The sequence below is a fragment of the Gossypium hirsutum genome, chromosome A01 (genome assembly GCF_007990345.1).
Source record: "Gossypium hirsutum isolate 1008001.06 chromosome A01, Gossypium_hirsutum_v2.1, whole genome shotgun sequence".
In the NCBI taxonomy this organism is placed as follows: Eukaryota; Viridiplantae; Streptophyta; class Magnoliopsida; order Malvales; family Malvaceae; genus Gossypium; species Gossypium hirsutum.
In genome coordinates this window covers 108,061,002-108,126,838 of record NC_053424.1, presented here as the reverse complement: position 1 = coordinate 108,126,838, position 65,837 = coordinate 108,061,002, and the positions used below count along the sequence as shown (strand labels likewise).

At 35.1% G+C, this 65,837-nt stretch overlaps 3 protein-coding genes across 3 annotated transcripts; 1 reads left to right on the top strand and 2 right to left on the bottom strand.

Annotated features, from left to right (window-relative positions):
- Window positions 1-7,481: 7,481 nt before the first annotated feature.
- LOC107919082 (F-box protein SKIP23) lies at window positions 7,482-8,489 on the bottom strand. The gene is made up of 2 exons (XM_016848607.1): window positions 8,205-8,489; window positions 7,482-8,093 (listed from the first exon to the last, which is right to left on the bottom strand). Exons 1-2 carry the CDS (start codon window positions 8,487-8,489, stop codon window positions 7,482-7,484), a joined length of 897 nt encoding a protein of 298 aa, XP_016704096.1.
- Window positions 8,490-10,099: 1,610 nt separating this feature from the next.
- Window positions 10,100-12,466, bottom strand: LOC107918421 (F-box protein SKIP23). The gene has a single exon (XM_016847982.2). The coding sequence runs from the start codon at window positions 11,524-11,526 to the stop codon at window positions 10,225-10,227; it is 1,302 nt and encodes a 433-aa protein (XP_016703471.1). The 5' UTR covers window positions 11,527-12,466; the 3' UTR covers window positions 10,100-10,224.
- A 1,335-nt stretch (window positions 12,467-13,801) lies between these two features.
- LOC107920037 (transcriptional elongation regulator MINIYO) lies at window positions 13,802-22,249 on the top strand. The gene is made up of 10 exons (XM_016849532.2): window positions 13,802-14,895; window positions 15,371-16,445; window positions 16,741-16,841; window positions 17,018-17,205; window positions 17,348-17,453; window positions 17,527-17,787; window positions 18,190-18,378; window positions 18,556-20,853; window positions 21,339-21,548; window positions 21,875-22,249. The coding sequence occupies exons 1-10, from the start codon at window positions 14,662-14,664 to the stop codon at window positions 22,061-22,063; spliced, it is 4,851 nt and encodes a 1,616-aa protein (XP_016705021.2). The 5' UTR covers window positions 13,802-14,661; the 3' UTR covers window positions 22,064-22,249.
- The last annotated feature ends 43,588 nt before the right edge of the window (window positions 22,250-65,837 follow it).

The following is a 65,837-nucleotide window of genomic DNA, read 5'->3' as shown; positions in this document are numbered from 1 at the left end:
AATTTGAAATAAAGCTTAATAAACTAAGATTTGTCATGTTAAATGATCAAGAATAAATAAAGAACAAAATTAGATGCAGAAGCATACTTAAATTCATTGATTTATTGAAATCTACGAATCTTGCGATTTTGATATTTCAAATTAGCACACAAGTAATCTAGAGAATGTGTCTCTTTTTTAAAGATGAGAAATTAGAAAGTTACCTTATGTGTAATTTGGGGACCACAATCCTAATATATAACTTTTGCACATTAACCTTAACTTCTAATCAGTCCATCATCAATTAGAAATTAGTTATTAAAGTTTCTACACATATTTGACCTATACTTTATTAATAACTAAAGCCCAATAAAACTTAACCAAATTATATCACTTTTAATTTGGGTCAACATTTTATGATAGCAAATAATAACAGGTAATTACTCTTATTATATATGTGATGTTTATATTTTCCAACAATCTCTCACTTGGACCACATATATATACTAATTATTTTATAATTGCATGTCATTATATAATCTTATGAGCTCAAAACTTTACTATCATACCCAAAAGGTATTCCGTACAGTCTCATCCATTAATTATGTTAACATAGAATCAAGACAACTTTCATTACATATATCGTAACTAAATTCATCCCTGATCACATATATTAACACAACCAAATGACATAGACCAAATATGGATGTGTAGCATCGAAATTACATGCAATATGATCTAAACATGTCTATTTCCAATTGATCCTCATTAGCCTTAGTTAGATCAAATTTTACTAAAATTAGAGTGTGAATAAACTAAATAAACTTTATTTCTGTAGAAAATAAACTTAATATCCGTAAACTAAAATAACTAAAAAAGTGTTTATAACATAAAAGCATTTAAAAGTACAAACTCCTACTAAAACCGATATCCTCAAATGACATTATATCTATATGATCAGTGTGCTCGTGAAAAACCTTAGGTGTAGTACCTTTGTAAGTAGGTCCACAAGCATGAAGTTTGTCCTAATATGTTTTATAAATACCTAATCACTCTGATTTTTTACTTTAACAATTAGGAACTTAAAGTTTATGTGCTTTGACTTTGATGTGCTTCTGTTGTTATTATAATAAATGATTACAAATTATTGTCACAATTTATACCATGTGACAAAATCTTGCATCAATATTCCATCAAAATCGAAGTTCGTATACATGATAATCTCTAACTTATCAGATCTCCGATATGTGAGTATGTAATCTTTTGTTCATTGAAGATACCTTATAACCTGTTACTATTCAATGGTCCATACTAGGGTTGTTTAAATATCTTCCTAACACCACAATAATGTACGCAATGCTCGAACGCATACATACTTGAGCATACATTAGACTCCTCGCTCTTGAGACGTAGGGAATCTTATACATTTCCTTAATCTCAAAATCATTCTTGGGGTAATGGTTGAGACTTAACTTATTATTGACAAGCAATATGTCATTAGCATATAAAACCAAATATAGAACCTTACTCCCACTGAACTTATGGTATATACAATTACTGACCAAATTCATCTCTAAACCGAATGAGATAATCATTGGGTAAAATTTGTAATACTATTGACGAGAAGTTTACTTAAGCCGATAGATGGAGTTTTTTAATTTACAAATCATTAATTTTCCATCATCAGACACAAAGTTTTCTAATTTCACCATAAAAATGTATGATTAATGTTGCCATTAAGAAATCATTAACTTAACATTCATCTAGTGTAGCTTAAGGTCAAAATATTCCAGTAAAGCCATTATAACCCTTTCTCTAGTGAACATTCTTAATGATGTTTGTTCTTAAGATTGTTGAGTTTGTTCTTCTGGAACAATTATCTCATCTTGAATAGGGAGTTGTTCAACATTGTCTTGTTGAGGTTCTGAATTCACTTCTTGATCAATGATAGGTATGAGAACTCGAACATAGTTAAAAGTGATAGTAAGAACTGAATAAGAATCCAGTTCCTCCTTAAAAGAAATGTCTCTAACCTTATTTCTCCCTCCAAACTCAACATCCTCAAAAAATGTTGTAGTTCCTGTCTAAAAAAATCCCTAATTGTGGGATCATAAAATTTATAGCCCCTAGATCGCTCAGAATAACCAATAAAGTAGTTGCTTACTGTTTTTAAGTTCAATTTCTTTTCATGTGGCCTATAAGACCTTGCTTCAAGTGGACATCCACAAATATGAAAGTGCTTTAGACTAGGATTTCAACCTGTCCAAAGTTCATAAGGTGTTTTTGCATCAGCTTTAATGGCTATTCTATTTAGAATGTAAGCCGGTGTCTTTAAAGGAACTGACCAAATGAGCACTTTCAAACTTATCGTGTTTCAATCTTTTTTCCTCTTGCACAGTTCATTTATCCTTTTTTACAATTGTAACTAATTTTAAATTGGTTAAACTATATAGGAAGTATGCCAAAACCATAAGAAAAAACAATTCATTAGAAAATTCGATCTTAAGCACCTTAAGTTTTGAAACAACATGGAACATCTCTATAATATACTCCCTCACATTTCTTTGAACCTTATACTTCATAGACACCAAAGAAGTCAGAAGCAATGTCATCTCAACCTTATCATTTTTAGCAAAACATTTTCTTAATTTCGTCTAGGAAACCCTTGGTCTAAGTAATCTCTTCAGATTCTGTGCCCCTAAAGGCTTTTGGAATATTGTGCTTTATGATCATTAGACTCATGCGATTTGAACAATCGCACCTCTCAAAATCCCTTTTAACATCAGAGATGCTTTCCACAGTGAAGGGTGTAGGTTGTTCTTCCCTTAGTGCAAGGTCTATATCTATACAACTAAGAACTATAAGTAAGTGCATTTTCCATTCTTTAAAATTAGTCCTATTAAACATGGGTATAGAATTTATATTAGCAGATATTGTGGCAGTAGAAGATGAACTAACTAAATATAGAACAAAAATAAATAAACACAAGCTCACATCAATATTCATTAGTAAAAAAAATATTCAAGATAATGACTAATCCTATATCAAGATACCAAACACAACATTAATATGAAGTTTTTGGACAATTATATAAATAGTAAGCGATACTATTGTTGTAGCAATCAAATATTGACAATAAATTATGTCAAACAATAAATTAATCTTTGGACTAACATATTGCTCACATAATGTACCTTGTAATTGTCAAACATTTATCACCACAAATGTCGTTGAAATTCTACCAAATATTAAATTACCTTTGGGTCGATTAATAAACGCATGAATCACAAAAATATATAATCATTTTAATATTTTAAATAAACAAATCTAAGCAAGAGAGGTCATTTTGGTGGCATTTTGTTTCAATTAATCTATTTAAAATATTAGACATCCTTAATTAAATCCCAAAACCAAAACCTGAATTTATTTGTTTCAAAATATTTCATATTTACACCAAAATAATTTGAATAAAAGTAAACCCCATCTCAAGATATTAGACACTCCATTAATATTTAATCTTTGGACAAAATATTAACTTGTGAGTGATATCTTGGTGTAGTAATCAAACACTGACAATACGAACATGTCAAGCAATAAATCGTCCAACAATAATCTTCCTTTGGGACGATTTATTGCTCACATGTAAAATTAAATAATTGTCATATGTTTATTATCACAGTTGCACACGTAAATTTGTTAAATATTAACCTTCCTTTGGGCCAATCAATATTAATGTAACTTAAGTTACATGCACACAATCTTTTATATTTTAAAACAAAATAATTTCAATAATAGAGGTCACTTTAGCAACTTATTTCAATTAAGTTATTTTAAAAAATATATATAAATATACCAATATTCAAATTTAAAATTTTCATAACAATAACCCGAAATAAGGTTGTCTCATTGCTGGATGAGAAACTGAATACCTTAATTTTTGATGAATTACAAGCAACCGTTAAAATTTTATAATAAAATGCAAAATCAAATCTTATAATTCTAAACTTAATACTCATAATTATCATGAGTTTGCATCAAAATTTAAAACCATTAAGTTAAATATTTTAAAATCAACCTCATAATAATTCACATATCCCACAATTCATACGGTAGATAAATACTCATCATAATTTAATTAAGTATTCAAATTCATAATATGCTAAAACCAAATACTCAGAGCAAAATAACCTAAATCTCATCATATAATTAAACTAAATTTATCCAATACGATAATATATAGCCATTAAACAAAAAATGTCATTCTTACATAATTACTCTAATAATAGAAGGCAATTAAGAGATTAAAATATATATGCAATAAACATTCTCAAATCTCCATTTGCGATTATAAAAAAGTTTTTTCTTTAAAAAAATGCATGCGATTTTACAGAAATAAATAGTCGACTTATTTACGAATTTTGAAATTAAATGCCCTTACAATTTTCATCAATCTTAAACTTTAATCCTCTTTGAATTGAATCTATACTTATATATCCTTAAAAAACTGAAATTATGAAAATCAAAAGATTAAGCATGATTAATCCCCCAATATATATACCAACATTCACATAAATCCACTAACCATACATTACTAAAAACATATTCAAACAATGATTGATTTAATATTTAATTCAAGGAATCAACACTCACACGAGTAGGGTGGGCAAAATTCAATTTGATTCGAAAAAATCGAAAAAAAATTTAAATTTCGAGTTAAACGAATCAAATTATTCGAGTTATTCGAGCTAACTCGAATTTTTTTTGAATTTCGAGTTTGAATTGAGTTGAGTTTTCGAATTCGAATAACTCGAATAATTCGAATATCAAACTATAATATTTTACATTTTTACCCCAAACTCCCAACCTTTTTATTTTTCCCTCAAAACTTTTACTCCTCCTTATTTTTCCCCCAAAACTTTTACTCCCCTCTTATCCCAACCCCCCATCTATCCAAAAATTCATTTCCCACCAAAATTTTACTCTCTCATTTACTTTTCCTCAAAATTTTACTCCCCAAAACCCTTAAAACTTTTTATTTTCCCTCTAAATTTTTATTCCCTCCCACTTTCCCCCCAAAACTTTTACTTCCTTCCCATCCCACCCCCCATCCACCCCAAACTCATCCCCCCTATTTTTTTAAATATTTTTCCTCCAAAATTTTACTCTCCCTATTTACTTTCCCTCAAACTTTTACTCTTCAAAACTTTTTATTTCCCCCCTAAACTTTTACTTCTCACTCTTTACTCCCAAATAAAAAATCAAAATTATCCAAAAAAAATCCCTAAACATAAATAGTAATAATTTTATTTATATCTACTATTTATATTATTAAATTAAATTTCACATTTTATATTATTTATATTATTGAATTGTTTAGTCATATTGAATATTTATATTAAAATTGAATTATTAATGATGCCATAAAATATTCGTGTTAAAATTTTATATTCGTATCAATTTCACATTTTATCTTTAAAATAACTTTTATTAAAAAATCACTTTTTTACATTTAATATATTTTTTAATTCCTAAATGTATAGTGACAAGAATATGAAGATAATTGAAACAACTAAGCAAGCAAAGAAGCTAACCCATATATAAAATATTAATAAATAAATTATGAGGTGGTGAAAGGTAATAAAAAATTTGATTACGGTGGACAAATTCTATTATGATGGGTGACAGTTGTAAAAAGGACCCAAAATTATTTTTTAAAATTTAACTTGAATAAATATATTTGATTCGATTCGATTCGAATTCCATCTCATTAGACTCGATTCGAGAAAATTTTAAATTAAATTAGGATGATAAAATATGATTCGTCAACTCGATTAACTCAAATTTTTTTCATTCGATTCGATTCGATTCGATCAAACGCTCACCTCTACACACAAGGATGCCCAAGTTTTATATTAACCGTTTTCCGTTTTCCTAAAAACCAAACATTCATATCATGAAATAAACAAAAATTAATTGATAAAAAGAACATGTTTGAAGCTTAGAGGTGTGCATAGGCTAGACTACGTAGCCCGGCCCATCCCAAAGGCTCGCCTGAAAAATGGAAGGGTTCGGGTAAAAATATAGGCCCGAAATATGGGGTTTAAGTAAAAAAATGAGTTTTTTGCCTAGGCCCGGCCCGAATTATATACTAAATATATATATTTTTTATTTTTAATCATATTTACATTTTATTTTCAATTTTAATATAATCACTTTTTATTATATTTTCAATTTGTGTATTATTTTAAAAATTATTTTAGTCTCATTTTTTTATTTATTTCTTGTTTTAATATTTGTTTTTATGTTTTTAAATGTATTTGATTTATTGTATTTAAATTTTTTTATTTAATGAAATAAGCTAAAAAAATTAAATATGGGCCTGGCCGAGCTAGGCTCGAGCTTAATAATTTTATTTTGGGCCGGGCTTGAATAACTTTTTAGACTCGGGCCTAAAAAATAGATCTAAAATTATGTCTAGGTCCGACCCGAACCTAGCTTGGCCTAGCCATGCACACCTCTATAATTAGAACCAAAGCATTAATCAAACTCATGTCATTAAAAATAGAATTCGCATATTAACCCTACCTTATGATTATTTTAAAATATAATAATAAATAACAAGTTAATTTCTGTGATTTCCCAAACACAATAAATATGCATAACAAAAGTTTAAATATTTTTAATCGAAGAACTTAATCGCGCAAATATCTATCAAATATCAAGAAACACAATCTTTATTAACACGAACTCCAAATTAATATTTTAAACCCATAAAATTTTAAGAATGAATAAATCCATATATAATAAAAAATAACTCATTCTCAATTATTCGACATGACGAGGCTCAAATGCCACTTGTTAGGATCGTAAAATAAATCTGAAATAAAACTTAATAAACCATGATCTATCATTTTAAAATATCAAGAACAAAACTAGATGTGGAAGCATACCTAAATTAATCAATTTCTTGAAATCTACAATATTTGCGGTTTTGATATTTTAAATTAGCACATAAGTAATATAAAGAATGTGTCTCTTTCTTTTCTAGAGATGAGATATTAGAAAAGTTACCCTATGTGTAAGTTAAGACCAAAATCTTAATATATAACTTTTGCACATTAACATTTATATCTACTCAGCACATCATCAATTAGCAATTAATTACTAGAATATCTACATATATTTGATCCATACCGTCCAATAAAACTTAACCAAATTAGATCACTTTTACTTTAAACTAATCTTTTATGATATTAAATAATATGTAATTACTCTTATTATATATGTGATGTCTATATTTTCTACGCTCATATCAATAAACATGAAAAAGATTAAGAAAAGACATAATTGGTAACTGTTAATTGAGAGTAGTTTTTTTATTTCTTGTGTGCAATTTTGACATTAACCGAGTGTAGCATTCAAAAGAAGTTGAGGAACTTGAGAGTACATACAGAAAAATAACATGAATACATAAATTATCATGTCTACTAGAGATACTTCAGTTAGAAAAAACAAAATTTGAAGCTGCACTTTGAGCTTGGAGATAGATGCTCTGTGCCGACTTCTTTACTTGCAGAAGAAGTTACTATTTTCAAGGTATTTGCTGTTGGAGAGATGGCTAAATCGGGTTCAAGATACGTGCACTCACTTTTTGATGTAGCAGAAGTTATGGAATGAGCGGAGTTGCTTATAACTTCAGTGGAAGAAGTTACCCATTCTGGAGGTGGCCAAAACAAGTTACGGTAGGCAGGGCAATTCTCTAAGCGACTGGCTGTACCTGTTTCTAAATCAAACACAAGCATATATTTATACCAAATTCCATACTCATGATTACCAAATCCTGGATAGTCGGAGAGATTTTCCGGATAGAAGATGAGGTTTCCTCTACCCCAACCAAATTCCGAAGCTGGCGCGGATATTGCTTCATGAAAACCCATAAACAAGATCCGATCCCTCAAACTCAAACTATCCATCTCATCCCACTTGTGCTCTTCTTCATTCATCCTCAAAACTCTAACACGAACCACATTCCCCGCTTCCCAAAACATTTCTAGGAACAACAAATTATCAACGGACTTAACCAAGAACTTTCTGCATCTGGAAGCGCGACCACTCTACATGTGGTAGGAACCTAACGTTTAAAGATTGGTCAATGGCTATAGTTCTTCCGTTTCCGTCGATGGCATAGAATTTCCCATTGAATGAAATAATATCCCCAAGGCAACCCACATTTTCAAGCACAATCCATTCTTTTCTCCCGATCTCAGAACGGCCGAGATCCCGAACATGGAAAACATTATAAAATCATCACTATCGATAGTACTTGACCGCAAGAAGACAACTTTCAGTCGGTAGGTTGCGTAATGGGCCTCTATAGGATGATCAATACTAACATCATAATGACCAACGTGCTCATGACCCAATTCAAGGACCTGAAAGTTGGTTAAATCCAATACCTTCGGAAAGTTTCTCGGAGGACGTTCCAGCCAAGGAGGATTCAACAGTTGCATTTCGACACGGTGATGGTCAGTTGCATCTCTGATTTTGGCCAACTAGCAAGTTGGGGCTTCTGTTTGGTTAGCGCGAGACGATCTAATAAGGTAAAGGGTGTTTACGGAAATATAGCTCAGAGACCATTCACCTCTACCACGCCTTGGTAAAGGGAGATTTGTGGGTAATAAAGGGTTAAGTTTTGGTGGGAGTGGAACAGAGGAACGCCATGAAGAGCAGACGGATCGGAATCTGAGAATATCAATCGGGCTTCAAGGCATTTGGCTATTAGAACTACAAGTTCCGGCAGGAGTCGAGACCAATCTGCCATTTGGGGTTTACAAGTTTTTGCTCCACTCAAATCTGCTAGGGTTACTTACAGCTGCCTGCCATCTTTTGTTTTTATATAAATATATTCAGAATAGAATAAGGTAAAAATAAATTTAAAATTATGCTATGTTCGTTTTTTATTCTGTCTTTTGAGGATGAACTTCATCACTTTACCTTACTGTTAAGTAATTACAAAAAAAAATTGAAAACCCTAAAACTCATTTTCCAGAAAATAATGTTTGAACATCAACAATGTAAAAACAGACTGAATAATCGTTTTGTAAATTGCTATATATTTTCATATACAGGGCCTTAAACTCATCAATCTCTGTTTAGGTTATATACTGTGGGTTTGTATAATCACTTACAAAAAGTTGTTATCAGCAGTTTTCTCACATATTTCCATTGTTGATCCATGATTCAATCAGGTCCTATAATCCACCTCCAAATTCACTCTGTTTTCTTCTTCACCAATGACTTTGTTCTGTTTTATTTTATTTATTGATTTTCTATTCTTTTAAGTTACTCATATTCAACAAATTTTGAATATTTATAAGATATATGAACTCTTCTATTTCATGCATTTTTGTATTGTTTCTTTTAGGATACGTAGGTACCATACATGTAACTGGAAGGGGGAGGTGCGTAGCTTATACGAAAGAGGCAATGCAGGATGATATTTTTCAGAGAGAAGGGGAACGGGAAGCAAACTACAAGCGTCAGACCTTGGGGAAACTGAAAGACAAAAGCAATGAAAATTGTATGCAAGAAAAGCACGTTGAGGAACGCCTTTGGTCAGTGCACATGCAGATTTAGTGCAAGAAAATCGGGTTTAAATGCCCATAGGCCTTTGGCTTAAGTCGAAGAGGCCATAAGGAGTGAACTGAGTTCTACTTCAGTCACTGAAATGAGTACTTGATGACTCACTTCAGTCACACCAGCAAGAGCACGTTAATGATGCTGCCTCTGGAAACTTCAGTTCAGAATCAGGATGGATGGTCATTGATGGCAAGAAGGATGTTCCATAATGATAGTGCCAAAGCACAATTTGGGACAATGGAGAAGGTAGATACCATGGTGCCAAAACAATTCCAAAACTCAGGAAACTATCATGATAGTGCCAAAGCACAATTTGGGACAATGGAGAAGGTAGATACCATGGTGCCAAAACAATTCCAAAACTCAGGAAACTATCATGACTCCATGTCTCTTGAGAGTGAAATTGATGCTGCCAATTGTCACTGACCAGGAAACATGTCAATTGAAGAAATAAAAAAAGCACAGGATGAGATTATGCAGATATTGTTGGAAATGATGTTGTCCATATAGAGATAAGCAAGGAAAAATCATAATAGTTTATACATGCCTGCACACGTTTTCAATAAATATTATACATCTATGGGTAAATGGGAGTCTTGAGAGGAGTTAGAAACAGCAGAATTTGAAGCTGCACTTTGACCTTGGAGAGGGTTGCTCACTGCCGACTTCTTTTCCTGCCAGATAAGTTACTCTTTTTGGGGTAATTGCTGTTGGAGAGAGAGCGAAACTGGATTCAGGAGACATGCATTCATTTTCTAGTGTAGCAGAACTTATCGAATGAGTAGAGTTGCTTATAACTTCAGTCAAAAAAATCACTGATTCTGAATAAGTTACCCATTGTGGAGGTGGCCAGAACAAGTTACAGTAGGCAGGGCAATTCTCTAAAGGGCAGGCAGTACCAGTTTCTAAATCAAACACAAAGACAAGTCTAAATTCAGGGTCAGGATCATGTGGAGAGTCGAAGAGACCTCCGGGATAGAAGATGAGGTTTCCTTTACCCCAATAGAATTCAGAAGCTGGCGCTGAAACTGCTCCATAAAAACCCAGAAATAAAATCCGATCCCTTAAACTTTCCATCTCATCCCACTTGTGATCTTCTTCACTCATCCTAAACACTCTAAAACCAACACCCTTATCTGGATTGGAAAGCATTTCAACAGCCAACAAATTATCATGGGACTTAACCAAGAACTTTCTGCTACGGGGAGAGCCTACATGTGGTAGGAAACTAACGTTTAAAGATTGGTCAATGACTCTAGTTTTGCCATTTAGGTCAATGGCATAGAATTTCTCATTAAATGAAATAATATCCTGAATGTCATACACATGTTCAAGCACAGTCCATTCCTTTTCTCCCGACCTCAGAAAAGCCGGGCATCGGAAAGACGCAAATATTATAAAATCATCACAATTGGTACTTGACTGCTGCAGAACTACTTTTTTTCTGTAGTCGTAGCATAGGGGCTCTAAAGGATGATCAATATACACATTATACAGACCAATATATTGATGACCCAATTCAATGACTTGAAAGTTGGTTAAATCCAATACCTTTGGAAAGTTTCTTGGAAGAGATTCCAGCTTAGAATCTGAAAAAGGATTCAACAGTTGCATTTTGACACCGCGGCTTCCTTCTCTGATTTTGACCAACCAGCAAGCAGGTGCTTTTGTTTCGTCGCCGCGAGACGATCTTAAAAGGTAAAAGGTATATCTGGTGATATGGCTCAGAGACTCCTCAAGTCTACCTCGGGTTCGGCGATATGTAGGTCGAAAAGGGTAAAGTTTTGGTGGAACAGAGGAACGCCACGAACAGCAGACAGATCGGAATCTGACAACATCAAATCGGGCTTCAAGGCGTTCGGATATTAGAACTAGAAGCTCTTGTGGGAGTTGAGACCAATCTGCCATTTGAGATCACTAGTTTTGCTTTGCATTCAGATCTGCTATGGGCAACAGTAGCTGCCTGCCTGCCAACTTTTCTTATTAAACATATTTAGAATAGAATTAAAAAAAAAAGTTCAAGTAAATCGATAAAATAAAAATAAAAATAATTGTTTTTTCGTTTTCTATTCTGCTTTTGAGGAACTTGATCACTTTATCCTACTCTAAAGTAGTTTCAAAATAAAATAAAAAAACCTTTGGACTCAGTTTTCTAGAAAATAATGGGAACATCTACAATGTACCTACAAATTACAGAGTGAAGAATTGTCTCGACTTTTGTCAAATGTTATTCATTTTCACATTGAGGGACGCTTACAATAATCAACTAAGAAGAGATCAATTCTTCGAATTCTTGAGAAATAAATCACAACTGACGTTGAACCAAAAAAAAAACAACTGCCACAAAATATGTACAATTAAAAGTTTCCCTGAAAGAAAATGGCAATAAATTCATACTTCATTAAGTTTTACATCAAGGCTTCAGCTTTGAAGCTGGAAAAAGGAAAAACTGCAAAGGAAAGGTATCCGATTTACAACATATTATGCAAGACCCTGGTGATATAGCTCCGAAGTCTGTAGAGCTGGGAATGGAATGCTCTTCCTTTTAGGTTTGAAAGTCAGGTCCACTTTGTTGTCTGCAGATGTAGGCTCACTTGTTCGGGGGTGTTCCCCTAATCTGGAATCTGGAAACTGCATTCATTATCCATCATATGACTCACTGGAATGGCTGTGTTTTATTATTATTATTTGAATACTGAATGGTTGTGCTTGAAGATGAGAAGACGTGGGCTGTTTATGAGGTTTTGCAAGAGCTATATGGACAGCTTCTTGACGAGATAAGATCTAAGGGAAGACCCAAAACTATTTAAGTTATGTCTTATCAGTTTAATACCAGAGACATGAAAAAAAATAACGCCGAATTTCTGGGTTTCAATCAGAGATTCATGAAAGTTACTCGACATTTAATGATACTCTTATCGAACAGTATGCTGCGGTATCTTTTGATGGTTTGTCCTATTGGTTGACAAATCTTGCCGCATTGAATGCATGATTTAATTCTCGAATCTACCATTGCAGAAATGCCTCTTGAGGTACTGACTGCTATCTGTTACTTTTGTGTTCTATTAGTACATAGCAGTTTGCTGTTTATAGTAATCTGATTGAATGCCATTAACAATGCGAGAGAAAAGAACATTGTAAACATATTAGCTGATTTCCAAATGGTAAGGCCGCAAAGATATAGAAATAATGAACTGCCGTATGGTAGAATCTCTGATTCCAACTCCTTTGCTTAACTTGGAAGTGAACAGCATTTTTGTTTAGGCTAAAATTCCTTTCATAATTCAATTGGTTCAATCAATTCATATTGATTCCTGAAATAATCAGTTCAATACTTTTCTTTGAACTGATACCTTGACTGGTTCCAATCCAATCGGTCGGTCCAATTCAAACAACCATCTCAAAATGCATGAGATTGAAGCCTAGAAAATGAGTTTGGAATGTCGTTATCAATTAATACTAGCACTCTCTTTTGGTTTTTATCTTCCTTCCTCTCATAGTTGTTGGCTCAAGTAATTAAGTGGGTTTATTTGTTCAAAGCAGAAGTTGGTTGAACCGAAATTTGGATTCTTTTTAACAGCATTGGACTCCAACAAACGATAACAGATATGTTGTAGTTGATGATGAAGATGAAAGTGGATTTGCCGACTTTGATCCCATATCAGTTTTCGCTAAGCCATTGGAAGGAGGCAATGCAGTGTGATGATTTTCCAAGAGAAAAGGGAAGCAAAATGAGTCAAACCTTGGGAAAACTGAGACAAATAATGGATGGAGAAGCAATGAAAGCTATAGGCAAGAGAAGCATGTTGAGTATCTCCTTAGGTGCACATGCAGATGTAGGTAGCCTCCATGAGGAGTGAATTGAGTGCTAGTTGGGTCACTGAAATGGACACAGATCACTCACTTAAATAGTTCAAGTACACCAGCAAGAGCATATTGAAGATGCTGGCTCTGAAAACTTCACTAGAGAATGAGGACCGATGACCATTGATGGTCAGGTCGTGCCAAAAAGAATGTTCCCTAACGATAATGTCAATGCGCAATTTAGGAGAATGAAGAAGATAGATGCAATTCAACAACTTAGGAAATAAACATGGTTCCAGTCCATGTCTCCTGAGAGTGAAATTCATGCTGAGAATCGTGCCCTATTAGCAAACATGTCACCTGAAGAAGGAACTAAACAAGCACAGAATGATCTGTCAAACAATGATATAAGCACTACAAATATAGAGAGCAATAATCCCAGTCACAACAAGCTCAAACATTACAAAGAGTGGCCTTGACAATTGCCAGGGAGTTGAGGCTGTTAAGGAATTGAGATTTTCCATGGATGGGACTATTGTTGGAAATGAGTTTGTCCATATAGAGATAAGCAAAGAAAAATCATAACAGTTTGTACATACCAGTACACATTTTCAGTAAATATTAAATGGGTAGTCTTGAGAGTAGGAATTATAAACAGCAAAAGTTGAAGCCGCACTTTGAGCTTGGAGAGGGACGATCCCTGCCAACCTTTTCCTGCGGAAGAAGTTACTCTTTTTGAGGGGATTTGCTGCTGTAGAGAGCTAAATTGGACTCAGAAGACTTGCAGAAGTTATCAAATGAGTTGAGTTGCGTATAATTTCTTAATTTCTTCCATTATTTTTACTTATTGGTTGTTTAATCGAGTCTATCCTCAATAACGTGGGTAAAAGATAAAATTTTGGTGGAACAGGGTAACGCCATCACGAGTAGATGGATCGAAATCTGACATTCGGCTATTAGAAATAGAAGCTCTGGTGGGAGTTGAGACCAATCTACCATTTGATATCACAAGTTCTGCATTTACACTCAAACGTCTATGCGCAGCAGCTGCAACAATGTTATTTCCTTTGGGTTGGGTGTGGTGGCATATACGACGAAGCCTCTCAAATGACCTTTTGGGTTGGGCCAAGTCCAGTTAGAAAGTTATTTCCTCTGGGTTGAAAACAAGACAATGTTTTTTTCGTTCAAAATTGAAACATCGAAGAGCCGGAGGAGAACCTCCCTTGAACCCTGGAACCTATGGAGAAGAAGCAGGAGCAACGAAGCGGCCATAAAACCAAAAGGAATGAAGGAAAAGTTGCTTCTTTGAAGGTATTTGCTAGCAGTTCAATCGATGGAGACGATGCTTCCAGCTTAGTTGGGAGCATAATCGAAAAGGGAATTGTTTCGAACAATGATATTAGTAAACCCATTCAACCCCCTCGCCTCTCAGTGCTTCCTTTCCCTGTTGCACGCCACCGCTCTCATGGTCCTGTAAGCCACCGCAAATTATACTCTTCTTTTTTCTTCTTCTGCAATGATTTTGTTCTCTATTTTATTTTCTTTATTGGTTTGCTATTCATTTAAGTTACTTAATTCAACAAATTTTGAACATTTATAAGATATATGAACACTTTTTATGTTTTCCTTTCTGTATTGTTTCTTTTGGGATACATAAATTACCATGCCTATGATTGTAAAGGGGAGGTAATTCGTTATTATTGATTACTACAAATTTGGGTACGGTTGTTGCTTGGAAGAGTAAGGCAAAACCATAAGTTTAATACCTAACAAACATGGGTTTGGATTTTGGAATGGGGGCAATCAACTAATACTAGCAGTAATGGTGTTCCTTTTTGGTTTTATCTCCCTATCTGTTATTATTTAATTAACTGGGTTTATTTTTGGTTGAGTTTGATTTGTTCAAAGCAGAAGTTGCTTGAACTGATACTTGGATTTGTTTTCACAGCATTGGACTCCAAGAAGTGATAACAGAAATGTTGTTGAAGAAGATGATGAAGATGAAACTGGATTTGCTAACTTTGATCCTATATCGGTTTTCGGTGAACCTATACGGAGGAAAGAGAAAAAGAATTTGGATCTTAGCCATTGGAAAGAGGCAATGCAGGGTGATGATCTTTCCCAGAGAAAGGGAAGGGAAACAAACCAGTCAGACGTAGGGAAAACTGAAAGACAAATGATGGATGGAAAAGCCATGAAAGATCTAGGCAATAAAAGCATGTTGAGTAACTCCTTTGGTGCACATGCAGATGTAGCCTCCATGGATGTAGAATCACATCTAAATGCCCATAGGCCTTTAGCTAAAGCTGAAGAAGCCATGAGGAGTGAATTGACTGCTAGTTCAGTCACTGGAATGGACCTAGATGACTCACTTCAGTTACAAAAAGAAGAGCATGTTAAAGATCATGATTCTGAAATTTTCAGTAAAGAATCAGGAACGATGGTTGTTGATGGCCAGGTCATGGCGAAAAGAATGTGTCATAATGATAGTGCCAATGTGGAATTCAAGAGAATGGAGAAGATAGATACCATGGCTCCAGAGCAATTCCGCAACTTAGGAAATGAACGCGGGTCCATGTCTCTTGAGAGTGAAATTGATGCTGAGAATCGTGCCCGATTAGGGAACATGTCACCTGAAGAAATAAAAGAAGCACAGGCTGAGATTTTGCTGAAGATGGATCCTGCTTTGCTAAACTTACTGAAAAAACGAGGCCAAGAGAAATTAAAGAAGCAAATTGACACACACTCAAATCAGGCTGCTGAGAGTCAATTTGGAATTAGATGTGAAAATCAGTCAAACAATGCTATGAAAGCTCCAAATATAGATAGCAATAATCCCACGGTCACAACAAGCTCAAACATTACAGAGAGTGGCCTTGACAATGGTGTAAAGCAGAACGTAGATTCCGCAAGTGGCAGTTTGTGGGATGCTTGGAGCCAGAGAGTTAAGGCTGTTAGGGAATTAAGGTTTTCCTTGGATGGGGCTGTTGTTGAAAATGATTTTGTTCAGATACCAGAGATACGTAAGGCAAAATCATAACCATCCTTCTGTTCTTTTTTTTTTTTTTTTGGTACATTTTTACTTAGTTGCTTTTATACATACCTGCTCGCATTTTTTGCTAAATATTATGTATCAATAGGTAAATGGTAGACATTAGATCTTGTTGTCACTTTCTTGATAAACTCACTAAAACTATATTTGGTGGCATTTATTTGTTTGTCTAGAGAACAGTTTATAAATAAACTCTAGCCATACAAGGAACGGCAGATGACTGAATAAATATTGTTTTGCCTTTTCCTTCTATTACTGTATTGCAGGAGGTGATATTGTTGCTGAACGTGACTTCTTACGAACAGAGGGAGATCCTGGTGCTTCAGGTTATACAATTAAAGAAGCAGTTGCACTCACAAGAAGCATGGTCAGTTTATATTTTATTTATTATTTTATTGGATGACATGTAGATCTTTAATGCAAATGCAGCTGCATGTTGTCATGATATAGCTAGATTGTGCATGTCAATCTTAAATATTGTTGCAGTTTATCTTTGATATGACTATACTGATCTCCTGTTTTTACTGATATTGTTGACTTTAGATTCCAGGTCAACGGGCCCTTGCATTGCATCTCCTTGCATCTGTGCTTGATAAGGCATTACGTAATATTTATCTCAATCCAATTGGCTCTACTCCGGCTGATAAGGACAATGTTGACAGCACTGTTGACTGGGAAGCTGTTTGGGCTTTTGCACTGGGCCCAGAACCTGAGCTAATCTTATCATTAAGGTTAAATGAATTTTTATCCCAAAAAACCGAATAATGTTAAGTCAAACTGTTCTTTTTCCTGTTAAAATTTAGATGTTGATTCATAAAATGATTTTGATTCTGTATTCTTTACCCTTGAATTTGAATATTTTGAAATCTGTAGGATGTCGCTTGATGATAACCACAATTCTGTAGTTTTAGCAACAGCCAAAGTTATTCAGTGCGTATTGAGCTGTGATATAAATCAGAGTTTCTTTGATCTTTTGGAGGTAGATTTCTATCTTTTATATGCCTTGTATGTCCATATGTAATGTTTAGTTTAACCAATGTTCTATATTGCAGAAAACAGCAATTGACATGAGGGGTACTTATACTGCTCCTATATTTCGGTCTAAACCAGAGATTGATGTTGGTTTCCTTCATGGTGGATTTTGGAAATACAGTGCTAAACCTTCAAATGTTCTTCTTTATGGAGATAATATTGTGGAAGATGAAACTGAAGGGAAGCATACAATTCAGGATGACATTGTTGTTGCTGGACAAGATTTTGCTGCTGGTTTGGTTAGGATGGGAATCCTTCCGAGGATTCGATATCTTTTGGAGGTGAGCAGAATAAATCGATTATGTTTACTTAAGTTCTTGATATACCTGCCATAAGGTTTACGCTTATGTTTTATTCAAATTTAATAAACTTGTTATCTAGTTTAAACAATTGACTTTTTTGTGGGTCGTGTGAAGAGAAATTAGTACTGATTTAGAATTTGTGCTAGCATCTTCTTTTTTCTACTGCAGATTTTCGTGTTTACCTTTTTCCTTTCTTCGTACTTGCATGACCCTGGAAACTAATATGTAGCACAATAATATCTATGCTAATTTGGTGGGTCTATATTTTAGTTGTTCCTACTCCTAAGAGGAGAGCAGTCATAGTGTCTCTCCTGGAAGTTCAATGCTTACTTTGTGGAATATTTCTGATATATACGTTAGTAACGTTGCTCATGTTTTCAGATAGAACCAACTGCACCTTTGGAAGAATGCTTGATTTCAGTACTAGTTGCAATAGCAAGACATTCCCCAATGGGTGTGAATGCTATAATGAAGTGCCAAAGATTAGTTCAAACTGTTGTTCACCGATTTACTGCAAATAGCAATATGGATGTTTATCCATCTAAGATCAAATCTGTTTGCCTTTTGAAGGTAAGCTTTTATTCATTTGTTTTTGGAATAGTGAGGGCTATGAGGCTTCCTGACTCACTTCTATGTTAGTAAAAAGAATGAAAAAATGTATTATGTTTCTAGTTATTTATTAAATGGTCTATTTTCTTACCATTTAGCCTAAAGAATTTATATTGCTTTTTTTTTTTTGTTACAAAGGTGCTAGCACAATCTGACAGGAAGAACTGTGCAGAGTTCGTAGAGAATGGGATTTTCCAGGCTATGACATGGCAATTATATAAAAATGCTTACTCTTTGGAGCAATGGTTGAAATTGGGAAGAGAAAATTGTAAACTTTCATCTGTGTTAATGGTTGAACAACTACGTTTTTGGAAGGTCTGCATTCAGTATGGGTATTGTGTGTCATACTTCTCCAACATTCTTCCTGCCTTGTACTTGTGGTTGAATCCGCCTACAATTAGAAAACTGGTTGAGAACAATGTTTTAGGTGAATTTGCTTCCATCTCTATGGAGGCATACCTTATTCTAGAATCCTTAGCCAGAACACTTCCAAATTTTTATTCACACAAAATTCTAAGTGATGGAATAGCTGAAAGAGCTGATGACAATGTGGAGACCTGGTCTTGGAGCCATGCCGGACCAATGGTTGATTTAGCTCTGAAGTGGATTTCATTTAAGTCTAGATTAATTGATTCTCAGGATGAAATAATTGGAATCTCTATTTTCCATGATAAATCTTCCTCTCCTTTATTGTGGGTATACTCAGCTGTTATGCACATGCTTTCCAGAGTGCTTGAAAAAGTGATCCCTGAGGATGCCATGGGCCTGCAAGATGATGGTTATGTGCCATGGTTGCCAGATTTTGTTCCTAAGGTTGGACTTGAAATTATTAGAAATGGTTTTTTGAGCTTTACACGTGTGAATACTGCAGAATATGGAACTAATCTGGCTGCAGGTAGTTCTTTTATCGAGCAACTCTGTTCTTTAAGGAAGCAAAGTGTATTCGAAACATCATTTGCTTCTCTATGTTGCCTTCATGGCTTCTTCCAGGTTTTTATATACATTAACAATTTGATCCAGTTGGCTAAGACTGTGGTCTGTAATCCTTCTCAAGCATGCAGTTTATCACAAGAAGAGAACATACTTGCAAAGGGGATACTGGTGGAATCTTTGTTTGAATTGAGATGTGTGTTTGATATTTTCTCAAAGTTAGTTGCTTCAGAGTGGCAAATTGTGCAGTCAATTGAGATTTTTGGTAGAGGAGGCCCTGCTCCTGGTGTGGGGCTTGGATGGGGAGCCTCTGGTGGAGGATTTTGGTCAAAATCTGTTTTATTGGCACAAACAGATGCATGGTTGCTCAGTCAATTGCTTGACATCTTCCAGACTGTCTCTATAGAAGTATTATCCTTAGATGATGAGAGGACCTTTACCAGAGAAATAATCCTTTCAGCTTTAGGATTATGTTTAATTTCTGGACCAAGAGACAAGGTTATTGTGGAGAAAGCGTTGGATGTTATGCTTCAAGTACCTGTGCTAAAGTACCTTGACCTTTGCAGTCAGCATTTTATCCAGGGTAATGGGAGGATAAAATTATATGGGTGGGAATATAAAGAAGATGACTATATGCTCTTCAGTGAGATATTAGCTTCTCACTTTAGAAATAGATGGTTGTCTAATAAGAAAAAATTGAAAGCCTCAAGTGTCGATAGAACATCAAGGAGTAACGCTTTTCTAGAAACCATACCAGAAGACCTGGACACATCAATGATGAGTCGAGATCAAAACTGCACTTCATTGATGATGGAATGGGCCCACCAGAGACTGCCTTTTCCCATGCACTGGTTTCTTAGTCCAATATCAACCTTATGCGATAGCAAACATGCTGGGCTGGGAAGGGTCTCTGATATACAAAATATTGTGCAGGACCCTGGTGATATAGTTGAACTTTCTAAAGCTGGAATGTTTTTCCTTTTAGGTTTGGAAGCCTTGTCCACTTTCTTATCTGCAGATGTTGTTTCACCCATTTGGAGTGTTCCAGTAATCTGGAAACTACATTCATTATCCATCATATTACTCATTGGAATGGCTGTGCTTGAAGATGAGAAGACTAGGGATGTTTATGAGTCTTTGCAAGAGCTATATGGACAGCTTCTTGACGAGATAAGGTCTAAGGGAAGAAGTCAAACTATTTCAAATATGTCTACCAGTTTAACACCAGAGACAGAAAATAAAATTAATGTGGAATTTCTGAGGTTTCAATCAGAGATTCATGAAAGTTACTCAACATTTATTGATACTCTTGTTGAGCAGTATGCTGCTGTATCTTTTGGTGATTTGACCTATGGTCGACAAGTTGCAATATATTTACACCGTTGTGTCGAAGCTCCTGTTCGACTTGCTGCCTGGAATGCATTATCTAATTCTCATGTCCTTGAACTTCTTCCACCATTGCAGAAATGCCTGGGTGAGGCTGAAGGATACCTTGAACCTGTTGAGGTACTGACTGCTATCTGCTCCTTTTGTGTTCTATTCAAATGCATGGCAGCTTGCTATGTATGGTAAATGTAATTGAATGTGCTTGACATTTGATTTCTGATATTGTCTTAACGAAACCCCCAATTTGGCTTCAATGTGTCAGAACTCAGAAGAGAACGCTAAATTTCTTAGCTTATTTCAAAATCATAAATAAGGTGGAGAGATAGAAATAATGAACTGGCATAAAGTAAAATCTTTGACTCAAACACCCGTGGTTAACTTGGAAGTGAACAACATTTTTTGTTTTTGATGTTAAAATTTGACAGAGAACAAGACTTCTGGTTTCTATTCCTAGAGGACTGTTGATTTATTCCCTATAGAGAGAGATATTCTCTGCAATTTCTTGAATATAGTTGCATATTCCTGTTTCTATCTGATTTAGCATCTGGGGATTACTTGCAAATCACCTATTATGAGAATGTCTGATTTTTTTTTTGTCTTTACAGGAGAATGAAGCGATTTTGGAAGCTTATGTGAAGTCATGGGTGTCTGGTGCCCTTGACAAAGCTGCAACTCGAGGATCAGTCGCATTCACATTAGTTCTGCATCACCTTTCATCTTTTGTTTTCAGCTCTCATAAAAGTGACAAGCCATTGCTACGGAATAAGCTTGTGAAGTCTCTACTGCGAGACAATGCCAGGAAGAAGCAGCACGAGGTATGCAGCTTTTCTTGTAAAGTTCTAAAAGCCTTTGCACTGCCTAAACAAGAGTCATTTGGAATATGAAAAAACATGACAAGCATATTGTGGTGGCATTTATGCTATAACTCACTAAACAGGATCCAAAACCATAGTAAAAATAGTACATTCTGTATACAGAGGTTTTTGTAAGGAAACCTCCATTGTTTAGTGAGTCAGTATATTGTAGCATGGAGTATTATTTTAATGACCTAGAAGGATATCCGCATCGTTTCATTCTGGAATATATAGTGTATACTGAGTTTAATTATTCATGTGTTCAATCTTTTGGAATATGATTACAGGGAATGATGCTGCAGTTCATCGAATATATGAAGCCATCGAGTGTTACAAAGGCCGAAAAAGAGGAAGGTTTGACAATGGAGAGTAGCAATGTAGAGGGAAGGTTGGAAAGACTGAAGGAAGCTTGCGAGGGAAATCCCTCTCTTCTCACACTTGTTGACAAACTTAAGTCTTCTTGTCTGAAACAATAGTTTGTCTTGTGACCTACACAATTTGTATATTGGAACACAACACAGTTAAACATAAACCTTCTTTAAGAAAAAACGAAATATTTATTTCAGTCACATAAGAAGTGTGTATACGAGTATAGTTCATTCTTGGATTGATGATTTGACAAAGGAAATTCATTACTAATTAAAAATAATAATTTATTGGTCTTTTTCTTTTGTCGGAAAAATCACTTAATCAGTTCTCTTTGAAACTAAGAGTTGTTTTTGTTTTCGTTAAAAAAAGAAAATCCACTGTTTTATATAATTGATTGAGAGGATCCAAAATACGGATCAATTAATTTGTGAATTGGTATAAATTGATTAAATAGACTTTTTTTTATTTTAATTTTTTAAATTTTTTATGAGTTTTTTCATAATTTATTTAATTGGATTGAACATATTGATTGGATTGATCATATTGAAAATTGAAGATTTGATTGGTTTAATTATCTATTTGGTTTTGGAAATGTTGAAGAAAAGAATTGTTTTAATTTATTTAAAACTCAAAAAACAAATATTCAAATAATAAATATATTTGGTAAGTAGGGATTAGGGATGAGCATTGTAACACTCCAAACTCGCCTGGACGTTATGGCTGAATCTTAAGAGATTACATATGTTCGTTTTAAAACCAGAAATTAAAATCGAAAATGTAACATGAAACAAAACTTGATGTTAAATATGATTACTATTTCAGTCAAATTCGAGAAATAATCATTTAGTTAAATTCTGTTTATTTGTTTCAATCAAAATCTGATTAGTCTAAGATTATTTTATTATTATTTAACCTATGAATTTAGGCTCTCTTACAACCTTAGAAAACATACCCATTAGAGATTAAAACTCATAACACATTTAAAGAATTTTGTGTTTACGTTTCGAGGGTTTTTTCTTTTTGGGTTTTGTGGTTTAGTTTTTCTCTCTATCTTTTGTACTCTTTGTTCTTTTGCCATTATAGTAAAATTATCTTTATCCGTGGTCTTTTATCCTCTTTGGAGGGGTTTTTCCATTTAAATTTATGTGTTCAATTTCTCAATTTCTTTTGCTATTTTTACTCGTTTGTTGCTTAATCGGGTTGATCCCCAACAAGTGGTATCAGAACTAGTTCAATTTTCGTAGATCAGCCCGTTCAGAGATGATAGCAATAAGGTTTGAAATTGAGAAGTTCGATGGTGCCACAAATTTCAATCTGTGGCAAGTTCGGATGATGGTAATTCTAGTTCAAACCGGTCTGAAAAAACGTTGTTATCAGGAAAAAGCCTGAGAATCTAAATCAAACAGAATGGGAAGAGCTTGATGAAAAGGCTTTGTCTGCAATCCGATTGTGCCTTACGAATATAGTATTGCAGGAGTTATTGATGGAGAAGGCCTTGTTTGCTGTAATACCCTAAAAATTACTAAAGTAAGAAAGTAATATATTATTCTTGATATAGTAAAATAAGGGAATAAAGTGACAAAAAAGAAATTTTGAGTTATGTCAACATTGAGAATTATACTATGATATATTAAATTAAGAAATGACTAAATCGCAAAAGTGAGAAAAGTTTTATAACTCAAGAGTAAATACTCAAAATTTGAAGGGTTAAAGTGTAAATATAAAAAGTTAAAGGACCAATAGTGTAAATATTTTAAGGGAGGAATGATCTAGAAACTAAGGAAAATGGAGGAATTAGGACCAAATTGAATAGGAGAAGAATTATGAGGGACTAAATCGCAATTTCACCAAATTAAGTAATGACTCAAGGATGAAATTTTAAAAGATCATAAAGGGCAAAATGGTCAATTAGAAGGAAAGAGAAATCTAGAAAGCAATGATGATGTTGATGATACTTTATAATTATTTGATTAGATAAATATTATTTATTAATATTTTAATGAGATATTTTATTATTATTTATTTAGTATATAAGGAAGGAAAGATGAAGAGAATTCTTCATGCACTAACGTGAGAGGAAGAGAGAAAGAAAGGAAGTTTTGCTTTCTTTACAATTTGGTCCTTCCACAAAAAAATTTACCATTTTCACCTAGAAATCCAAAGAATTTCCACGATTACCAAGAGAGAAAAATAATAAGAAGACTATGGGGAGTTAGAATATCAAGTTAGATTCAAGAATTAGAAGGTGGAGGAGAGAGAAAATTAGGTTAAAGATTGAAATCAATGGAACAAGTTAAGAACATCAAGATTTCAATGTGTTTTTAAGTTTGATATTATTGAAAAAGCATGAAAACGATGTTAAATTAGAGTTTTATTATGTAGGTTCTATGTTCTAGATATGTTAGTGAAGTGAAATAAGAGGAAGTGAATGGAAATATTGTAGAGAAAGGAAATAAGAGTGTTATAAACTTGGTAATCAACATTTTGTACTAAAACAGTTTGGACAGCAGCAGTAGTCTAATTTTTAAAAATCACCTAAAATTATAGAAATAGAATTAAAAGATGAATAAAATATGAAATTAAATCTTATTGAGTATAGTTTCTTATAGAAGAAACGGTGTAAGTAATGGAATTGTAAATCATGAGATATAATAAATTTTGTGAGATAAAGTCAGAATGATTTCGGGTTCCCCTGTTCTGATTTTTGAAAATCATAAAAAACTGGATAAAAATAATTACGGACTTAATTTATATGTTTAAAATCTTGAACGAGTCTATTTTCAAGAGAAACAAACAGGAACATCATACAAATCCCGTACGAAGAGATAATTAATTTTTAGTGAAGAAGGTTTGAAACTATCAGACAGCAGAATAAGGGTGACTTTAATGAATAAACTATACTTATTGGATAAACCAAGAATTTTGAAAATTTTATGGTAAGAATATATGTGAGTCTAGTTTCAATAAAAATTAGCAGATCCTAATTTTGAATTCTGTAGCTCAAGATATAAATAATTTAGTGACTATGACTCAAGTGGACAGCTTGATGTGAACATATAAGTAAATAATGGAGTTATGTATAAATTAAGGATGTGGAATGGAGAGGAGGAGGAAAATATATGAATATTCAGCTAGTACGGGTTTACTTTAAAAATGGCTAATTTGCATGTTTTAGGTTCAGGGACTAAATTGAATAAGAGCAAAACTTTAGGGGCAATTCTGTAAAAATTTCAAAAATGACCAAATTGAAGAAAATGATTTGTTTTAGTGTTTAAATTAATAAATTGAATGAAATTATTAGTCTAGATCAAGATCAGGTGAAAAATTGGGAAAAATAAAAATTACTAAAATGCCCCTGAATTTTGATATTTCTGTAATTTAGCCTGGTAAGTTCATATGGTTGAATTTTTATAATTGTTTGCTAAATAAAAAATGACTACATGTATTATTGTCTATATATATATTTTTATTGAATCATGAATATTGTAATGATATGAAAATCAAAGCACAAGTTCAAATTTAGCAGAACGCAGGATTGAGTACGATTTTTCAATGAATAGTGACGAATTGAAAGATAAAACCATGATTATATCATGGCAAAGTGCAAGTGTTCAAGTGTAAAACCATAGCTAAGCTATGGCAAAGTGATAAAGTGTGCCAAATATGACAAAGTGATAAAGTGTGCCAAACATGACAAAGTGTTCAGTGATCAGTGATGAATTGACGGATAAGACCATGGTTGATACAAGACAAAGTGTGAAACGTAGGTATGGAATTTCCATACCGAGCTGTGAAACGTAGGTATGGTAATTCCATACCGAGCTGTGAAACGTAGGTATGGTATTTCCATACCGAGCTGTGAAACGTAGGTATGACGTCGTCCATACTGAGCTATGATACGTAGGTATGGCATTGCCTATATTGAGTTATGAAATATAGGTATGGTATTTTCCATACTGAGCATGAAACGTAGGTATGGTGTTTTCCATACCGAGTTGTGAAATGTAGTATGGTATTTCAATGAGGAAAACTATACTGAGTTGTGAATCTTGGCACTGAGCAAACGATGGATTCAAATCCGCAAAACTTTCTCTAATTTGACAAATATTGGTAAGTGACATATGAAAGTAGTATTTGAAGATTTATGGTTATTATCGATATTGATCTAAAATAAGTGTACCATTGATATTTAAATGATTCAACGAGTAAAGTTCTGATATGAGATAACATGAGTTTGAAATGAATTATTACCAGTATACACCTGAAATATATGGAAATAATGGTACATAAAATATTGATATAATGAAATGAATGATATATGTTTATAAAGAAACAATAAAAGAATGATACGTATCATGACATGTAAAATGTGGTTATCTTTAATATGTTGTTATAAGGAAATTATGTATGTTGAGATGAGCAATAAACTTAAGTGTGATATGATGAGAAAATAAGTTTATCTATGTTGAGTTTATACGAATATGTTCAAGTATGTTAACAAGTGTTGCTGTTGATGCTTAGACAAGTGCCAAGCTATTGGTTAAATAGTAATATGTTTATTTATATGATGTGTTGAAAGGGTAAGTGCTCAAATGAAAATATACTTGTGCCCATGAGAGAGTGACAAGTTTTAAGTTACGCAATATCTTATGAAATGGCTTATCATGTGATTAATTGAAAAAGGTTATGTTCAACTGCACTAGCTTGTGGTTATGATGGTATATATGCTTATGACCGGTGTGTTATACATAAGGAATGAGTGTGGAAAGTAAGGAAATGTATATGAAAATAAAGAAACTCGGGAGAGTTAAAATGATTTAAAATCTTACTAAGCTAGAGATAATATGTATAAGTATGCTGTGGATTTATTCACCTTGTGAATTGATGAATATAGCTTCATGAATATTGTCTGAATCACACGGTCTGGCCACACAGTCGTGTGACCCCTGCAGTGTTGAAAAATTTTAAATATTTTCGAAAATTTTTTTGAGTTATCGGTTAAGTCCCGATATATACATTTTGGGCCTCAATGGCTCACATAAGGGACAATATGATTAAATTTGATTGATTTCAGGTATGAATGTTATGTGAAGCGAAGTTTCTATTAAATAATCTGTAAATTTTGGTAATGCATCGAAATCCTGTTTCGGCGACAGATACGGGTTAAGGGTGTTACATTTGCAATCTAGTTGTGCCTCACAAATACAATATTGCAGGAGGTATTGATGGAGAAAACCTCATGTGCCTTGTGGAAAAGGTTAGAAACTCTTTATGCAACTAAGTCTCTGGCTAACCAATTAGTGTTGAAACAACGTCTATTTACGTTTCACATGAACGATTGTGAACTTCTTAGAGATCACATTAGACAATTCATTACTCTTTTAAATGATTTAAAGAACGTTGAGGTTCAGATTGAAGATGAAGATCAGACTATGCTATTATTGTGTTCTTTACCCACTTCATACAAGTCTTCAGGAAGGCCTTGATTTATGGTAGAGACAAACTCTTGTTCGAAGATGTGAATGGTCATTTGTTGAGTAGAGACAAACTCAATAATGAGTTTGGTTCAGATAGCAAAGAAGATAGGCAAGTTTCCGTTTTGGTAGCATCAAAGAAACAAGACAAAATATGTCGTTATTGTAAAAAGTTAGGTCACGTCAAAGCAAATTGTTATAAACTACGAAATAAAAGAGCTACTGAGAGTAACGAGGAAGATGTAGCTAGTGCTAATTTGGTCGATGAAAGCGGTGATAATTTCTTGTTAGTGTCAATGAGCGATAACTCCAAGCTTACGCCCGAGTGGATTCTAGATTCGAGATTGTTCTTTCCACATGTGTCCCAATAGAGAATGGTTCTTCACATACAATTCGGTTGAAGGTAGAGTTGTGCGCATGGGAAACGATTCATCCAGTAAGGTAATTGGTATTGGTACTGTTAAAATTAGGATACACGATGGGACGATTAGGATAATCTCAGATGTCAAGTATGTACTTGATTTACGAAAGAATCTCATCTCCTTGAGTATTTTAGAGTTGAAAGGATGCAGAATCAACATCAAATCGAGCGATATTAAAGTATCTCGTGGAGCTCTTGTTTTGTTAAAAGGTAAAAGAACCGATAGTCTTTATATTCTGGAAGGTTCTACAGTGATTGGTGAAATCAGACGTTCCTTGTCCGTTACGGAGTCGAAGTCAACTCGTTTGGAGTAGAGACAACTTGGTCATAGAAGGTAAAAAGGTATGACCATTTTGTTGAAAAGAGGTTCTCTTTTAGATGCAGGTTTTGAAAAGTTAGGGTACTGTGTTCGTGAAATCAGACTCGGGTTAATTTTGATTTGGAAGTGTACAAGTCGAAGGCTAGAAGTCTTTCAATTTCTAAGTATAGATTCGACTTAGTTAATTCCCTACATAGTTCAATATAGGCCCGTGGCGGGCTTTGGCAAAGATAACATTGTGGAAATATGAGTCAAGGTGGGGTTGGTAAGTATGACTCCTATTTCAGTCAAATTTGAAAAATAATCTTTTAGTTAAACTCTGTTTATTGGTTTCAATCAAAATCTGATTAGTCTAGATTATTTTATTATTATTTGACCTATGAATTTAGACTCTTTTACAACTTTAGAAAACACACCCATTAGAGATTAGAACTCATAACACATTTAGAGAATTTTGTGTTTATGTTTTGAGTGTTCTTTGTTTTCGGGGTTCAATTTTTATCTCCATCTTTTGTACTCTTCGTTGTTTTGCCATTATAGCAAAATTATCTTTGCCCATGGTTTTTTCTCCTCTTTGGAGGGGGTTTTTCCACGTTAAATTTGTGTGTTCAATTTCTCAATTTCTTCTGCTATTTTTACTTGTTTGTTGCTTAATTGAGTTGATCCTCAACACTTGATAATGTTATTTTCCAGTTTTTAGGGAAAAATGATTTTTAAGTTAGTTCATTTTAAATTGCAGAAAAACATTTAAGATCATTTAGTTTTGCAGCGGAATTCTTTAAGTTAAACCGAGTTTTGAAAATCATGGTTTAATTTGAAATTCTACGAATTGCAGATTGAACTAAAATAGTTTAAATAAGATAAAAAGGTTCAAAAACGTTAAATAAAATCGAAAACAACTAACAGTTTCCAAAAAGTCCAAAATAGTCCAATTAGAAATAAAACTTTAACTTAACCAAATTGTAAAACAAAAATTCTAACTCGAGCTCCCGCTATGCCAACTCGTCCTAAGTTTGTTGGTTACCTGAGAGGAAAACAATAAAGAGTGAGCTTATGGCTTAGTGTGTAACACATCCCAAATAACATATTAGATACACATAAATTAACATATACGTTTTCGATGCAATTTAGATACAGGTTCAAATATAAGCTCAGATACAGAATCATATGCAATATCAAATACAGAATTAGATCCTACCTTTATCCGCTACATATCATCTTCGTCTCTCCTTACACACCAGTTAGGGTATCAAATACCCATCCAACCCCATGCTCCAATAAGTGAGCGTATGTCATTTTTCAGAAATAGTGCAATAAAGTTGCCAAATAATGATACACAGTAAACTGTCAAATACAAATATATATGGTCAAGCCACCAGACTAAATATATGTGGTTTAAACCGCCAGATAAGTCAGGTTATTAAACTACCAACATTTCTTCCGTCAAATCACATTCCCACTCCCAATGCTCATGCAGATACTAACAAATAACAAATGCACATATGTCATGCATGTTTTTCACATAAGACATGTTATCAAGATTATCAGAATATAGATCATATATATATTTCACATACCATATCCACATTACATATAGTAGCATACTATAAAAAATCTTGTTTTCAAGTCCTATTTATACAATATGGACCCTACAGAGTGGCTAGATAAAAATCACACAACAATATGGGCCTAAGCAAAATTTTCCAGAAAATGGGCCCACATGCTGGTGTGACCCACATGGCCCAACTGGCCTAGCCTATATGGTCCACACGGTCCAACACACATCCGTGTGGCTCACATGATTTGGCATGCGGCTAGGCACATGGCCGTGCGGCGTCGACAGTCCACTTTTTTGCATCACGCCGTTTGTTATTTTTCAAGTTTTTTGTTACATATCTAGTCGTTTTTCGATGCAAATCCAATCACAGGAATTCCAAAACCTAAAACCAACATTTAAACAACCAATGCTAGTAACGAAACACTAATTACAAGTAACTAATTTAGCCACAACTGCTAACATTAAGCCTTAACAAAACATAAATTAACCTTTCGGCGTTCAATCACTTACCTGGATAGAAACAGCGGTCCTCCAAAACTCCTAATTTGCCAGAAGTAAGTCGTGCGATTCACCAACCTCACCTAACCGACTCCCACACAAAAGAGAGTGTTACAAATGTAATCAAAACTAACCAAAGATTTCTCGAACAACTTACTCATGAACAACCCTCTAACGAGCAAAATTAAATGAAACAAAACACCAAACTTACAAGACACTTACTGAAATTCTGAAACTTCAAAACACACTAATGAATTAAATCAGGCAATAGAAACGACAAATGGAAAGGAATAAAAGAAAGGAAAATTGGAAAAAGAAAGAGGAAGAAAAAAAAATGGGGGAAGCTTGAGGGAGTAGAAAAGTGACAGTAGTTTTTGGGAATGAAGGGAGAAATGTGAGAGGGAGTGGGGGAGATTTTGGGAAAATTTTTAGTAATTTTCAAAAAAATAAAATAAAAACTATCCACTTCCTTACAAAGCTGGTACCCTATCCTTATCAAATTTCCTTAGAATTCAAATTCCACTCAAACACTACCACATGGATAGCACAAGCAGGAAACTAGTAAAAATATTCCCGCTTGCACATGCAAGGATTCAAACATAAGACCAAATGGTAAACAAATACCTTACCATTGAACTAGCGAGCTCATTTTGTCATGAATTGAGTGGAAATAATATATGTCTCTAATATCCAAAGTCAGAGTTTAGGCAAAAATTAACAAAATTTAAGAGAAAGGATTCGAACCCAGAACCTCACACACAAAAACACAATATTTAACCACTAAACCAAATTAATCACTTCACACATTCCAACAATTCAAAAACTAAAATTTTTGGGATGTTACAAGCATTTTGGTTTTTTCGATTAGTTGGGTCAATTTTCAAAATTTTAACTTATTTGATCAAGAACTTTGATACTAATTGAATTAATTAATTGATTTAAATATAATTAACTTAATCATATCGAGTAAATGTCAGTTGATTCGAGTAATTTTTTTTGAAACAAGTCGATTTGGTTTTATTAAAAGGAAAATGAACTGAATACAAATCCAAAAGCATAGATAGAAGCTGAAAAACAAACACGTGCCTAAAAATCCTACTCTAGTTGAGCAAACTAAAACTGAAATGAAAAAACAAAAACCATAACAGAGCAAAATCCCCAAACCAAAAGCAAAAACAAAACATAATCGAAACCCTAAAATAAAAAGTGAAAAATAGTCTATTATCGCCATTCTTCGCTACCAAAATGACCAAAACCTCCACGCTAAACTCACTAAAGAACAATGGAATAGGAAAGGACATTGAGGGAACCCTTTTTCCCATAGCATGAAAACTTTAATCCCAAATAGACCCGTATCAATATGACTTCACGGCAGATCTATCCACCTCTAATCCTTCGCTACAATCTCACGAACCTCTGGAGGAACTTACTCTATTCAGAACCGGTCACTCACACTTTGTCGACCAATCATCGTCGTTGTATGTGCAGCCATATTACAACTTCTAGGAGTGAATTTAAAACAACATGGCTCAAAACTTCTCACAGAGCTTTCGTATCCTAGGTAATTGGTCGGATAACTGAATAGTCTTTTGCGTTTTTCTGTAACTTCAGTATTACAATCCTCGAATCACTCTCTAAGATGATTCACTGGAAACACATTTCTCAGGCAAATTGGAGCCCATGTAGAACTGCTATCGCCTCTACCATGAAAATCATATTGACTTAGGTATGAAACTGATAACCCGTGCCTAATATTTTCCCCAATTCATCTCTAACAATAATCCCTGAAATCACCTTTTGTGTTGGTCTCGAATATTCCGTTTCGACATTTACCTTAACCCACAGTGATTGTGGAGGAGTCCAATGAGCTGCAGCAATTTGATGAGGGTGCCCCAAAACTGAACTCAACACTTGATATTCTTTACCATAACCTTGAACAAAGGTAACGACATCATTAATACTTTGCGAAATTCCTTTATGGATGAATTTATTTCAAGCATACTGCCATGCCCAAATTGAAATAGCAGCAAGTTCTTTTTTGTCATTATTTGAATGCTCAAAAATCCGACATAACCAATCCACTAAACTCGCCTCGACCACCACTGTAGGCCACCAGAATCCCAATCTTAGCCAAACTTGCTTCGAGAAGAGGTAGTTTCAACGAGCATATATGGTCGATTCATCATAATATTGACATCATGGGCACAATTGCCCAACTGCTATTCTTTTTCAATATAAATTTCTCAGCGTTGGTACATAATTTTAAACAAATCTCCAGATTAAAATTTTGATGTTTGACGCACATTTCAAACACCACAATTTCTTATAGATAATACGTTCATTCATACTTACAATGCAAGGCTACAATAATGCTCTATAGCCACTACACATTGAGTATTCCCCGGTATGTTCCCCGTACCAAATTTGCTTATCCATTTGATTGGTTTGTGGTAAAGGTATACTAAAAATTGCATTTGCCTCATCATAAAAAAAGATTGATCTAATTAATCAACTATTCCAATAGTTTGATTCTTGCACAAATAAATCGCTAACCCAATCAACTCCTAGGACCTGTTTCGTAACTACCTTTACCATTTCCTTACCATGTAGCCGATAATCTTCCCATATAGACACCATTAATCCCATCCCAATCCTCTATTTTAGCCCTGACTTCAGCAAACCTTTTGCACTCCAAATGCTTCTCCAAGTCATAGAAGGATTTGAGCCTAGATTCGACTTTAAAAAACCAGTATTTGCTTAATATTTCGCCCGAATAAATCTTGTCAATAAAGAGCCAGGATTCTCCAACAACCTCCATCCTTGCTTTGCCAATAAAACAATGTTAAAATTTTCCAAATCCCTAAAACCCATACCACCATCATCTTTTAGATAATAGAGCTTCTCCCAAGAACACCAGTGCATCCCCTTTGTTCCTCCCAATTTCTACGACCAAAACTGAGCCATCAGTGCTTCAAGTTCCCTACAAAATGAACTGGGTAATAGAAAACACAACATGACAAACATCAGAATTTCGTGTAACACCGACTTGATAAGAACTTCGCGACTGACTATTGACAAGACTTTTGAGCTTTAACTATTCAATCGATTCATACACTTCTACTTCAAACTCTGAAAAGCTTCCATTTTATTCCTACCAACAACCGATGTTAAACCCAGATACTGCTCAGGGTTATTAATAGAGTGAACCTCTAAAGCTTGATAAACCTCCACTCTTTTCTCCTGAGAAATGTTCACACTAAAAAGTGTTCCAGATTTATCAAAATTAACCACTTGCCTCAACTATTTACATAATTTTCTAACAACCTTTTAATGCATTCGCCCATTCCAAAAATTCCTCACCAAAAATAATGCTATCATCTGCAAGAAGTAAGTGATTGACAATAGGGGCATACCTATTAATACGTACTCCCTGTAGCCATCCTTGCTGTGCTGCCATTCACAATAATGCTAAAGTCCCATACTACATACAAAGAATAAGTATGAGCTAAGAGGATCAGCTTACCTTAGCCCACAAGACGGGTAAAACTGCTCCCCTCACCTTTCCATTTAGAACTATTGAATACAAGATCAATTCCACACATCTCATCACTTTTTGAATCCACAGATATGAGAAACCCATATGCCCGAGCATCGCTTTAAGAACGACCACTCAACTCTATCATATGCTTTACTCATATCCAGTTTTAGTGTAAAAGACTCCATTCTACCCATCTTCTTGTGCTTTAAGAAATGTAAGATCTCATATGCCGATAAAATATTATCCAATATTAATCGACCAGGCATAAAAGCACTTTGGGCCTCATTAATACAATAATGAATCACTGACTGTAACCTGTTCACAAGCATCTTTGAAATGATTTTATAAAGAATGTTGCATAAGCTTATTGGTTTGAATTGACTCATGTTTTTCGGGTTACTAACTTTGGGAATTAAAACAATACCAATCCCATCGCCTTTAACGAGCTCATCGATTTAACCGCATCGCAGACTTTTATAAACGAAAAATCTCGCAGCAGATTCTCATTCATGTATGATGAAATGCAAGGGGCAACCCCTTGCAATACCTCATCAACGTCGTTCGTACCATTCGAAGAAAAAAGAGAGGTAAAATATTCTTTGGTGATATTCAACAAGGCCAAATTACTTTCATACAAGATGCTACTCTCTTCTTTCAGATTTGCCACTCGATTTCTCCTTCTTCGTTGCGAAGCATAATTATGGAAGTACATAGTATTTCTGTTCCTATTACTCAACCAATTAGCCCTTGCACATTGCTACCAATAAATCTCATATTTGTCCACTTCTAAATTCAACGCTAGTTTCACATCCACAATCTCCCCTAAAATCTCAACTATAGGATAAGACTCATTCAACTTTATTAACCTTTTCCGTAGTTCATTCCTTGTCATAGATTTAGTCTTCTTCAACATGTTAAACCATCTTACAAGTTCACGACCTACCTCCCTTAACTATTGCGGAACTAAACCTTAGAGGATTCCCATAACTGTCTCATTTCACTTTCGCATGAATCTACCATAATCCAAACAGCCTCAAACTTAAAAAGTGATACTCGGTGATTATTCCATCCAACATCCATGTTGACCAACAATGGATAATGGTCAGAAAAAGAGTCAACCAAATGGTCCAAACTATAATTTGAAAATTGAACACTCTATTCACCATTAGCTACACCCCTATCAATCCTCTCTTGGACATTAATTCCTTTAAAATGCCCCATTTCCCATGTAAACCATTATCCTTGATAACCCAAATGAAACATAGAGCAATCTTCCAAAGCCGATCGAAAGCTTTTCATTTTTTGTTCCTTACGAGATATGCCCTCATTCTTTTCAGTCAAATAAACAATCTCACTAAAGTCCCCAATAACCATCCAAGGAACATTAGGAAAATTATTTAATTGTCTCAATAGATTCCATGATTCCTCACGAAGTCTCTCTTCAGGAGCCCCATAAAATCCTGTGCATCTCCAAGCTTGTCTCTCCCCATCATCCTCCACCATTACATCAATATGTCTTCTCGAGTAAGACCGCAAAAATACCTTACATTTATTTTTCCATTTCATTGACAGTTTGTAACACCTCAAACTCGTATCCGACGTCAGAGTAGGGTTACGAAATATTACAAACCAATCAAAGCATTTAACAACCAATTCATAAGTGATCATAAGCATATTCTAATTCAATCATAATTATGCGAATTGTCCCTAAATTGAGCTTTAAAGTTCCCTTAAAAACACTTTGGGGCTAATAGAAATCATTTGAAAAGTTAAAGAAGAATTTGTAAAGAACTTTTTGACTATAGAGTTCATACAGCTCTGTGGCTAGGCCGTGTAAATAACACAGCTAAGACACACGCTCGTGTCTAAGGCCGTGTGGGCATTTGAAGTAGGGACACACGGCCGTGACCCAGCTCGTGTCTGTGCCCGTGTAACTCACTAACTTAGGTCACATGGCTATGCCACACACTTGTGTGCCAGGCCATGTACCCTTCGAAATGGCATCGCACGCCCGTGTACTAGCCTTGTGTCTCACACGGTGATGCGTCGTTGAGAGCACCAAAAATATCCTGTTCCCTGATCCTCAGGGACCGGATTGTACGAATGCTTGTTTCTTGAAATCCTGGACAATTTCTTGGCTAAGAAAACTTACGTTCCTGAAAAATAAAAAAATAGAATTAAGAATTTCGATCTAGAAAAATAAAATAAAAATAGAATTTAAAGTTGAATTAAAAATTAAAAAATTAAATAAATTACGAAAATTAAAATGAAGAATATAAAAAATAAATAGAGTTGGGAAGAGAGAGTTTCTTATGTGGCGAGATTCCAACCTTCGGTTGTCTCGATCCACCTTGGGTTCGATCCTTGGCTTTAAGTAACCCTTCTCGTGCAGGATAGCCAGTTATAGTGGAAGAGGATGCTTACGACCACCAGCTCCAAGGATTTAGACTTAAATTAGGCGGAACCTGACTCTAGCCAATAATCGCTTTTGTGGGACTATCTTCTGCTAGATCATCACTTCCCAACGGCAATACCACGCTGTTTTGTCTTTTGGATTCGCCAAACTCTGACACAGAAAGCCAACGAACCGATTGTGCAACCTTCCCAAAACGTACAAAGCGGTCGTTCCTTGCACAAGTTGAAAAGATCACCTATTAAGGGACATGGACAGAAGCGTCAGTCCCGTAATGCGGAGAAGCGATGAATACCTTGTAGAGAAGGCTAAGCACGGATTCTAAGCCTCATGAACCTTTTTGGGGGATTTCGACAACCTTCGGCTAGGTTGGTTTAGTGGCTCATGATTTTTGGGAAAGAAATAAATATAATAGAAATGAGATTTTTATTGAAGAAAATATGGAGAGAACAAAAGATAGAGTTTTTGGGAGAAAGAGTGTTTACAGGAAAAAGAGATGTGAAATATGTGCCACTTCATCCTCTATTTATAGCACTAGAAAACTTAGTCTATTCCTAATTAAATTCTAAAAGATAATTACAAATAAATAAAGATAATTAAAGATAAATGAAAATAAATCCTAAAATTTAAATCTAAATAATTATCTTTAATAATTATCCTAATATAATTGAAATTAAAATAGAGTCTTGTGCTATAAAATCTCTTCTTTTGTATTTTTGTCCTTGGGTCTTCCACATTTGCATTTTTGGCACCACTTCTCTCTTTCTTTGCATGTTGGCCCACTATATCTTCAAATTCACACTTTTTACCTTTAAATTTCCTCTCGCATTCAATTTAGTCCCTAAAAGATAAAAGACCACAAAATAATCTAAATTAGTAGGATCATACTCAAAATAATCATGCAATTAGCACATAAAATATGTCGTTCTAGAGTATTATCAAATTCTCCCTACTTAGCCCATTCTTGCCCTCAAGTATGGTTCGTGTCCACTGTGAAAATTAAATCCTTCCATGAAAGAAATACTACTCTAAAGTTTTATAAAAATTAGTCAAAATGCATATGAAAAATAAAGAGAACCCTTAGCTTGCTTTAAGTAAAATTTGAAAAAAGTATTCCAATTAACACACACAAAAATTAAGATCGACTTGGATTATTTCATGAAAATTAGGTAATTTACCAAACCTATCAAGACACCTTATTTATTTCTCCTTTAGTCCCCAAATTTTATTAATACCTCATTCTTCTTTTTTTCTTTTTTCTTTTTTTTTTAATTTTATTTATTTATTTTTACTTAGGAATATATTGAACCTTTTGACGCGAAGAGAGATGACAGCCAAGCACCCTACCCCGGTTACTTAGCCTAACACATTCCTAATTTTTATTTTTCTTAAGAACATATCAAACCTTTTTACGCAAAGAAAGATGACAGCCAAGCACCTCACCCCGGTTACTCAGCACAACACATTCTTAAAAATTAATTTCGGTTAGCGGAGTTTTACCTAACACGTTACACAACCTTTTGACACGAAATAGGATGACAACCCAAGCACACTACCCCGGTTACTGAACTAGTCACGTTTTAAGCTGCACTCATAACCACAGAAACATTATTATTAAACGAAATTTTAATTTTGGAGGACTAAGGAGCAACAATCAAGTTTCAAAAATAAGTTTCAGCAACCACCTTAATAGTCATGAACATATTTTAAGCATGCAATTGTATTAAGTGTCCTCTTTGCATTTAGACTTAATCAAATTTACTAAAAGCAAAATAGGGTTAATTCTATTAATCAAAATTATTCAGCCTAAAAGAAATAAAACAATAGAGATGCAATCAAACAGGAAAAATCATAATTAACTCAGTAGACAAAAATCATGCATGTGGGTCAAACAGTGGGCAAGTCACGGTCAAATTCTTGGGCATGAAAAGAGGCAGAATATTCTTAAAAAAAAATTATATGGACAGCAACGACCAAAGCAGCAACAACAATAAAAAAAATCAGCATCTAAAACGACAGAAATAATAAGGAATGCGTCCCCCCACTTAAAACACATAGTCCTCGATGTGGAATAAATAAATAAATAAGCAGAAGAAAATTTAGAAGAACTCCCCATATAGTTACTGTCGTTCGCGCATTATGGTAATGAGTTCTCCCTATTGTTGCTTTGGTTTACCTAGTTAAAAGAAGATAATTTTTATTAATAAAATAAATAAAATAATAAAAATAAAAAATAAAAATAAAAATAAAAATAAAATAAAATAAAACAATAAAAACTGGGTTGCCTCCCAACAAGCACTTGTTTAACGTCGTTAGCTCGACTCCTTGAATGGTTCTATGGTGGCTCTAACTGAATTTTTTCGACCGTGTGGGCTTGAAAATTCTCGTAAGATGGCTTCAACCATTGGCCATTAACTATGAACCACTTTCCTGATTCTTCACTCTCTATTTCTACTGCATCATGTGTGAATACTTGGGTCACAATAAAAGGCCCTTGCCATCGAGATCGAAGCTTACCTGGGAATAGTTTTAATACGGAGTTATAAACCAAAACTTTTTGTCCTACTAAAAAATGCTTCTGTGTTGGTACCAGTTCTATAATAGTGCCTACTAAAAAATGACACACTTTGCCAAAAACAAGTCGATACAGGGTCATGCCAATCAGTCCCTTATACGCCGTTCGATAGGCCCAAAGCACGTCATTGAGTCGAAGACTCCAATCCTTTCGGTTGGGCTAAACTGTTTTCTCTAAAATGGACTTGATCTCTCTGTTCGAAATCTCTGCTAGGTCATTCGTTTGGGGATGATAGGCTGTTGCTATACGATGGTGAACTCCATATCTTGATAATAGTGCCTCCATGACCTTATTGCAAAAGTTGGTACCACAATCAATGATCAAAGCTCGGGGTGTGCCAAACCTAGAAAAAAATAGTTCGTTTTAGAAACACCACAACCATTTTAGCATTATCATTGCGAGTAGGCTTTGCTTTTATCCACTTAGAAACATAGTCTACTGCAAGAAGTATATATACGTTTCCAAATGATGAAATAAAAGGGGCTCATGAAATCGATACCCCATACATCAAAAATCTCACATACATGAATCGGAGATAGGGGCATTTGATTTCGTTTAGTGATGTTGCCTGTATGTTGGAATTTATCGCAAGACTTACAGAAGTTATATGCATCTCAAAAAATTGTAGGCCAATATAGCTCACACTCCAATACTTTGTGAGCTTTCCGTTTAGGCCAAAGTGACCTCCACAAGCTTCTGTATGGCAAAAAGTAAGGATAGAGGTTATCTCAGTTTCTGGAACATATCATCTTATTATCTAATCTGAACAATGTTTCCATAAGTATGGGTCGTCCCAAATGTATTACCTAACTTTCCGTCTAAGCTTGTCCTTCACAGAACGTGGTAACTCAGTGGGTAACGATCCTATGGTTAATAAATTAACTATATCTGCATACCATGGATAGTGGGCCTCGGTCGAAAATAAGCTTTCATCAGGGAACTCATCCTTTATAGGAATATCATCAAGTGGAGTTTTTATCCTACTCAAGTGGTCAGCCACCAGGTTTTCACATCTCTTTTTATCATGAATTTTGATGTCAAATTCTTGGAGCAGTAGAATCCATCTAATGAGCTTTGGTTTCGCTTCCTTCTTTGCGATCAAGTACCTAAGAGCTGCATGATCAGAAAAAATAATCACTTTAGATCCCAATAAATACGACCAAAATTTATCTAAAGTAAATACAATGGCTAAAATTTCTTTTTCTGTGCTGGTGTAGTTACTTTGTGTAGTATCTAGTGTTTTTGAGGCATAGCAGATGACATGGGGCTCTTTAGCTATCTTTTGCCCCAACACGGCCCCCACGCTACGTTCGCTTGCATCGCACATAATTTTAAAGGGGTAGTTCTAATCTGGTGCTTGTACTATAGGAGCGGTCACCAACTTCAGCTTGAGTGTATCGAAAGCCTCCTTACATTTTGGGCCGAACTCAAATCTCTTATCTTTCTGCAATAACTCGCATAATAGTTTAGCCACTTTTGAGAAGTTTTTTATAAAACGCCTGTAAAATCCTGCATTGCCAAGAAAAGAACGTACCTCCCTAACAGTAGAGGGACATGGAAAAGAATTTATAATATCAATTTTGTCCTTATCGACCTCAATTCCCTTAGCTAAAACTATATGACCTAGAATCAAACCTTTTTCTACCATAAAATGACACTTTTCATAGTTCAAGACAAGATTAAATTCTATGCACCTGTTTAAAATCATCATGAGATTTTCAAGGTATTCATCAAAATAATTCTCATACACAGTAAAATCATCCATAAAAACTTCAATGATTTTTTTCCACATATTCAGAAAATATACTCATTATGCATATTTGGAAGGTGGGAGGTGCGTTGCAAAGTCCAAATAGCATCCTTCTGTATGCAAAAGTGCCAAATGGGAACGTAAAAGTGCCAAATAGGCACGTAAAAGTGGTCTTTTCTTGGTCCTCTGGTGCCACTGGAATTTGGAAGAAACCTGAGTATCCATCAAAACAACAAAAGTGAGTTTTACCAGCTAATTGCTCAAGCATTTGATCTATAAAAGGAAGAGGGAAATGATCTTTTCTAGTGTAAGAATTCAACTTTCTATAATCAATACAGACACACCACCCATTTTGCACTCGGGTTGGTACCAAGTCACCCTCGGCATGTTTCTTTACTGTCACGCCTATTTTCTTGGGCACGATTTGTACCGGACTTACCCATATGCTGTCCGAAATGAGGTAGATTATGTCAGCATCCAGCAGCTTGATTATCTCCTTTTTTACCACCTCCATCATAGTTGGGTTTAATCGCCTTTGGGCCTCTCGCCTTTGTTTTGTGTTTTCCTCCAAGTAGAATCTGTGTGTGCATGTCAAGGGGCTTATCCCTTTTAAATCGGTAATGGTCCACCCAATCACCTCCTTATGATTTTGTAGTACCTGGATTAAACTTTATTCTTCGAGTTTAGAGAGTTTATTGGAAACTATAATTGACAAGGTATTACCTTTCCCCAAAAATGCATATTTAAGATGTTCGAGAAGCGGCTTCAATTCCAAATTTAGAGCTTGCACAACAGAAGGTAAAAGTTTAGTATTTGATGGAGACAATAACTTATTAGTAGATTCATTATCATCAACTATAAATTCAGATTTATCTTCATAAATCAACTCAAAAGTCTCATCTACTAATGAGTCAATTATGTCGATACGATTTACGCTCAAAATTTCACTTGGATGACTAATGGCGTCATAAACATTAAACTTCACGATCTCCCCATCAAATTCCATCGTAAGAGTTTCGCTTCAAACGTCGATCTTAGTGCTAACGGTACTAAGGAAAGGTCGGCCCAACAAGAGGTCTGGAGATCCAACAGTGTTGTCCTCCTCCATCTTTATCACATAAAAATCTGCAGGGAAAATAAGTTTCTTAACTTTTACCAGTATGTCCTCGAGGACTCATTCGGAGTGCACAACAGACCTCTCTGCCAACTGAATTATAACACCTATTTTCGTTAAAAAACCTGCGTTAAGTGATTCATAAATAGAATAAGACATAACATTTATGGAGCCCCCTAAATCACATATGGCCTTCTTAATCCCCAAATGGCCTATTTTGCATGGTATAGTGAACATACCCCTATCCTTGTATTTTGCCGATTTTTTCCGCTGTAGCACTGGAAACATTCTCACCAACACTTACCTTTTTATTACCTGTTAGTTTTCGTTTGTTGGTACAGAGCTCTTTGAAGAACTTGGCATACCGCAGAATCTGTCTGATGGTATCCAACAGTGGTTAATTAATCTCGACATTTATGAACGTTTCGAAGATCTCATTGTCTTCCTTACTTTTTTGACACTGATTTAATCGTCTTGTGAATGGAGGTTGGAATTTCGGTAATGGAGGTTTTGCTCAGACCTGTTTGTCATTTTCGGGATTTTCTTGGGTGATTTCTTGACCAAGATTCCTGCCGGGAACTGGTTCCAGTACCTTTCCACTTCGCAGCGTCACTGCATTTGCCTTTTGCCTCAGGTTTGGTTCTGTTTGTGACGACAGCTTCCCTTGAGAGTTCAATTTCTCAATTGACATGGTCGACTCCCTTATGGATGCCTCGGTTTTCTGTTGGAAATCCTTCGTCTCTCTTTGGAAATTAAGAGTTTGCTGTTGAAAATCAAGGACATTAGTTGCTAATTTATTGACCATGGTTTCTAGAGAATAACATGAATCTTGAGGCTGTTGTGGAAACCGATTTTAGTTTGACTAGTTATATCGTGGGTTGGCCCCATAACTTAAGTTAGGGTGATCCCTCTATCCTGGGTTGTAGGTATTAGCGTAAGGGTCATATCGCCTTTGTGGTGGCCCAGGAAAATTTCCCACAGCATCCAAATGAGCCTTAGTATCATCATTCAAACTGGGACATGTATTAGTCGTATGTTAAAGGGTAGCACATATCGGCATAACCAGGCTATTTTTTATTTTTTTGCAATAAAAGAATTCATCATATTAGTAAGTCTATCAACTTTATCCTCTAAGGTTGAATTACTTAGCTGGTGAACCCTTCTAGGGTGTTCAGGATTGGCTCAGAATGCTGAGTATTTGCAGCCATTGTGGAGATCAAGTCTCTTGCTTGTTGGTGAGTCATATTAACTAACGCTCCTCCACTAGCGGCGTCTACCATATTCATCTCCATGGGTTTCAGGCCTTCATAAAAATATTAGAGAAGAGACTGTTCTATTACATCTTGTTGTGGGCAACTTACACATAACCTTTTAAATCGCTCCCAGTAGTCATACAGAGACTCTGCTTCTTTTTGCCTTATTCCCACGATTTCTCTTCTTAACTCAGTTGCACGTGATGCTAGAAAAAACCTGTTGAGAAACAAACGAGAAAGATCAGCCCAAGTCATTACAGATCTAGAAGGTAAATAAAATAACCATTCCCTAGTAGAATTTGCTAAGGAAAAAGGGAAAGCACACAATTTGATTTGGTCCTCAGTTACCCCCTGAGGTTTCATACTAAGGCAAACCATATGGAACTCTTTCAAATGCTTATTGGGATTTTCATTTTGCAACCAGCGAAAAGTTGGCAGTAGTTGAATTAAACCTGACTTTAGTTCGAAATCAATAGCCATAGTAGGATACACGATGCATAGTGGAGGTTGTTCTGTCGGCGCTTCGGCCAGTTGCCGAATTTTCTGAGCCATAAGTTGATGTGCTAGATTAGGGTTTTCATTAACCCTAACATTAAGCACTTTTTCTGGGGAATCGACTTTTACTTTTTCACCTTCAAAAGTTTGAGTAGGGTTTTCGTTAACCCTAGACTCTGCTTCGTTGTCGATTCTGATTTTTGGCGGTGGATTACTTTGAGTCCCAACCACCGCTGACAGCTTTTTTCTTAGCTTTGTTTCCTTGCGATTAGCTCTCACAGTCTTTTCAATCTTCGAATCAAACGCAAGAGTACCTAGAGCAGATCTGGTAATAAGAAACAAAAAACAATATTAGTACGTTACCAATCCCCGGCGACGGCGCCAAAATTCGATGCGTCGTTGAGAGCACCAAAAATTTCCTGTTCCTTGAAAAATGGTAAAAATAACAGTAAAGGGGAAGTAGGGCCGAATCCTCAGGGACCGGATTGTACGAATGCTCGTTTCTTGAAATCCTGGACAATTTCTTGGCTAAGAAAACTTACGTTCCTGAAAAATAAAAAAAACAGAATTAAGAATTTCGATCTAGAAAAATAAAATAAAAATAGAATTTAAAGTTGAATTAAAAATTACAAAATTAAATAAATTACGAAAATTAAAATGAAGAATATAAAAAATAAACAGAGTTGACAGAGTTGGGAAGAGAGAGTTTCTTATGTGGCGAGATTCCAACCTTCGGTTGTCTCGATCCACCTTGGGTTCGATCCTTGGCTTTAAGTAACCCTTCTCGAGCAGGATAGCTAGTTATAGTGGAAGAGGATGCTTACGACCACCAGCTCCAAGGATTTAGACTTAAATTAGGTGGAACCTGACTCTAGCCAATAATCGCTTTTGTGGGACTATCTTCTGCTAGATCATCACTTCCCAACGGCAATACCATGCTGTTTTGTCTTTTGGATTCGCCAAACTCTGAAACAGAAAGCCAACGAACGGACTGTGCAACCTTCCCAAAACGTACAAAGCGGCCGTTCCTTGCACAAGTTGAAAAGATCACCTATTAAGGGACATGGACAGAAGCGTCAGTCCCGTAATGCGGAGAAGTGATGAATACCTTATAGAGAAGGCTAAGCACGGATTCTAAGCCTCATGAACCTTTTTGGGGGATTTCGACAACCTTCGGCTAGATTGGTTTAGTGGCTCATGATTTTTGGGAAAGAAATAAATATAATAAAAATGATATTTTTATTGAAGAAAATATGGAGAGAACAAAAGACAGAGTTTTTGGGAGAGAGAGTGTTTACAGGAAAAAGAGATGTGAAATATGTGCCACTCCATCCCCTATTTATAGTACTAGAAAACCTTGTCTATTCCTAATTAAATTCTAAAAGATAATTACAAATAAATAAAGATAATTAAAGATAAATGAAAATAAATCCTAAAATTTAAATCTAAATAATTATCTTTAATAATTATCCTAATATAATTGAAATTAAAATAGAGTCTTGTGCTGTAAAATCTCTTCTTTTGCATTTTTGTCCTTGGGTCTTCCATGTTTGCATTTTTGGCACCACTTCTCTCTTTCTTTGCATGTTGGCCCACTATATCTTCAAATTCGCACTTTTTTCCTTTAAATTTCCTCTCGCCTCCAATTAAGTCTCTAAAAGATAAAAGACCACAAAATAATCTAAATTAGTAGGATCATACTCAAAATAACCATGCAATTAGCACATAAAATATGTCGTTCTAGAGTATTATCACACGGCCAAGTCACACACCCGTGTGTCTAGCCTTGTGAATCTAAAATGTGCCAAAACCACTCAATTTAGCCTAACATAAAGCTACTTAGGACACCAAGCTTTAAGTTTCATACACATATCAAGCCTTTGGTCAAAACGCATACTAAAATTTAGCTTCAAACATAAATATATATTGAAACATAAACATATAATTATAACTCAATTTACATCACATTCACAAAACAACTAACAACCAAAGACATCCTAGGTACATGCCATTACAAAATTAAACATCACCACACTTGAGATCAGGATTGTTGTTGTTGAATGTGAGTCGGCATCAAAAGAGAGTACCTAACCTGTGCACGGAAAACAAAATTGCACGCTGAGTAAAACCTAGTGATATTTCTATAATCCAAACATTTTAAGACATGATATGATGCAAGAATGATCAAGTTTAATTATATCTTCATACTACTATCTAAACATACAATTACAAGATATCACAATTTCAATTTCATGCCTTTCATCACTTTATTTCATACTATACTGAATTTTCACAAGTATTCACCTTTAGTTGGTTTGAACATATATCTCAATTCACATCACTTGCTATATGAATAGCTTTGCATAGATCAATAAACAATTTACTTATATTACGGCACAAACCAATCCACATTAAGCAACTTCACTTATTTGAATAAACACAAGTATACATTTGAATTTATTTTACAACTTTAATAATCTAACTCAAGAATATATTATATCTTCAAATGAATAAATGTTTATATCTTCAAATGAATAAATGTATATACATAAGTAAATATAATAATCTTTAGTAATACCTATAACCATCCTTCTTAGATGATTCATAACACCTTGCTGTATAGTCCATTTGGTACATGACACCCAGTGCCTAGCGGATAATCCGCAAAAGAGTTTACGCCTTGCGCTAGTCGGATAAATCAAAAAATGTGTGCCCAGCACTAGTCAGATAAATTGACGGAAGTTACGTCCAGCTCTAGCCAGATAAACCGACAAATATAAATAGTGAGCCCAACTATAATTGGATAAACCAACGATATTTGCACCTAGTGTTAGTCGGATAAACCGATGATATAAATAGTGAGCCCAACTCTAGTTGGATAAACCAACGATATTTGCACCCAGTGCTAGTTGGATAAACTGACGATATAAATAGTGAGCTCAGCTCTAGTTAGATAAACCAACAATATTTGCACCCAGTGCTAGTCGGATAAACAGATGATATAAATAGTGAGCCCAGCTCTAGTTGGATAAACCAACGATATTTGCACCCAGTGTTAGTCCATTACTCATTCGCAAGTCCATAAGATCACATTTCATAATCTCAATATCGCATTTCATAACTCAATATCACATTCACTTCAATTATCTATTAATCAACTCAATATCATATACACTTCAATTATCTATTAATCATTCATTAAATCATTCCATAATGTCACATTCTATCTATTTATGATTTTGTTAATATACATTCAATAGAGCTTAACCAAACACAAATAAAAACATACTTAAATAATAATTAACAATTAACTAATTAAATTAAATAAATGACGTTCGAGTTTCAATACTACGAACTTACCTAGCATGTAAACACGAGATTTTATTTAACTCGATACATTAACCAACATTATTCAACTTCAATCTCATCATTCGACATTACATCTCCATATATAACATTCCCATACTATCGATTTAAATTCTAATTACTTATTGACTTATTTCATAATGTCACATTTCATATATATATATAATACACAATTTCTCATCTCATAATTTATTCATTTTCATATATGTAAATATAATTAAGATATCAAAGTAATAATTAAGTATTTAAATTAAACAAGTAGAGTTCGAGTTTAAAGACTACAAACTTACTAAAATATGACAGATCTAAGATTTGGAGATGACTACTCGACGATCTTTTCTTTTCCACAGTTGATACCCAATCTACTATTTTTTTGATCTAAAATAATAATTTAGTTTAATTAATTAATCCAACCACCGAGAATATTTAAACACCAACAATTAACCCTTCTTTGTAAATTTTTTCTTGAATTATATACCAGCTAACTGAATCTATACATCACCCAGGTAGTCCGTTAATCACCAAAATTTTACAATTTTAACCATGCTAGTTTAATTTTGTAATACCCAACTCCTTAAAGATAAATGCTAGCAAAATCATTACACAAAAACTATTTTTATCCACCTCCTTAACCAAATTCCCAGCTAATCGTACATATATAACTCTCAAATAGTCCCCCCAAACCTTGGCAATTTATTGATTAACACCATGTTATTTTAGATTTAAAATATCTAATTCACTAGGGATTAATGCAAACAAAAATTACTACATAAAGTAGCTAAATTACTCAAAAAAATTTAATCATTCATCTACATTTTTCCAGCACAACGAAACACCTCAAAAACCAGTCCCTAAATTTATTATAATTTAACAATATAATCCCTTTATTAGTTGGGCCTAACATCAATGGTTCCAAAAATACAAAATTTACCAAAAATGAAGACTAAAAACACTTACATGCATTCAAAGTTAGTAACAAAATAGCAAAGCTTTCTCCAAAGCTTTCCATGGATTTCGGCAGCAACAAGAAAGAAGAAAAACACCCCTCTCCCCCACTAACCTTCTTTTCTTTATTTTTATTTAATATCTCTTTATTAACATTTTCCTTTGTTTTATTAATAAAATAATAAATATAATATAACCATCATCTTATACATGATGATATTCATACTTTTCCACTATCAAAATCTAAAAAAACAATGGTCTATTTATTTAATAAGTCCTTCAATATAAATTCACCTTATAATTTAGTATTCATTCTTACTTTTATCACTTATTTGATTTAGTCCCTTTATTTTAATTAAACAATCTTTCTTTAAAATTACATAATAAAAGATTTAATTCATTTCTAATATAACTCTACAAATATTTTTATTAAATATTTACAAGTTTGGTTTAGGGAAACGAGGTTCTGATACCTCAATTTCCAAAACTATCGACTTTAGAACTGATATACTTGTATCTTGTCTAACTTTTCAATAATTAAAATTTTTAGACCAAACTTCAATATAATACTATAATATCCTTGCAAATATTAATAAATAATATTCACTGATCCTATTATAGGAAACAGTACTCTAAAACCACCATTTCTGACTTCATTGACTTTCGGGTCATTACACAGTTCCCCACTTCTTCCATCAAAATCCACATCTATACCCTCACTAAAACCACACTTCTGTCTTACTGTACCCATTCGTGATGTATTCAGCTTTGTCTCAATTAAAAAGACCACAGAGGGATTTATGTCTCTTAGCAAATGCCATAGATGATGAACAGTCTAAGGTCTCCCCAATCCCCAGACGTTCCAACTTAAAAGTTTCATTGTGTCTGATTGGTTTGTTTAGCATGGCCTATAGATATAATACTTTCATGGTTTTGTGGCAAATTCCCCTTAACCTCTTTCAATCCATCTGAAACCCTTCCTTCAAAATCATTCAAATCTATATGGGGCGATTTGAAACCCTCTATTTGATGTATTGGAATGTTCTCCCTCTCCACTAACGCCATTTCTTCATCAAAATTAGCATTTGGACTATATACACTAGGCCCCAACCCATACCCCCCGTCGGGCCTACTAAATTAATGCCCACAGATTTATTCCTTTTGTCGAAACCTTTTTTTTAAATGGAGGTTTTCTTTAAAAAAGGGGAGTCGCCACCAACCTTTTTAGGTGTGGTTGGATCACCTTTATAAAACATTTTGGTATACGAAAAATGCGAGAAAATAGGTTCGGGAGTCAGTTACGCACGAAGAAGGATTAACACCCTCGCAACGCCCAATATTGGTACTAAATTGAATAGTTTTCTATCTTTAAGTCAAAAGTTTGAAAGAATTTAACAAAAGGATCATTTTTTTAAAAAAAACTGGAATAATTTGAGCTGAAAATCGAGATTCTTTCGTTTCAAAAGAGTGCAAACATCACATCCAGCCTGATTGGACACGATATTCTTAAACTTTAGTAACTAAAATTATCTCGTGATTTACAAAATCTAATTAAAATGATACTTTAGACATTTAGACAAACGGGAAATCGCAACCCAGCATGTTAGGGCACTACTTCCCGAATTCCTAAATACAAAAGATATTGCCTCGTTTTTTTTTAAAATTCCTTTGGATTAAATGAAATATAAAACTTTAAAAGCGATGATGCGTTTAACCTATTAAAAGGATCAATATTAAACTAATTAAACTACGTACTTTAACATTTCATGCAAATATAATATAGAAAATGATAAATACGACATAAATTACACAATATACATTAACATTTCATGCATATATAATAACATAAATATACACACATTATCATTTCATGCAAAATACGAAATAGCAAAATAATGAATATAACAATACAAATACACATATATAATAGTATTTTATGGAATATAATCTTGAAATAACGACATAAATGATCAATTTTCATACGAATATATAACAATAACAAAATAACATAAAAATAACAAATATCCCATGAGATAAAATTAACATATTAAAACAATACCAAATTGTCGAACTCATTTTTAACAGGGTTTGAAAAACGGGGTTTGACTTAAAAAATGAAAATGGGAGTCACCACCAATCTTTTTAGGTGCGATTGGATCACCTTTAAACATTTTGATCTACGAAAATTTGAGTAAATAGGGTCGGGAGTCGGTTACGTACGAGGAAGGATTAGCACCCTTGCAATGCCCAAAATCGATACCAAATTGAATAGTTTTCTGTCTTAATGTCAAAATTTTGAAAGAGTTTAAAAATAGGATCCCTTTTAAAAATCAGAATAGTTTGAGTTTAAAACCGAGATTCCTTCATTCCAAATATATAAATATCACATCCAGCATGATAGGACATGATATTTTAAAATTCTTGTAACTGAAATCACCTCGTAATTTATAAAACCATTTAAAAGGGTATTTTAGGCATTTAGACAAACGGGAAATCGCAACCCAACATGTTAGGGCACAATTTCCCGAATTCCTAAATACAAAAAAATATTGCCTCATTTTTAAAACTCTTTTGGGGTTTTTAAAAAAAATTAAACGATGATGCATTTAACATATTTCAAGATATCAATAATAACATAAACTACATGGTACATATTTTAGCAATTCATGCAAATATACTTAAAATCAACATACATTAACATTTCATGCAAAATGCAACGTGGAAAACCCTAAATTTCATAACATATATGCAAACATAGCTTAAAATAACAACATAAATAATCAATTTTTATGCAAATATATAAAAATAATAAATAACATAAAAAATAATTTAAGATAAAATTAACATACTAAAAACACTAAATAAAAAAATATGAAAATAAATCAACAAATTTATGAACATATATAAAATAAGTCAAAGAAATAAATGCAGTATAACAAATATTTAAAACAGTATATAAATAGTGAAAAGAGATTTTTTTAAAAAAAGGTTAATATATATACAAAAAATATACTATATAGTATAATAACCTAATATATATACTTATAATAATATGTTAAATAGGAACAAAATTTTGTAATAAGTTTAAAAGATTATATAACATACTAAATATTTAATAATATGTAATAATAATTTACAAGTGTTAAAATTATAATAATAAAGATAGAGATAAACAACATAATAAATAATATATGATAAAATATAAATAAATAATAGATAATATATATAATAGACAACATAACATAATAATATAAATATATAATAAAATAATATACGATAAATAATTTTTTATATATGAATAATGTTTATAGTAAAATAAGTAATATATAAAATATTTAAAATAAATAAATAAAAATTTAGCAATATATAAAAAAGGATTAAAATTAATGATTAATAAAATTGTAGGGTTAATTTTTAAAATATCAAAACTGAATTTGGGGCCTAATTAGAAGGCGCGTTTAAAGAGAGGGACTCACTGGGTAAATAACCCTAATCCCTAAAACGTCACCGTTTCTAGCGTTCAGGTATTACAGGCTCGAGACTAAATTGAAATTAAAAATAAAGTTACTGGGTAAAATTTAAATATGAAAGAAATTTAATTTTAAAGGATAGAAGTGCGGAAGGACCAATTGGACAATTATTCCAATAACAGGAAACATGCGGATCCCTTGGCCGGGTTGGGTCGACACACGGGTTATATGCTTAAATGGCGCCGTTTTAGGGCTTATTGTTTTAAGCCAAAACGGAGCCATTTTATACTATTATAAAAACAAAATTTTACACCCAAATTCATTTAAACCCTGCCCTTTTTTAAAACTCTCTCTCGGTTCTTCTCCTCAGCCCGGAATCCGGCGAAAGCTCCGTCGGTCGACCGCTACACGCGCCACCACACGCGCCATCGTACGCGGCGGTCGGAGAGTCTAAAATCTTCCGTTTTCTAAGCGCGTCAAAGGTAACCCTCTTTCCCACTTTTTAGTAATATTCTTTAAAAATGTTGTTTTGTATGTATTGAAAAAAAAAACAGAAACGAAAAAATAACAATAAACAAAATATCACCTTTCTTTAAAAAAAAAACACTGTTTGTGTTTCTGTTTGCGTAGTAAATTGTACAACTGTTTGCGTATGTGGTTCGTGTGGTCCCTATTACAACGATAGCACTCGGGCTTTATAGCCACTGTTTACATTTGGTAAGAATAATTTCCTTTGGTTTCTTCCTATTTTTGTGCTGCTATGCTGCTTTTCTTTCCATTTGTGTGTAGGTGAGCGTGGAAATCACGGCGGTGGTGAAGGCTTGACGATGGCGGCGACGGACCAGGCATTGACTTTGCACTAGTGCTTGCGGCGTGAGATCTTCTGACATTTGGTATGGCTTGGGAGCTGCGGCGCAAACCCTAGATAGGGTTTCTCGAAGCTGAAGATAGGTTGGGCCAATTGGGCCAATTAAGTCTTGGGTTACTGGACTAGTTTAGGGTATCAGGGGTATTGGGTATTTGATTGTAAATGGGCTGCTGGGTTAAGCGGGTTATTGGGTTAGTGTTTAGCTGGGTTATGGGTGTAACGGGTTATTGGGTTAGGCATTTAATTTTGGGCCTATGGGTTAGTGGGCTATGGTATTTGGGTTCTGTAAAAGGACTTAAATGGACTGTTTAATTTTATTTTTCGTTTAATTTCATTTTTTAATATTTGTAAGCCCGGGCAAAATATGGGTTCTACAGCTGCCCCTCTTTGCTCATTGTCGTGTAACGATAATAGAGCAAAGATTATAAAAAGACCCATTTTGCCCGGTCTGGCCCAGTCTTGAGATCTTTCTTCAAATAGTCTTCAACCTATCTGAAACTTGCAGAGGTATTGGACCATAAATATGATAGCTTCAATTTGCTTCACTGTAACTTCAGGAAGGCAATATCTGCTATCTTCAACCTGCTTCCTACAAACTCAGGAACGCCAGATCTGTTATCTTCGTTCTGCTCTCTAACAATACAGAGACGCCAAATCTGCTATCTTTGATCTACTCTTTGACAATACAGAGATACCAAATCTGCTATCTTCGATCTGCTCTCTGACAATACAGAGACGCCAAATCTACTATCTTCGATCTGCTCTCTGACAATACAGAGATACCAAATCTGCTATCTTCGATCTGCTCTCTGACAATACAGAGACGCCAAATCTGCTATCTTCGATCTGTTCTCTGACAATACAGAGATGCCAAATCTACTATCTTCAATCTGCTCCTTGTAAACGCAAGGATGCCAAATCATCTATCTTCAATCTGCTCTCTAACAATACAGAGATACCAAATCTGCTATCTTCGATCTACTCTCTGACAATACAGAGACGCCAAATCTGCTATCTTCGATCTGCTCTCTGACAATACAGAGATACCAAATCTGCTATCATCGATCTGCTCTCTGACAATATAGAGACGCCAAATCTACTATCTTCGATCTGCTCATTGTAAACGCAAGGATGCCAAATCATCTTGGATCTACTTTGATGTGAAAACATCCGAAGGTTAGATCTGCTATGTCTTCGATCTGCTCTCCGTCGAATATGGAGATGCCAAATCTGTTTATTCGATTTGTTCTCTGACAATACATAGATGCCAAATCATCTTAGATCTTCTTCAGCGTAAACACGTGAAAGCCAAATCTACCATGTCTTCGATCTGCTCCTTGTAAACGCAAGGATGCCAAATCATCTTGGATCTACTTCGATGTGAAAACATCCGAAGGTTAGATCTGCTATGTCTTTGATCTGCTCTCCGTCGAATATGGAGATGCCAAATCTGTTATCTTCGATTTGTTCTCTGACAATACAGAGATGCCAAATCATCTTGGATCTGCTTTAGCGTAAACACCTGAAGGTCAGATCTGCTATGCTTTAGCCTGTTACTCTACTGCTTAGGGAGTTAAGGCGCATCAATCTTTATTGTCCCTTAAAGGACATAACCTGTATAATGTGTATGAGTTCATGCCTAATGATTAGGATGCTATGATCGAAGTGAGTCAAATACTCCTAAATAAACCTGTTATAATGCAAAATGATTATGACCCTTCTTTCATACGTCACCACTCATTCCTTCGTCGAAGTTTATCCTTATTTCTCTCGAAGTATCATTCCTACTCAGCCTGTGGGTTTGTACCATTCTTCAAATGCTATGACCCACCGAAAATGTCTGTAAGATGATCCTCTCTTAGGATCGACTCGTTTGATTTGTCCAATCATCATTTTGAACTAAAGAAAGAATTTTCTCGAGTTCTTTCAAACCATACTTACGTGAATTCCTTGAACAATTGTTTTGTTTTAGTTTCTTGTATTATCTAGAAATTTCCAAAGTAATGAGAAAAACTTTATTTGTGAAAATTATTTAGTTCATCTATCATTATTTTAATACAACATACTTTAAGAATAATTTAATCTTGAGAATAATTAGATTTGAATGAATTTTGTCAAAAATACAAAGGAAATCAATCTGATAGCCTATCTTTGAGAAGAAAGAGAATTTAAAGATAGCAAACAGGACAAAAGTTAGATGCCCTAGATATCGCCCCTTGAGTATCTATACACTAGCTCCATGAAGACTTTCTTGAGTTCAACATGTGTTTAAAAGATCCAAAGTACTTTGTTGATACCTCGATATGCAATGCGCTTCGCTCTTTATTGAATCAGATATAGCAAGATTATCGTGTGCTCTTCAAAATTTGAGCTGCCTTTTCGGGTTTTTAACTCAAAACCCCTTTGGTCACAAGGCGCCCTTTGCGAGTTTTCACCTTGGCCTCTCCATTTTTTTTCGAAAACTCAAGGCGCCCTTTGCAGGTTTTCACCTTGGATTCTCCTCTCCTTTACACAAAGTACTTTTTGACTGAGTCTGAATTCACTGGATTGGGTAAACTCTTCCCATCCATTTCCGTTAAGATTAATGCACCCCCAGAGAATACCTTCTTCATGACATACGGCCCTTTCTAATTCGACATTCATTTTCCTCTAAAGTCCTTCTGAATGAGAAGGATCTTTTTCAGCACAAGATCCCCCTCGTGGAATTCTCTTGGTCGTACTTTCTTATTGTAAACTCGCATCATTCGCTTCTGATACATCTGACCATGACGAATGGCCCTTAGCCTCTTTTCCTCAATCAAGTTCAACTGATCATATCGCGATTGTATCCATTCAGCTTCATCCAACTTTATCTCTGACAAGACTCGGAGAGACGGTATTTCCACTTCAATGGGTAACATTGCTTCCATCCCATAAACCAATGAGAAAGGAGTTGCCCCAGTAGAGGTTCTAAAGGACGTTCGGTAGGCTAAGAGTGCAAATGGTAATTTCTCATGCCAATCTCTGTAGGTTTCAGTCATCTTCCCCACTATCTTCTTGTTGTTTTTGTTAGCAGCTTCCACTGCTCCATTCATTTTTGGGCGATACGGAGATGAGTTATGATGCTTAATCTTGAACTGAATGCAAACTTCTGCTATCGTTCTGTTGTTCAAGTTCAATGCATTGTCTGATATGATCTTTTTAGGCATCCCATACCGACAAATAATCTATTTCTTCAAGAATTGACTCACAGCCGACTTAGTAACATTCGCATAAGAAGCAGCCTCTACCCATTTCGTGAAGTAATCAATGACCACAAAGATAAAGCGATGCCCGTTTGAAGCTTTTGGTGATATTGGACCAATGACATCCATGCCCCACATGGAAAAAGGCCATGGAGAAGTCATAACATGTAGAAGTGCAGGTGGTACATGAATCTTGTCTCCATAAATCTGACATTTATGGCATTTCTTAGCGTAGTTGATACAATCCCCTTTCATAGTAGACCAATAACATCCAAACCTCATGATTTGTCCAGCCATTGTGAAACCATTAGCGTGCGTCCCACAAACACCCTCGTGAACTTCTTCCAAGATTAACTTAGCTTCCATGGCGTCAACACATCTCAACAGTACTTGGTCTTTTCTTCTTTTGTACAAGATGTCCCCATCCAAAACATAGTCGCAGGCTAATATCCTTAAAGTTCGTTTATCATTTTCAGTTGCCTGTTCTGGGTATTTACGATCTCTCACATATCGCAATATATCCTGTTACCAAGGGTTATCATCCTTTTCTTCTTTCTCAATGTTACAACAACGAGCTGGAGCTTCAAAGATACTCATCTGAATAGGTCTCATCTCCTCCTCTTGATTCGCTTTAATTATTGAAGCCAAGGTTGCTAGAGCATCTACCATCTGGTTTCCTTCTCGTGGGATATAATTGAAAGTGATGTCATCGAACTCCTCAAGTAACCCCAAAACTACCTTTCGATAATTGATCAATTTAGGATCCCTTGACTCCCATTCACCTCTAAGCTGGTAAATTACCAACGCAGAGTCTCCATATACTTCCAAAGTTCTTATTCCTCGCTCTATAGCCGCTCAGATCCCCATAATACATGCTTCATATTCGGCCATGTTGTTTGTACAGTCAAAATCAAATTTACATGTAAATGGATAATGATCACCATTTGGGGATACCAAGACTGCCCCAATTCCATTTCCTACCGCGTTAAATGCACCATCGAAATTCAGCCTCCAAGGATATTCTTCAACAACTGCCACATACATCAACTCCTCATTAGGGAAATCAAAGCTCAACAGCTCATAATCTTCTACAGCTCTGCTAGCCAGAAATTCTGCTATCGCGCTTCCTTTTATAGCCTTTTGACTTACATAGACTATATCAAATTCTGAAAGTAATATTTGCCATCTTGCCATTCTTCCATTTAGGGCTGTTGACTCCATCATGTACTTTAATGGATCAAGTTTTGAAATTAGCCAAGTCGTATGATATAGCATATATTGACTCAACCTTCGAGTCGTCCAAATCAAAGCACAACACAACTTCTCAATCGGCGAATATCTTATCTCACACTTAGTGAATTTTTTACTGAGGTAATATATTGCCTTTTCTTTCCTTCCCGACTCGTCATGTTGACCAAGCACACATCCCATAGAACTGCTAAATACTGATAAGTACAGTATTAATGGTCTATCTGGATTGAGCAGAGACAACACTAGAGCATTCAACAAGTATTGCTTGACCCTTTCGAAAGCATTCTGGCAATCCTCATCCCAAGCGCCTTGATTATGCTTTTTAAGGAGACGAAAGATAAGATCACACTTCTCAGTTAGTTGTGAAATAAACCGAGCAATATAATTCAATCTTCCAAGAAAACCACGAACTTCCTTCTGAGTACATGGTGGAGGCAATTCTTATATGGCTCTAACTTTGTCTGAGTCAACTTCTATTCCCATTTCACTGACCACAAATTCTAATAACTTCCCCGACCTAGCTCCAAAGATGCACTTTGCCGGATTAAGCTTCAACTGAAATTTCCTTAATCTCAGGAATAACTTCCTCAAAACTTCAATATGTTCCTTCTCTGTTCGAGATTTAGCAATCATGTCATCAACATACACTTCGATATCCTTATGCATCATATCATAGAATAAGTTCACCATAGCCCGTTGGTATGTTGCCCCTTCATTCTTCAATCCAAACGGCATTACTTTGTAACAGAAGGTGCCCCACAATGTTATGAAAGTGGTTTTATCCATATCTTCCGGATGCATCTTGATCTGATTGTACCTCGAGAAACTATCCATGAAGGAGAACAACGAATATCCCGCTGTGTTGTCTACCAAAGTGTCTATGTGTGGCAGAGGGAAATTATCTTTTGGGCTAGTTTTATTTAGATCTCTGTAATCAACACACAATCGTACCTTTCCATCCTTCTTAGGGACTGGTACAATGTTAGCTGCCCATTCAAAGTACTTCACCTCTTGTAAAAATCCTGCATCGAACTGCTTCTTGACTTCGTCCTTTATCTTCAATACGATATCTGGCCTCATTCTTCGCAACTTCTGTTGGACTGGCTTACAATCCTGTCTTATTGGAAGACGATGCACCACAATATCGGTATTTAACCCTGGCATATCTTGATAGGACCATGCGAAGATATCTTTGAACTCACATAGCAACTCAATCAGTCCTTGCCTTGTGTCTTCAGCAATATGCGTGCCGATTTTCACCTCTTTCCCTTCCTCTAGGGCTACATTCTCTATGGCCTCTTTCTCATGGGGCATTATTTGTTTCTCCTCCTGTTTTACCATCCTCAACAGATCTGAAGACACATCACAATCTTGGACATCTTCAAAATCCTGAGATTCCTCTAAACACATGTTTTGCTCGCGAAAGAAATCAGGATTTGTAATATCAGTGCTCATGTCATTGATATCTAGAGACCTGTGAAGTATGAAGAATATACAAAGAATGAATAAATTTAAGAATGATTATTTATGTTCTATGAATGAAACAATAAGAATTGCAAAAGTTTAACGGAATATTGGTTGATAAAAATGAAACAATACTCGTTCAAATTGATAAAAGTTATGTCTTATTAAAAAAATAATAGATGATCGTAAGCCCATTCCACAAATGTAATCTTATTATTCCTAGGCCCTAGAGTAACAAGAATGTTTCGAGAATTACTCTGAAAAATTTCTAAAGACTACAGGAAGTTCCTCCGCAGTTCAATTGTTCAGAGAGTTTCCCGATTCGTAAGGGCGAATGCCCTCAAGGTTTCCTTGCTCCAATCTTTCGTCGTGTATAGCATTAATCTGATGACTTTCTTTTATAAGTAACCCTCCTGATATGAAGGCTTGGGATATTGGAAGGAATGTCATCGGCTCCCACTCCCCTTCTCTTCCATTAATGCGTGCCCTTCTTCTCTCTTGGCGCCTCTCAACTTCCTTCCTCCTTTGCTTATAGTCTGGCTTGAAGCCCAGGCGAAAGCGATCTTTTTTTCTTTTTCAGTTCTGAGATTTGAGCCTCTTCTTGTAGGTATTTTCCTAACCCTCTTCTTGGTAAGGCTTCCTTTCCCACCATCATTTGTAGAGCCATCCTCGTGGCTCTTGCTATTTTTGGCACCGGTGGCTCACTCCCTTCTGTAATGAAGGTTGCATTAACAAATTCTAAAGAGCGAAAGGAACACTCAATAGACTCTTCGTTCGTCTCGACATAAGGGGCCTTGCTAGTGATTGCGGTTATAATGTCCTCCTCCGCATTGATGGTTACTAACCGTCCATCCGTCACTAGCTTTAATTTCTAGTGTAACGATAAGGGCACCACTCCCGCTGAGTGTACCCATGGCCTTCCTAATAAGCAATTGTAGGAGAGCTTGATGTCCATCACTAAAAATTCCACTTCATACTTGTTTGGCCCAATCATCAAAGGAATGTTGATTCTTCCCATGACCTTCCTTTCCGTACCATCAAAGGCTCTCACTATATTATGGCATGTTTTCATGTGAGAACTATCTACGAGCAATCTGTTCAATGTCAATAATGGTAAGACATTTAAAGCTGATCCATTATCAATAAGCATACTTGGCAGTGTATACCCCTTACAATGAGTGGTGCTGTGTAAAGCTTTAGCTGATCCCATGCCACCAGGTGGGATTTCATCATCCTTGAAATAGATGAAATTGTCAGCACTTATGTTACTAACCAATCGATCCAACTTGTTGACGGATATATCATTAGTAACATAAGTCTCATTGAGCACCTCTATTAATGCTTCCCGATTTGCCTCTGAACTTAGAAGCAAAGCCAACACTGATATACGAGCTGGTTGTTTGCGCAATTGTTCAACCACTCTGTACTCACTGTGTTTTAAGAATTTTAAAAATTCTCTGGCTTCTTCTTCCTTCACTGGCTCGATCCCTTTTCCTTTGTCTAAAGCTTTTGTTTTTGCAGGCTCAACTTTAACCCCTTTTGTATCATAGCGCTTCCCACTACGTGTGTAAAAACCCTCACCTTGAGCTTCCTTAGAAGCACTAGCTATATCCTCCTTCTCCGGCATTGACACATGGCAGTTATAATTCCAGGGTACCCTCTTGTTATCCTTATAAGGAAAGGAAACAGGTTTATGACTGATGACTTTCGGTACTGTTGGTGTTTTAACTTTATTACTTCCTGGTAAAGAAATAATAATCCTTGGTCGGTTTTAATTCTTCGATGTACCTTCTAATGTGCATATATGTCCCTCATTTGAGCCAACTTCATATAATTCTAGCTCTTTGTTGTCCATAAGGCTTTGTACCAAGGCCTTAAACTCGTCGCATTCCTGGATCTCGTGCCCCTCTTCAGCATGGAACTCATAGTAGTCCCTTGCTCTTTTATTCCTCTCTTTAGAGATTATCATCTCTCTTTTCACCATTTCTTCTCAAATCATTTTCATCGGCGTTCTCACCTTGAACACACCCTCTTTAATCCTTCTCATACCCGTATCCCCAACTGCATTTACCCCTTGATCACCATGATTTGGCATCGGGTTCTCTGTACTAGGGGTGTCGTCAAATTTTACGACCCCCATCTTGATTAGTCTCTCTATGGCCTTCTTAAAATCAGTACAGTTTTCAATCGAATACCCCGGTATTCTAGCATGGTATTCGCATCTGGCACTTGCGTCATTCCATTTGGGATATGGGGGCTGCAGTGGTTTCAAGTGAAAAGGAGCAATAGCATGTGCATCGTATAAGCTTTGATAAAGCTCATGATACGTCACGGGGATAGGTGTGAACTGCATCCTTTTAGAATTCTGCCTTGTACCTGACTCCTGCCTTTGAGAACTCTGTTGCTCAACCGCAGCTGTTTTAGGTTGACCAACTGTGATTACCTTCGTGTTGAAGGTGCTTGTGTTATTCACTTCACTATCCTTTCTCTTTGGGGCTGATATTTTGGTCACTTCCCCCTCAATTTTGCCACCCTTTATGGCATTCTCGATCATCACTCCCGCCATGACTATATCCGTGAAGCTTTTAGTGGTTCTCCCAATTATGTGAGTGATGAATGGAGCCTTTAAAGTGTTGATGAACAACATGGTAGTCTCCTTTTCCAACAACGGTGGTTGAACTTGTATTGCCACCTCTCTCCATCTCTGTGCATATTGCCTAAAATTTTCATTAGGCTTTTTCTCCATGTTTTGCAGTGTAATCCTATCCGAAGTCATATCAGTCACATGATTGTACTGCTGCATGAAGGCCTATGCAAGATCCCTCCATGAACTTATTCTGGCCCGGCTCAGTTGATTATACCACTTGGCTGCTGCTCCAATTAAACTGTCTTGGAAACAGTGGATCAACAGTTGATCATTATTCACATACCCAGTCATCCTCCTACAGAACATCTTAATGTGGGCTTCTGGGCAAGTAGTCCCATTGTACTTCTCAAATTCTGGCATCTTAAATTTGTGAGGAAGCACCAAGTCTAGGACCAAGCTTAGATCTTTGGCATCAAATCTATGATGCCCATCAGCATTCTCTAAAGCCTTGAATTTTTCCTCCAACCATTTGCAGCGTTCTTCTAACTGTCTTGCAGCCTCAGTTCTAAAATCCTCTTTTTTAGCCCTGTCTAAGTCAAGAATGACAGGATTTGCGAGATTGTTGCCCAAATTAAATCCTGAACTAGTTGGGAAATTTATGGGGATCCCAGCATTGACCGACCCTTGTTGAGGCCTTATAGTGGCAGACGGCCTCTTAGGAAGTGCCTCGATTAGTGTAGGCACATGGGGTGGGGTGAAACCTAGAGGAGAATCCTCACCATCGTCGCCAGTAATTATCATGGGAGCTTTTCCCTTATCAGTGGCCCTCAGTAGTTGAGCCATCTCAGCCATCATGTTCCTTTGAGCCTCCAACATTTGCTCCCTCATGTCGTTTTGCATTTTTGCCAATTGCTCTTGCAATTGGTCCTGCATGTCCTTCTGTAGCTGTTCAAATCTTTGGTCCATATTCTTTGACTTAGCGCGTGTACCGTAAGGATGTGTTTCTTCCAGATTTTCTTTCTCTTACTCTCTTTCTCCCTAATAATTTTAACTAATTAGGGTCTTTCTATAAACTTGAATGCAAATGATGTGATGTGATACAAATGCATGAATGCAAAAAAATGTCGATTCTGATTTAGTTTCATTTTAGAAAACGTTATTTAAGGAACAAAAATCTTTTCATAAAACGGATTACAAATACGCTTTTGCCCGTAGGCCTAGAGTCTTAACCCTATCTAATAACAATGCTAACTCTCGTCCTCTGTCTGACGATGACTCATACATTATACTTAGCGTTCTAGCTTGTACGGCCAAATCCTGCAAGTGTTCAGCAACCTCTCGAATCTGAACTAAGGCTTCTCCCATGAGATAATCCCTATTTCCAACTTGATCCTGAAGATGGTGAAGTTCTCCCTTCCACTGTTCTTTTCTTGCCTCGAGCTACTCAATCCGTAGCTCACAATCCTGTAGTGCTGTTTCCAACCCTCCAATATTGTGCCTCATTTCCTCAATTTTATTCAAGCTTGCCTTTAACTCAATCGCAAAGTTACGACCTTGGTGATGATGAAGAGATCGTCCAAGTTCAGCCACCTTAGTTTTTAATCCTTGATTTTCCTTTTCTAGGGCCTGATTACGTTACTGCATCTCTTGGGACTTCTTCTCCCAATACTCGGCTTTGGCTCTTTCTTCCTGAATCTCTTGCTGTCATTGCTCTGAAGATCTCCCTAATCCGACTCTTTTCAACGTTACCTGAGCCTTCTTGTAGTGTGTCTTTAAATCATCCCGATCTTCCTCGATCTTTCTCTTTTCCTTTTTCACCTTCTCGACTTCCATCTTTTGAACATCGGCATCGAGACTTAACCACATTTTTTCCTCTTTGAGCTTCTCAATCCTCTTTTCAAGTTCCGAATTCTTTCTTTCAAACTCTTGCTTCATAACCTCCAACTCTGATGGAATCACTCGAGCCACCCCTAAAATCGGCCTAGGGACATTATCATTGACTCTCCTACTAAACCATCCTTTATACTCAAGGGTTGACGTCGAGCTTTCGGTCAAGATCTTCATACAGAAAGGCTTCTTCCGAGCCTTAGAAATCTCTCGCATTCTCTTCTTATAGTGATCTTCTTTATAAGAGAAATCACTCTGAGCTAAACCCTATGTAGCCAGTATGAACTGCCTTGCCCGATATTGCCTTAGAATAAGCAATGGTCCATGTCCAACAACTCCCCAAATTCCTGGCAGAGGGACCCAATCAAAACTGCCACAGCGGTAAAGGATTTCACTAGGAACCAACCAAGGAGCCTTCCACATAACATCTTCCTCTCAAAGATTTTGAATAATGTCTATCCACCTCTCCTCTGAAATTTCATCTCTCCTAAGCACGTCTACTGCTTCCTTTAAGGGAGTAACCCTCAAAGAATACTCGGCAAGGAACCTTATCAAGCTTCCAAAAATGACTGTAGAACCAAACCAACAGCAACTGTGCACATCCAATGAATCTACCTTCACCGGCCCTCCGACATGCACTCAAAGATATAAATGTCTCAGCTAGGATTGCTGGTACCGGTGTATTCTGCTTACCGACACGATCGAACAAATCCACAACTGCCTCATCTATGTGCCCTAACGCCTTTGGGAAAATCACCATGCTGTAAATACTCAAAGCTAGGACGTCGACCCTTTTCTTTACGTCTGGATGTGTCGATATCAAATCCCTCAAAACGGCCCATGGAACACACTTACTATCACCCTTTTGCTGTACACGAGCTACAGCCCACTGCTCACTCATCCCAGTAATCATCACCAACTTCTTCGCAAAAGTTGGAAGACTAGCAGGCCTAACATAAGCCTTGTGACCCTGAATCCTCGGGCAACGCAGTAAAGTCGTATACTCCTCCAAAGTAGGTACAAGATCTACATCACCAAACGTAAAGCAACTATAAGCAGGGTTCTAGAACTGTATCATAGCTCGAAACAAGTGCCTATCTATTTTGACGTCTAACAAATAGGGAAAGTCTCCATAATTCTGATAGAAAAGCTGCTTAGCCTCGTCATCCCATTGGGCCCAAATGCCTCTCAACTCTTGAAACTCATTCTGCGTCGAATTAATACGGGTGAAGTCCCATAACTCTGATGTATGCCCTTTAGTGACACTATCTCCTTTTTCTAACTGGGTTTTCTCTGACCAGGTACAGACAGAGGCATTGTCCTCCACTTTATCAAGATATTCGTTCCCCATTACAAAACTTTCTAACTTAAAAATCGAACCTTGAATCGATATCTTTGAATGTTGAATGACATGCGATGATAGCAAAATAAAATAGGTCTGTATCATATATATAAGAAATGATAAACAAGTACTTACAAGGGTAGTTTACTATTTTCCCTAGGGTAAGCACTTGAAGTTCACTATATGAGTTTTAGTTCTAAAGCAAGGGTACCTGAACCAGCAGATTCCTTGGTCGTCACCCATTATAGGCTCATATAGACCAAGTTCAGTTCAGGGGAACACATTTCCCTATGGCTATGCGGAGATGAAAATCTCACGAAGACATAGGCACAGTATCCCGGAAGTAATCCACTAACTCATGCGGAGGTGAAAACCTCACGAAAGCTTAGTTTCTTACCTCCACTTAAAGGTGTGACCAACGGTCATGCAAATGCAATGTGCGAAATCAACATGTACAGCAAACACTTGTAAAATAATCAATCTTTTAAAAATTTCCAAACTTTTAACATTAAGGCACAAAAAAAATCAATTTCTTGGCTTGACTCTCTTATAAGTCCCCAGTGGAGTCGCCAAGCTGTCGAACTCATTTTTAACGGGGTTTGAAAAACGGGGTTTGACTTTAAAAAATGAAAATGGGAGTCGCCACCAATCTTTTTAGGTGTGATTGGATCACCTTTAAACATTTTAGTCTACGAAAATTTGAGTAAACTGGGTCGAGAGTCGGTTACGTACGAGGAAGGATTGGCACCCTCGCAACGCCCAAAATCGGTACCAAATTGAATAGTTTTCTGTCTTAATGTCAAAATTTTGAAAGAGTTTAAAAATAGGACCCCTTTTAAAAGTCAGAATAGTTTGAGTTTAAAACTGAGATTCCTTCATTCCAAATATATAAATATCACATCCAGCATGATAGGACATGATATTTTAAAATTCTTGTAACTGAAATCACCTCGTAATTTATAAAATCATTTAGAAGGGTATTTTAGGCATTTAGACAAATGAGAATTTGCAACCCAGCATGTTAGGGCACCATTTCCCGAATTCCTAAATACGAAAAAATATTGCCTCATTTTTAAAACTCTTTTGGGGTTTTTAAAAAAAATTAAACGATGATGCATTTAACATATTTCAAGATATCAATAATAACATAAACTACATGGTACATATTTTAGCAATTCATGCAAATATACTTAAAAACAACATACATTAACATAGCTTAAAATAACAACATAAATAATCAATTTTTATGCAAATATATAAAAACAATAAATAACATAAAAAATAATTTAAGATAAAATTAACATACTAAAAACACTAAATAAAAAACATATGAAAATAAATCAACAAATTTATGAACATATATAAAATAAGTCAAAAAGGAAATAAATGCAGTATAACAAATATTTAAAACAATATATAAATAGTGAAAAGAGATTTTTTTTAAAAAAAAAAGGTTAATATATATACAAAAAATATACTATATGGTATAATAACCTAATATATATACTTATAATAATATGCTAAATAGGAACAAAATTTTGTAATAAGTTTAGAAGATTATATAACATACTAAATATTCAATAATATGTAATAATAATTTACAAGTGTTAAAATTATAATAATAAAGATAAAGATAAACAACATAATAAATAATATATGATAAAATATAAATAAATAATAGATAATATATATAATAGACAACATAACATAATAATATAAATAAATAATAAAATAATATACGATAAATAATTTTTTATATATGCATAATGTTTATAGTAAAATAAGTAATATATAAAATATTTAAAATAAATAAATAAAAATTTAGCAATATATAAAAAAGGATTAAAATTAATGATTAATAAAACTGTAGGGTTAATTTTTAAAATATCAAAACTGAATTTGGGGCCTAATTAGAGTGTGCGTTTAAAGAGAGGGACTCACTGGGTAAATAACCCTAATCCCTAAAACGTCACTGTTTCCAGCATTCAGGTATTACAGGCTCGAGACTAAATTGAAATTAAAAATAAAGTTATTGGGTAAAATTTAAATATGAAAGAAATTTAATTTTA

Coding starts and splice junctions, on each gene's coding strand:
- LOC107920037 (XM_016849532.2), top strand. CDS start 14,662: ATGGAGAAGAAGCAGGAGCAACGAAGCGGCCATAAAACCAAAAGGAAT. Junction 16,446..16,740: donor TGTTCAGATACCAGAGATAC/GTAAGGCAAAAT, acceptor ACTGTATTGCAG/GAGGTGATATTGTTGCTGAA. Junction 21,549..21,874: donor CCAGGAAGAAGCAGCACGAG/GTATGCAGCTTT, acceptor ATATGATTACAG/GGAATGATGCTGCAGTTCAT.
- LOC107918421 (XM_016847982.2), bottom strand. CDS start 11,526: ATGGCAGATTGGTCTCAACTCCCACAAGAGCTTCTAGTTCTAATATCC.
- LOC107919082 (XM_016848607.1), bottom strand. CDS start 8,489: ATGCAACTGTTGAATCCTCCTTGGCTGGAACGTCCTCCGAGAAACTTT. Junction 8,094..8,204: donor GATTGTGCTTGAAAATGTGG/GTTGCCTTGGGG, acceptor TACCACATGTAG/AGTGGTCGCGCTTCCAGATG.